Genomic DNA, 72,089 nt, shown 5'->3' with positions numbered 1-72,089 from the left:
CATATTTAGTATAATACAAAAACAAACAAATTCTCAAAGAAATGATGTCTACAACTACTACAACACTTAAAACTGAGAAGAAGACTATTTCAACATAAACAACCGTGGCGGCATCCCCCTCAACAATGGCACAAAAGACAATTGAGGAAACATTGCCTGGGGAGAAACAACCCTCTATCACGAACGCAAATGTCCAGTCGACACTCCTCACCTTGCAAGAATCTATGCTGAAGCTCCAAGAAATGATGACGAAAAATCATACGGAGACAAGAGCTGATACAAATGAACTAAAAGAGATGGGGAAATTAAAGGTGGAAATGAAAGAAGATATTTCAAAGTTGGATGAAAAAATTGGAGCAATCCAGCAAGCATTAGAGAGAAATGAATCAACAATAAAGGAGGTAGAGAAATGACTGAACAAACTGAAAAGAAACTGGAAATGGTTGATGAACATCCAAGGAATGTGAGCAAAGAAATGGAAGACTCCCTGGTCTATTTGGAGAAGGATAGAGCCGCAGCATATTTGAGATTCCAGAATATAGGGGAATCAAAAGAAGAGGATCTGGAACAAGTGATAGCAGAAATACTAGCAGAAGTGTTGGAAAAAGACAAATATTATATTCTGAAAGAGTTGGACGAAGTTTATAGAGTGAGTACAAATTATGCAAGACGTCACAAATGTCCAAAAGAAGTTCACATAAGATTTGCTAGAAAAAAGATCCGGGATATCATATAAAAATATCCAGAAAAGAAACAATCACATATAAAGATAAAGAAGTCATGGTGCTTAGACAAATCCTAAGAAGAGTAAGAGAGCAAAGGTGAGACTATAAATTCTTGGTGACCCAATTAAATCAAAAAGGCATTGTATTTAGATGGCTTAATCCCAGAAGGGATGTTAATCTCATGGGAAGAAGGGAAAATTAGGGTAGATTCTGTGGAAAAAGCCCAAAATTTTATGAATGACTAGTAGGCCAGAAGAATTGAGTAGCAAAGATGAACTAGAATCAAATTCGCAAGACAACCAAGATTACCAAAAGAATAGAGATAGGAGTCCCAGGAATCCGAAAAATACACAACAACAACAAGAGAGAGAAGAACTGAGGATATGTTACCAGCCACGAAGGGAAAGAGGAGTAACTACAAGACAAAGAGCAAGAATCAACTAGACAATGGATGAGGAAAAGAAAATATTATCAATTAATATAAATGGCCTGAATTCCAGGATAAAAAGGAAAAGAATATTAACTAAAATAATTAAACAAAATGCAGATATAGTATGTTTACAAGAAACCCATATAAGGAAGTCAGATGAAAAATATTTAGAATGCCCGAAGCTAGGGAAACTATATACGACACTGGGAAAAAGAAAGGGGTAGCAGTATATGAGAAAGAAGATACGAAAGCAGACCTATTTCAGACAGATTCCAACGGAAGAATTCTGGTTTTACAAATCTGGATTAACTCAACCCCAATTCTATTAGTAGTGATTTATGCCCCTAATGAAAACCAAAAAGATTTTTTAAAACATTTGCATGAAAAAATAGTATGATTAGAAAAAAGGAATATTTGTATCTTAGGGGACTTCAATGCCATTGTGGACCGCCAAAAACATTACAGTAGTGGGGGGAAGAAGAGGAAAAAGAGAGGGTTACCGAAAACATGTGAGGAAATGATGACTGAATTAAATTTTATAGGTATGCAGAGAAAATTAAACCTGGAGAAAAAACAATTTACATTTTACTCAGATCAACACCAATCATGGACACGAATTGATATGGTGTGGATGAACGGTGAAATAGCAAATGAGTTAAAAGAGATTGAAATGTTACCTAACGAATGGGCAGATCATAATCCGATTCAGATATTGTGGAAAGGTAGGAAAAAGCCAAGGGAGAGGGGGACGCTAAATACACAGCTAATTAAAGAAAAAGAATTTGTGAATAGACTCAAGGAGGAATTAGATTACTTTTTAAAATAAAACAATAATGAGGCAACTATGAAGCAGAATATTTGGGATACAATGAAGGCTGTAATAAGGGGCACAATGATATCATATACTGCCAGGAGGAATAAAGAAAATTATGCCCAACAAAATAAATTAAAACAAAGAATTAAAGAACTAGAAAGCCAGTTACAAAGTACTCCAGAGGATTGTAAATTGCAAAATCAGATGATAGTAACTAAACACAAATTGAACTTAATTGAACAGGAAGGAATGATTATAAAGTTGGATATAGCTAGACAGACATTCTTTGAACAAGCTAACAAACCAGGGAGATGGCTGTTCTACAAACTCGAAAAAGAAAAAGAAAAAAGATTAATTTATCAATTAATAGATGGAAATGGGGGATGCCCAACAGGGAATAGAACAGAAAAAAGAAATTGCATACAAATATTTTGAAGACCTCTATAAAAAGGAGGAGGTAAAGGAGGATATGATAAGAAATTACTTGGGTGTAACAAAAGACAAAGCAATTGGGGATGAGATGAAAGAAATGCTAATTAAAGATATTACATGGTCTGAACTGAAAACAGCAATAAAAAAATAAAAAAACAACAAAACTCCAGGACCTGATGGGATCCCAAGGAACTCTACAAGGCAATAGGAGAACAAATAGGACCCCTCATGGTGGAAGTATATAAAATGCCAGATTCATGGAGGGAGGCATTGATTTCGCTGATTCCAAAAGGAAGATCCGGTTCCTTGACTCATACAAAACTATAGACCAATTTCTTTGTTAAATACCGACTATAAAATATTTGCTACTATTATAGCAAATAAACTAAAAAGAATCTTGAATGAATATATTCATAAAGACCAAAATGGATTTCTCCCCAACAGACAAATTAGGAACAATTTAAGAATAGTGTTAAATGTTTTGGAATACTATGAAGCCCACCCAGAAAAACAAATAGCCCTTTTATTCTTGGATGCACAGATGGCCTTTGACAATTTAAATTGGCAATTTTTCAACAAATTTACAATATGAATTTAGGCACTAAATATGAAAACTTCGTAACCACAATTTACACCTCACAAAAGGCGAACATCATAATTAATGGAGAATATACGCACTCAATAAAAATAGAGAAAGAAATTAGGCAGGGATGTCCACTATGTCCCCTGCTCTCCATACTATCTTTAGAAACACTACTTACACGAATTAGGCAGAACCCAGGAATAAAAGGGGTTAAAGATTAAGAAAGAAGAATATAAATTGCAGTCGTTTACGGATGATATGGCCTTTTTCATAGAAGATCCAATTGAACTAGGTCAGGAACTGTTGAAAGAATTAGATAAATTTGGGGAAATTGCAGGACTCAAAATTAACAGGAAAAAAACAAAATCAGTAACCAAACACTTAATAGAAAAACAGAAATCAGAATTTGAAAAGGCAATGAGATTACAAGTGGTAAAGAAAATTAAATACTTAGGAATATGGTTGACAGCTCATTGTAAGACATTAATGGAAAACAACTATAACAAACTACTGCAACAGGTAAAAAAAAAGATCTAGAGCTATGGGTTAAATTGCAACTCTCCCTATTAGGGAGGATTGCTACTATTAAGATGACTATTCTTCCCAAATTTATTTATTTGTTCCAGACAATACCAATAAAAATACATAAAAAATACTTCGTGGAGCTCAATAGGATAATAGCAAAATTTATTTGGCAAAGGAAAAAAACAAGAATAAATTTAAAAGCAATGCAAGATATGAAGAGCGGGGTGGGTGGGTATGGCACTCCCAAATTGGGAACTGTTAGGAATGTAAGTCACCTAACAGTTGGGTTGGAAAATATATAAACCAGGATAGACATTTTAATACTGTCTCTTTAAGAGAATGCTAAAATTGTAATTGGGTGTGGTTCCTCAAACAGCCATAAGATGGAGACAGAAACCTGGATTGTTCTCCTGTTGCTAAGAGAGTTGCTGTCCTGCATTTCCCTATTGATTGTTGCTGATCATAGTTCTTCTTGGATTTGATGTAAGTCTGTTACTGAACTGTTTATGATACTGGACTTTGTTTTTGGATTATCCCTCGACTGCAAACTGACTGCTTTAACCATGAATGACTTGGACTGTGTTTGGACTTTGCTTAACCGTTTACTGGAAGTAAAACCTAAATTTTACTATACAGTGTAGCTGTGTGCTGTTTGTGTGTGATTCTTCACCACTCTCAGTACATCTCCCTGTGTGCACTCATTCTCCTAACGGGGAATTACCTCAACAGGAACTATATCACAGTGCAGCTTCCTTACTATGGTTGAAAGAATGTGTAGATTTATTGAATAAAACAATATTATTTCTAGAAGGCCATGATTTACAGAGGGGGTGGAACACGGGGAAAACCAAACAGAATTACTTCCACAGACATGTAATTAGAGACTATTAGCTAATTGGAATAAAATAAAGAAAAAACACTATCTAAAGATTCCGATTTGGATCTCAACGATGAAGGCGATGATACATCCAAACAATTTGGATATTAACAAGATGATAAAATATAAAGACCTACTGGATGCACAAGGAACTTTAAAATAATGGAAAGATCTCCAAGAACAAGGGCTACATATTGACCGGTGGGCTTACCTCCAAATACAATACAGATATAGACAGGATAAAAAAGTTTTTGGAATTTACAGTAAACCACAACAATTAGATAAAATCTTACTAGGTTCAGATAAAAAAATATAACCAAATTTTACAACTACCTATTAGAGATAGAATTAGAGGAAGAAGTAGTCAAAGGCAATATGATAGCTTGGAGTAGAAATATAGGACATAGCATCACTTTAATAGAATGGGAAAAGGTCTGGACCAGGAATAATAAAATCACAAAATCGGCAACATATAAAGAAAATTCCTATAAAATGTTTTACAGATGACATCTCTCTCCATCGAGATTAGCGAAGGTGTCTCCTAACATGAATCTGAATTGCTGGAAATGTAAAAAGAAACTGGGAACATTCTATCATATGTGGTGGTCCTGTACAGAAGCCCAAAGATACTGATGGAGAATCAAAAAATGGTTGGAGGAAATTATGGCTGAGCAGATTGAATTAAAACCAGAATTCTTCCTATTAGGGATATGCAATAGACAAGTTCCAAAAAAAGCTAAATATATAATATTACACATACTTACTGCAGCTAGATTAGCCTTTGCACAATTTTGGAAACAAGCCTATATTCCAACAGAGGAAATGACTATTCAGAAAACAGTAAACTGTGCAGAAATGGATAAATTGACCCTAGCACTTAAGGATAAAGAATCATCAGAATATTACAAGAGTTGGGAATGTTGGTACGATTGGATAGAACAATTTGTTATCAAATCATATTCTATCTTCTCCAGAATTAAGAGATAGTTAATCAAAGATACATAATAATTTTGCATTTAAACTAATTGACTGCGATTTTCTTTTATGTTGACTTCAAATAGATTATCTTAGACACTTAATTCAAATGAACACACCCCACATAGTTCTGGAGGGGAAATTCCAACTGGTTTTGTGTGTGTCCCAGATAGGAAAATCTACACGTATTGAAATCTCTCCCTACACCACAGTACATATTAAACTTTTGGGGGTGGAAGGTGGGAGAGCCATACCAAATACAGAATTGATAGAACAATGTGTTAAGGAACTATACAGAATTCTGACAAAGATCTTGGATAGAAACCAATTTTTTTTTAAAAAAAGGTGTGTTCTCTACCTTTTTTCTTCCAATCCCCTGAGGTTTGCAGCAGATGTTGGAAGAGGTCCATCACTGTGAATTATTCAGAAAAGCTCCTATGACAATTCAACAAATGCTTCTGTTTGCTATCCTATTTTAAAACTTCACATCAAGTTAATGCGTTGATACATCAAGTAATGAAAAATGAAAAAAAAACCGTGTTCAATAAATATGAAAAAACTTTCCATTTCTGAGGCATCTGCCATGAGAGCTGCAAGTTTGTATACACCTATTCAGAAATGAAGCTCCATTGAATGAAAGGCAATGCTAAATTATTCTTTGGCAGTGTTTTTAAGGGGTACATTGCATTTGAGTTGTCTAACTTTTTATTTCATTAAAACACAGATTTTAGAATAATTTTGAACATTAAAGACAGAAGCACGCCAACCAATAGAAAAACAAGCCTTTAAAATTTCAGCCAACGATCGTGAGCAGATTGCATGTTTTAACCTTGGAAAGGTTACACCCTGGCAGAACAAACAATTTTTTTCTTGGGCTTGTGAGAAGTACAAAGCTAATATTAAAGAATGAGCAAACGAACAGAGTGTACATTCGCTATCTATGCTGTCCTGGATTAGGCTTTTAGTCTTTTGTAGGTGGGAGGGAGGAACGACCCATTGTTAAATTTCAGGCACTACACTGTAATGTTGTTTCTCCAACTGTGCCAAGGACATAAGAGGTTGGGATAAGTGAGCATTTCCCCCCCAAAGACTGATCCACTCCAAATATCATCTTTCTTATACAATAAACTCTTGTATAGTTTTACACTGGGTCACTTTCAATTTCTGATACCCAAAGATGTAGACAGACTACTTGGAGCAGTAACATTTACCACTTGTACTGTAGTTTCACAGTGCAGTTTATAATTACTCTGTATGAGATTATCTGTAATGCCTTAATTAAAATTATAAGTGTGAGATGACAGGATGTTTTGTTTAAAATAGACATTTATTAATCTTAAGAATCCTGCCTAGGATCTCTCAGGTAAAGGCAGTTTTTAGCTACCTATCATGTTGGGTAAATTGAATGGAATAGAGATGCCTTCTCAGCTGCTGGCAATCCAAAAGGAAGTAGATAATCCTGATCCATTTCAAATTGGCTTCCAATAAAGATAAGCAGCATTGCCTTAATCACTCTGATGGATGATTTCTGCCTGGAGATTGACAGAAGGCATATAATTCTGTTATTTCTTCTCGACCTCTCGGGAACTTTTGATATCATGTTATCCTTCCTTCCCCAAGAGATTTAGGACTAAGAGCCACAGCTTTTCAGGGAATAGATTTAAGATAGTGTTGCTTGAAGACAGCTGCTAGTCAAAATGGGAATTATGGTAAGGTGTCCTCCAAGCAGAGGTGGTATTCAGCAGGTTCTGATCAGTTCTGGAGAACCAGTAACAGAAATTTTGAGTAGTTCAGAGAACTGGCAAATAACACCTCTGACTGAAGATTTTACAGTATCCTTCCCCTATCTTGCCCACCAAGCCACGCCCACAGAACCAGTAGTAAAAATTTTTTGAATCCCACCACTGCCTCCAATGCTTTTCAGTACTCACATGAAATTACAAGTGGTTAATCGGGAGTGCTATGAATATGCTAGTGACACCAGGCCTATTTGTAACATTCTACAAAAATAATATGGTTTCTGCAGTCAGAAAAAGGCTGAATGAGGAATAATAAATTGAAATGGAATCCAGACGAGATGGAGTAGCTCATTCTGAGAGGACACACTTCCAAAAGGTGATACAATTATAGAACAATAATCCCAGAAGGAGCAAGTTCATAGTTCTGAGATACTTCTAAACTCCTGTCATTCTTTGGTTTCCTAGAATAAGGAGCTTATTAGGAGCACCATCTATCAGTTTCAATTGATACACCAGCTGCACAATCCAGGAACTTTCAGGCTTAAGTATAATAATGCAGTATAAGGGGCCTTTTGTATTATGTCCAAGAATTTCTGTCAGCGCAAAACTTGGTAATCAGGTTGGTCTTGGAGAAAAATGCTCAGATTAAATCTATGCTTAAAGCTCTGTCATAACTGTCAGTGGCTTTCAGGGCAAAATAATCACTATCTTGAAATCCCTGCACAGCTTAAATCCTGGCCACATGACAGAATTCCAACTTCTGTACGAATGTCCACCTTTACTGAGATCATCTGAAGAGGTGGACCTAGAACTGGTGCCTGCTGACCTGGTGTTAAGTTTGGACTGAGCCTTCTCCCACCTCTTGGGAAAGCACTCCTTAAAATGTTAGCTAGAAATGTTGAAAAAGTCCTTAAACATATCTCTCTTGCGTAGCGTTGATGGACTTAGTAGTCAGTGGCGTATCAAATGAACTAAATAAGCTATAATGAATACATTTATTTGATTAATCATTCTAAAACTTCTGACTAGGCAGAGAAATTCATTTTCCTCCCGCACATACGTTGTTATTGAGAAAATGAAAACAGAGTAAAGCCAAAAAGTGTCAAATGATGCCAACATTAATGAAATTTGTTTCCCTGATATTCACCAACTATGCCTAATGGAAAGTTAAGGTATTGGTTTCAATTACATATTACATTTTTCCCATTCAAACCTTGACAGTTCTAGTGGGCATTTATTGGTCAAAAGATTATAAGTCAGGTGTCCTAGTCCTGGGAATGTCACTGTTATGGGAAGAATTCTAATGCAGCATTCCTCATGTGAATAACTCTGCTGTAAGTTGTTTGACCACTGGGATAGTTTTTCTAGCTAGCATTCCTAAATCTCTAGCACATGCCTGAAATATATATCAGCCATTCTAGGAATAATTCTACATTTGCTACATACTTCATCTTGAAAGTGGCCATGGCAGATTGATAGGCTTTGCCAAGGAACAAATACATAACCAGAAAATAAAATCATGTATTACAATTAAAATTTGGATGCAATTAAACTGTATTAGAGTTTAAAAGGATACTGTTCAATGGTACTCTTTTTACAGATTACACATAGAAAGCAAAATAAGGGAAAAGCAGGAAAAGCAGGATTTTGGACCCTAACAATGCTGCAATATATTTCCCTAATGGACAGTCATTATTAAAAATGAAGCATGATAAATAAAATATTTCATGTGAGGGTTTTTTAAAAAAACTTCTGACAAATTATCACAAATGCCCTTTGTTTTCACACATGCAGCCAAATCTTTCCCTATCTTATAAGAAAAAAAAGTAATATAGTTATTGTGGTTTGCTGGCAGCCGATGCAGACGGCAGCAGAATCGGACAGTGGGGAAAAACAGGGACCAGTCCGGGAGTCTGGAGAGGACTCGAACGAGGGTCCTGCGTCCAATACAGTGATGGGGCCAGGACCATCTGGGAGTTATGCATGTTGACTCTGGAGCCTCCAAAATCTAGCAGCAGCGTGGCAGAGGAAAAAGGGAGCCTGTTCCCAGTGCACGTGTGCGCAGAGCTGTCAGAAGGCAAGAGCAGCTAAGACAAAGGGGGCAACTTGGGAGTAAGGCTTGGAGGTGATTGCCCCTCCCATAAGGTATAAAGGAAGTGCAAAGGTAGAGAAATCTTTGCAGGAAGCAAAGTCATTTGTTCTGTTTGGATTAAACCTTGAAGCTCTGTGTGCACTTTGTACTTTGTCTTTTTACAGTTAATTTGGCACTTTAGTTGTTGGCAGGAATTCAAAGAAGATAAAGGTGGGTGCTTATCTCAAGAGACTGTTTGGGTCTCATTACGGGCTGGGAATGAACATAATTGCCAGCGCTGAAATAAAACAAGAGTTGTTTGGATTAAGCATGTGCTTAATTACGGTCTTAGGAAGCCTGGGTCAGAACAATAGTTACCACAAAAATATTATTAAAATACCAGGTTCACTAATAAATGTTTCTTTTACAACTTGATTTATTAAGATAATTTATGTCAGGTTCCTACCGGAATAGCACCATTCTGGAGACCTGGAATGAGAGATATTGTGGGTGGAATGGTTTGCATGCTTTTGCTTTGCTGTAACTGCTTGGGAATTGAGGGAAGCAGTTATCTGCACTGACTCCCACTCTGCCAGTTCTAGCCGGTTTCTCAAGGTTCTTGGCATCCCAAGGATGACCTCTTCTCACCATCCAGCCTTGGAGATTCTCACAACACCTTTGCAGCAGCTTATTGGTTAGAGATGGATATGGGGCATGGTGGGGCAGGGTTGAGGGGAAAATTGAGCCTAACTTCCAGAAGATTTAAGCAGCAAACTACATTACTTCTCTTGACTATGAGGTCAAGAGAAAATGTATCCACAGACCTTGGTTAGGCCAATGAGTACCAGTTACTCAGATAGAGCCCTTGCTTATGCATTTGTCCGTTGGATCCCTAATTCATCTGATTAATTCCCCTAAAGGAATTAAGACTGTAGATGACATGGATATTTAGTCTCTTCTAGTAAGCTCAGAAAAAACACAACATCTGAATCAGATCAATATTTGTCTAATTCAATTCAATTGCTGAGTGAATATGGAAAGTACACAAGTAGATTTCAAGATGGGCCTCTGTCTAGCTTATATTTTAACATGAAATTAAGGATACTGTACAATAGTTTGCGCATCCTATCAAGTTTCCTTTCTTTGTTAGGGTATGTACTATGGATATGTGGAACAACTTTTTTCAAACTGTTGGTCATTGTATTATTCTCCATATTTGCTGACAGAATTTGCTTACAACCTTTGCATATTCTTTTGTTGCTTGTCATATTCTTTTGGGTATTCCATCAGTTTCTTCTGACTTAGTAATGACCAAGAGCACTGATAGCTTCGTATTCTAGTACCAATAGTTCTTGTAAATAGGGAATAATTTCTAAGATATCTTGTTGATATCTCTACTGTACAGAATTGGCATATGTTCATTCAATCTGTTTTGACTTTAGAATCAAAGAAGATTAAATATCTCTGTATTGTAGGCATTGTAGGAGGTGACCCACATTAGTCCATGGTGGCTATAGTTCACAAAAATCTATGTCTTTTTAATCCATCTGATTATCTGTCCATAGGCAACCTTTAACACATTAATTCAAGGTTGGAACCTGGTTCTCACTTAGGAAATCTGTTGGAAAGTGTTCCTTATTTTGCCATATGTTTTTGCCATGTGTTTCCATATTCAGTGCCTTTATAGATGAAAACCCCAAATCCACAATCTCAGAAAATTAGAATATTTCATGCATTCAATAAAACAAGGATTGTACATAGAACAATATTGGACCTCTGAAAAGTATAAGTATGCATATGTACTCAGTACTTGTTTGGGCCCCTTTTGCAGCAACTACTGCCTCAATGCGGTGTGGCATGGAAGTTATCAACCTATGGCACTGCTGAGGTGTTATGGAAGACCAGGATGCTTCAATAGCAGCCTTCAGCTCTTCTGCATTGTTCGGTCTCATATCTCTCATCTTTCTCTTGGCAATGCCCCATAGATTCTCTATGGGGTTCAGGTCAGGTGAGTTCGCTGGCCAATCAAGCACAGTAATCCCACGGTCATTGAACCAGGTTTTGGTGCTTTTGGCAATGTGGGCAGGTGCCAAGTCCTGCTGGAAAATGAAGTCAGCATCCCCATAAAGCTCATCTGCAGAAGGAAGCATGAAGTGCTCCAAAATCTCCTGGTAGATGGCTGCGTTGACCCTGGACTTAATGAAGCACAGTGGACCAACACCAGCAGATGACATGGCTCCCCAAATCAACACAGACTGTGGAAACTTCACGCTGGACTTCAACCATCTTGCAGTGTGTGCCTCTCCATTCTTCCTCCAGACTCTGGGTCCTTCGTTTCCAAATGAGATACAAAAGTTGCTCTCATCAGAAAAGAGGACTTTGGACCACTGAGCAACAAACCTGTTTTACTTTAGCCCAGGTAAGATGCTTCTGACGTTGTTTGTTGTTCAGGAGAGGCTTGACAAGAAGAATACAACATTTGAAGCCCATGTCCAGGATCCGTCTGTGTGTGGTGGCTCTTGATGCACTGACTCCAGCCTCAGTCCACTCCTTGTGAAAGTCTCCAACACTTTTGAATGGCCTTTTCCTGACAATCCTTTTCAGGCTGCAGTCATCCCTGCTGCTTGTGCACCTTTTTCTTCCACACTTTTCCCTTCCACATAACTTTCTGTTAATGTGCTTTGATACAGCACTTTGGGAACATCCAACTTCTTTTGCAATTACCTTTTGAGGGTTTCCCTCCTTATGAAGGGTGTCAGTGCCTAGAATATTGAACCTTTTCACAATATTCTAATTTTCTGAGATTGTAGATTTGGGGTTTTCATGAGCTGTAAGCCATAACCATCTCAATTATGACCCATCACAGCTTGAACTATCTTGCTTTGCATGTAATGAGTCTATCTCATATATTAGATTCACCTTTTAAGTTGCATTACTGAAATAAATGAACTTTTGCATGATATTCTAATTTTTCAAGTTTCACCTTTATAAACTTGACACTACCAGTTTTAATTGCTTGATCCATTAGGAACTACTGCCTGTCTTGTCTGTTTACTAGACAGTATCTCTTCCCCTTGTTCCCTAAAGTCATGCCCACATTCCATTACACTACAGTGATAATCTTCTTATATAGCTGCTGCTCAATATAGTGCCTGCTTGTTTTAATTGGTAAGTTGGGGATAAACTTCATGCCTCTTATGACCCTGGTGGGATTATATATTCTTGGCATAGACTCCCGACTTTTCTTCAGTCATCTGTCTCGGGAACACTTCTTTCTCACCTGCGTATGAGGCAGCCAGAATTAGGACATACATCTACTTGTAAATTTATAGTAGATAAATTTACAGCACAGCTTCACACTCTTTTGGAATATTGGATAAAGGTATAATTTAACTCAATTTTAATTACATTTGTTTCGCTTGTTAGAAAAGACAAAAGCCCTCTGCATCTGATCCTTGGCTACCAAACTTGCCCTTCAGATATCTTCCTCATCTGTTCTGACTGCTTTCAGTTGGCTGAAGCAATGGGAAATGAAGTCAAACTTATAAGTATTCTAACGGTTTTCAAGATGGCTGTGCACATGGATGCTGCGTCTAACTGCTCCTTCTTTCAGTGTATGGTATGTATGATTCTGTGTGTGTTTTGGATCCTTTCCTTGATTGAATCCTGTGGGGCAAGGGTCATTTATAGTCTACAAGCCTTGTTACAAATTGGGCTGAAATGTGAAAAGGCTATTACGGATGATTTTATACATTCTCATAACATACTGAAGTAGGCAGCTAGGCCCCTGGGGGAGCCATGGATCACTATCCCTGTAGGAAGGAGGAAGAGGTAGAGAAAGAGGAACAGGAAGAGGAAGAGAGGATGCTGTGCTGGGGTTTTCTTTAGGCTGAGTAAGTTTCCACACAAGCCTTCAATTCCAAGTATATTTCTTACCAATGTATTTCTGACTAACAAAATGACTAACAAAATTAAGGCTACAGATTACAAAGACTAAATTCACCAAGAACTGCTGTGTTTTGCTAATCACAGAAACTTGGCTTCATTCACTCATTCCAGATGCAGCTGTTGAGCTGGAAGGCTACATAGCTCACCGGCAGGACAGGAATAGAGATTCTGGCAAGATCAAAGCGGGAGGTTTAAGCCTTTATGTGAACAAAAGCTGGTGTATCAATACAAATGGACTGTAGACAGTCACTGCTCCATGGATCTGGAGTATATGACTCTTAAATGTAGACCCATATATCTTCCGCGGGAATTCAGCGTGGTTTTGATGACTGTAGTCTATATCCTACCTGATGCCAATAGTGCTATAGCTTTAGGATTCTTGTATAACATTGTTAGTAATCAGCAGAATAAGTATCCTGATGCTGTGTATATTATAGTGGGGAACTTTAATCAAGCTGATTTAAAAGAAGTGCTCCCTATCAGCATGTTAAGTGGCATGGCTACTAGAGGAGAAAACATATTGGACAAAGTATATTACAACATCAAACATGGCTATTATACAATTACCACATTTGGGACAATCAGACCATATGTCACTGCTTTTAGCACCAGTGTACATCCCTCTTAGGAGACGGGCTCTGCCTATAATAAAGACAGTGAAATCTTGGCCAGTAGATGCTTCCCAACAACTTCAGGTTTGTTTTGAGAACACAAATTGGGACATCTTTTACCATCCTGACCTAAAGGTGCACACTGCAACTGTTCTGTGCTATATCAAACACTGCATTGATATTAACACTGTGGATAAACGTATTAGGATTTATCCAATCAGAAACCCTGGATGACCAAGGAAATCCAGCACCTCTTGTGCGACAGGACCAAGGCCTCTAGGTCCAGTGATGGGGCAAGATACAGTGTTGCCAGAGCTAATCTGAAGAAAGTTATTTGGAAGGCCAAGACTGATTATAAGAGGAAGATTGAGGATAATTTTTATAGCAATAACATGAGGCAGATGTGGCGAGGGATTCAACAAATTACAAACCATCAACCGACCAATGTCATCTCTGCTGAGGGGGATGCTTCATTGGCAGAGGAACTGAATCATTTCTTTGCTCACTTTGAAGTGGAGACATCAGAGAAAGATAAAATACAACCACCAGCCAATTGTAGCCCCCACCTCATTGTGGAGAAACAGGAGGTAAGGAGCATTCTGAGGGCTGTGGACCCTAGAAAGGCTGCCAGTCCTGACTATTTCTGGCCAAGTGTGTAAAGACTGTGCTGAGCAGTTGGCTGGAGCCTTTACCAGGATCTTCAATCGGTCTTTATCCCAGTTTGCTATTCCATCTTGTTTGAAGGCTTCCACCATTGTTCCGCTGCCAAAGAAGTTCCCTATCAATAACCCCAACAATTACAGACCAGCGGCAGTCACTCCTATCATCATGAAGTGCTTTGAGAAATTCATCTGCTGGCACATCATTTCTGGTCTTCCGCATACATTTGATAAGCACCAGTTTGCATACAGAAAAAATAGATCTACAGAGGACCTTATAGCCGTCACTCTTTATACTGCTCTGCCTCATCTAGAACAGCAGGAGGGCTATGTGAGGATGCTTTTTGTGAATTTTAGTTCTGTGTTTAACAATTCTTCCACATAGACTAGTGTCTAAACTTCTGGACCTTGGGCTTTCTAATTCAATCTGCCTTTGGATCATGGATTTCCTGTCTGGCCGCTCACAAAGGGTCAGATTAGGTAATCATACCTCTTCAGCCCTTATTCTTAACACTGGTACACCACAGGGTTGCAAATTAAGTCCCTCACTCTATACTCTTTATGTGCATGACTGCATTCCCACTCACGCTAGTAATACTATTGCTAAATTTGCAGATGATACAACAGTGGTGGGACTTATCTCTGGGGGGGATGAGTCTGCCTACCGTGATGAGGTGGACCGGTTGCTTTCATGGCGTGGAGACAATAACTTGGTCCTTAATAAGACCAAGAAACTTATAGTGGATTATAGAAGGAATAGATCAGACATTCAGCCCTTGCTTATCAATGGAGACCGAGTGGAGCAAATGGCCAGTTTTAAGTTTCTGGGTGTTACCCTAAAAGAGGACCTGATCTGGGGTGCCCACATTGCAGCACTGGTCAAAAGGGCCCAGCAGAGATTATACTACCTAAGACTTCTCAGAAAGCAACAACTGAATGAAAAACTGCTGGTTACCTTCTACTGCTGCACCATAGAGAGCATTTTAACATACTGCACCTCTGTATGGTTTGCCAATTGCACAGTGGCAGATAGAAAAGCACTCCAGAGGGTTAATGTCATTGCCCAGAAGATCATTGGTTGCCCTCTCCCCTCTTTGGAAGAGCTTTATAGCTCCCCAATGCCTTAAGAAAGTTCAAGACATTCTCAAAGATCCATCTCATCCTGGGAACACTTTTTTTGAACTATTACCATCTAACAGATGGTATAGAATAATAAAAGCAAGGACAAATAGGCTGGAAAACAGCTTCTATCCCAGGGCTTTTCAGTTCTGCTGTATAGTGCAGTATTGGTGCGGTGTCGGGGCTTTTTGGTTCAATGTGTGAAAGGTGAAGGATATGTGTTTGTGTTTATTTTCATGGTCATGATGCACTGAAGATGGTGTTTGATTTCATTGTACAAGGTGCAATGACAATAAAGTAAATTAAAACTAAAAAAAACCCCACAGTCTCATATCATACAACACTTTCTCCTTTCTTAAAAATCTGTATTAAAGTCACTAGTACAGGTCATCAATTGGTTTGGGTAAGGTATCATCAATATGCTGATTTTTCTCAATTTTACAATTACCTCCTGCCCAAATTAGAGATGGTATAATAATCCTGATTCTGAGCAAGGCTAGAACAAGGTTGGGTTGCCTCTGCTAGAGGCATCCTGGAACCAGACCAATCCATTAACTTGGGTATGGTCTCCTGTAGGTGGAATCCATACCCCCTTTTTAGGCTTCTATGCTTAGGGGCCCCATACTAGGAAAGATCCAAGGGATGTGTACTTCTACACAATCCTTTTCTATAGTGGCCTCCTTGCTATAGAAGTTTTTTTTTTATCCAAGGTGGGAATTAGTCACTCACATTGTTCTCCATAAAGAGGCTTGTTTCATGTAGGTATATGGTAATTGGTTTTTGTGTGTCTGTATGTGCCTTTTGAGTCAGTTGCCTAGACTACTGTTTTCTTGGCAGCATTTTAGCATTTCCTAAATCTGAGAGAGCCTTTGTGCCTAAGGCAGAAATCTGAGTCTTCTGGTTGGTAATCTTGTGTCTTAACCGCTATACCAAATTCGTTCTTAATTGACTTTTACAATATTATTTTGTGATTATATGGTGCTCAAGCTGCCATAGACACACATACACACATGTATACATACACATTCCTATTTAAACTACTAGACTGGAACCTTGAAAGCTGGGTGTTTTATCATTTATATAAATAATTAAATTTCAAATGTAGCTTCCATGACATTTAATGCAGCTATAATGATGAGCTGATAAAATAAGAATCACAGTAAAATTCAGTAATTCTGGCCTTGAATTTTATTAGAACTATACAAATATCACTAAAGTGAACATAATTTTGGAAGAAAATGTTTACAGCTCTATATTTCCACCTTTACGTAATATAAGTTCTACTAGTTCACTGAACTGCACTCCCAAGTAATTGCTGTCAGTTTCTACATAAGTACACAATCTTTGTTCTGTGAAAGAGAGTTCCAATTTTAATTAGTAAATCAGCCAAATCTTTTTGTCACTTTTTTTGTCACAACAAAGAACTCTGTTGAAGAAAAAAATGGAATGCTTCCTTGGTGGCTTTTAATTTCTAGTGCTAGATACAATATTTATAAGCATCGGAGATTCAGAAAAAATAAAAATAAAAAACACTATTCTTTCTCCTCTTGTTCTTAGTAATGGTTTAGTCTAACAAAACTATTGATCAGACAATTTTTGTGGACCAAATTCATCATTAATGCTATAATTAAAAAAGCCAATAGTACAAATATGTCTAAAATCAGTTTTATTAAGGTAATTGGACAGGTTTAATACCACCCAGCTGAAACATTAACAGTTGAGCCCTTTCATCACCCTTAACTGAATCAGACACTTTCTTTTCTAAATAAAATGTTGTACAGGATATTCCTTATTGCTCCTACTAAAAAAAAAGATAGTAATTCTATGTTAGATTTTAGAATGCACGGTTAAAATTCTAACTAATTATTATATCCATGATAAAAAGCATTCTGTTTGCATCATAAAGTATACACTAGATAGGAATTAATGTTAACACGGAATGGAGTTTGACAAGTTATATACAACTACTTTAAGTAGTGCACATTCATTCTGAAAGCCTGCTAAGTACAACGTCTGTGTGCACAGTCTCAGAAATAGAATTTATCAGAGGCACTCTGCCACTCCCCCCGCTCTTATTTGTTGGTTGTCTGCAAGAATCTTCTATATTCTGCACTTTAGTGTTTACATAAGAGAGAGAAAGAGAGAAAGAAATCATAGCTAAAAAAACTACTTTTCATATGGGACAGCTATGTAGTCCTGCATAAAGATACAGTCTGATACTGGCATTAGCCACATAATTCTTCTACTCTTGCTCAAATAATTTCTAACAAAATAAAAGAATATATAATTCAGTACATTTAGTTCTTCTCAGTTGTTCTCTTGAGAAACTGCTGAAGTCTAGATAAAGAAAGAGATAAGTGGAGAGTTTTCAGTTATTTTAAATAAAGAAGATGTCTTTGTAGCAAGAAATTCTAAATAACTGTATGATTGCAAAGTATTAGGTACTATTATGTTTTCCAATAATTCTTCTGAGGTATAAAATAGATTTGCCTGTTTCATATAAGGGGAAAGAATGGAATTGATTTGTGAAATACCTAAAATATTATAATTACTATCATTTATTAGTGTTAAACTACTATCAATAATAATGGTTAATAATAATTGATTTTATTGATTTTTTTTAGCTGAGACACTTCTCAAAGGCCATCTTGCAGACCAGTGTTTTAAGAGAATCCTCCCTCTTTTTAGTTTCCTTTAAAAAACATACAGAGTTGCAATATGAAATGTTAAAATAAAGATGTGCCATCCTAAATGTATACAACATACTCTCTTTGGAGGTTATTTTTTTTGGAATGAGAAAGTCAGGACAGAAACTTTTATAATAAACCTAGTGTGTATTGTTTTCTCTTCAATAATCCTGAAGCTTTGTTCAGGCATAAAATTAGCTTGTTTTTAATATCCTTGACTAAACATGGTTATGTAAGATTCAAGCTTGTTTCCTGGCTGCTTCCTCATTGCTTCTATCAGCACAATCACAAATGTCAAGACACAAGTAATTATACTTACATATGGAGTCCTTTCTCCAAACTGACTATAGAATGTCATTTTAACTTTTTGCTTGTGTCCAGTTCTTTGGTCAAAGGTCTGGCAGATTTCAAAAGGTGGACTGTACAAGTGGAGACTAACAGCTGTTTCGGTATGGCTTGGGTTTTCCACACGATGCAAACCAATGGAGTCTACAAAGAATACAAGAGCATAACAAATCAATGCTGTGCAGAGTTTTAGATTGGGCAGATCCAAATTCTCAATCCCACCCGTTCATGAAGTCCACTAGGTCAGCTGTCCCCAACCTTTTAGGCACCAGGGACTGGTTCTGTGGAGAGGTTTTTCGTGCATTTGGGGGGGTGGGGGCATGGTTTCACCTGCTGCTTGCTTTCCACGGATGGGGCTTTGTTTGTTTGTGCAGCCCAGTTTCTGGCATGCTGTGTCCCGGTGCTGCTTCATGGACTGGGGATTGGAGACCCCTGCACTAAGTGACAGCTTCACCAGCTGCTTTATTAACATGCTATATTTAAATGGGTCTTTCAAAGGCCTAGCATGCATATCCAGGAACCCAGTTTATTTCTTAATCAGCATTGGACCCCAGTAAAGTATTCTAGAGTAACTGAAGTTTATATTTCTGAATCATGCTGTCATGCAAATCTAGAAAGACAGTGTTCTTTTTTGGCGATACACATAGACCAACTCCAAAAAGGGTACTTTAAGACTCCAACTCATTTTCTTTAAAATGAAAACTAACTGGTGAAGGAGCAATGAAGAGCTTCCTAAGTCTGTTTCCAATGATTTCAATCTAAAAAAGGCTATTATGGGTTTTAAAGACTTTTCTAAAACAACAACAAGATAGACAGACAAAGAACCACACAAAACACTGGGAGACATGGCTGGATTAAAAGCCAACATGGCTCCTCTGCATTTTATTAAGCAGTTGCCATTTTTACTTGTTGTCTGTTACTGGATTGTTTGGTAGGTCATTTTTTTTCAGGAGTTGGGGATTTTCACTGAGGGAAAATTGTAGAAAGAGGAGTTACTCTCATTATATAAAACTGCAATTTGAATGGGAAGAAATCCCAGAAAAGAAAAACTATGTATTAAAGTCTTTGACAGCGTTCACATGCAACATTTAACCAGGTCAACAGCAACCCCAGCTGGCTGTACGAATCAAGATATTCAGATTAGGAAGAAACCCGTTATATTCACCTTGTATTCAAACATACATATCAATTAGCTACTAACTGTCACAATGCAAACATGATAAAATGAATATCCAAACACACATATAAAGCGTAATAAATATCTAATAAATATTTAGCATTTTTTTAAAAAAAATGCTAAAATTATCCATTTTTTCAGGGGAAGAGAATGTGTATTTGTGGGTGGAGAATCTAAATTATTGGTGTTTGACTGAAGGTAGCAGCAGAGAACTTAGCTATCTTTTTCAAGGTTTTCAAAATAAATTATATTTTCTTCTCCTCTGACTGCCAGAAAGCTAGCACCGGCACTATTTAGTTTGAACACTAAGCTACGTAGCACAATAATGCAAATATAGCTGTCTCAGGGTGACCCAGCTGGCAGAAATATATTTGGTGCTGAACTGAAATGTGGTTATGGCTTCCTCCTTTGGATATTGCACATGGTGCTAGCATCTCCTAAATCACAATAGCTGTTATTTGTATCTACCAGGACATATTTCCTGGTACCCAGAGGCTGATGAAGTGGAGGAGACGAAAAAAGCCAAAAAATTACAAAGCATGTCATGTCTAGCTTCATGGACTAACTGATATAAAGGACTTTAAGCAATTGTGTATAGGAATGGTTTGGGTTTCTTTATTATTCCAATGATATGGCCATACAGGACAAGCTTTTCTAAGCTTAAAAGCAGATAATGTGCATGCTCCAACATCTACTATGGTAATGTGTGCAACCATATCATTGAAAGGTGGTTTGAAGGGGAAAATCTTTTTTAAAAATGGGAGCAGCAGCTAAGGAAGTTTATGGATGGCCAGGGATAGATAAGACGACAACTTGGGAGAAAGGAAAAACACTGTGACAAATAGAACAAATAAAACAAACTGAAGACAACTCTCAGGAATGAAATGGAAAATTATGTGGTTTGAAAATAAGAAAATATTAGCAAGGTAAGTGAAAGCTTGTTAAAAATATTTGGGTAGCAATTATGAGACAGAAAGATAATCTCTAGGATCAGGCTACTGATTTTTTAAAAGTATTTTTATCTCACCTTTATTATCTTTACAAATAATTCAAGGTGGCAAACATACCTTATACTTCCTCCTCCTATTTTTCCCACAACAAGAAGCCTATGAGGTGAGTTGGGCTGAGAGAGTGTGACCGACCCAAAGTCACCCAGCCTGTTTTTCATGAGTAGAAGCCTAAGGTCAAATGAGAACTTAGAGTCTTCTGCTTTCTAGCTAAAACTCCCACTATCAAAATTATATAGGAACCCACATTTTAGTTATGTGTACAGTAACTCAAAATAACACAGATTCAAAAGAGAAATTTGACGGAAAAATTCCATTGTGTTAGGAAAAGAAATTGAGTCAGTATTCTGAATTAAGGACTGACTGGTGTACGTATGTTCAACCTCTGTTTGTTCTATCTATTCTTTCTATCTCGCCACTAAGGTTAGAAAAATATTCAAGGCACTGGTTTATCAACATGATCTGAACATATTCTCTTCTCTGTTTTGTTGTTTAGAAAGTTATTTTCTAAAAATTATTTCAGTTTTATCTCCAATGAAATCACCTTATTCCCATATCCAGTAACATCCAGGGTAAAAACTAATTTTTGAGATTTCTTTTCCCCAGGTAAAATACCATAATAGCAAATATTGCAAAATGAAGGTGAGTTTTTTTAAGGGCAAACTAGGAATTGACAGGGGAATGCCTCTATCATAAAACTGACAATTCTGGGATTCCTGCAATTTTTCCATTTTTTAAAATTCATTAGAATGTGATTGGCAGCATTTGGGAGGATCAAGCAGTATCTCCTGTTCCAGTCCCCTGTCCTGGAGGATTAGAGAACAGAGCTAAATCATAATAAATACTTCTAGACAATATGTCAATGGAAAAGAGAAGGTAAGATGAATGAATGAAAAATGAATGATGGGCACAAGGGCAACCAATGTTCCTTGCACCAAGCAATGTTTTTGATGGCAACTGGGATATCAATAAGATCTTTTTGAATTACGAAGCTATTAGTAGTTGCCCAGCTATGTCAATGTCTAAGATTGGTCCCTGTTGGCTGTAAACTGTCTAAATTGTAAGGAGGAAATTAAATGAGCTTCCCAGAATCTGTTGAAGGATATGGAATAAAAATCACGATTGCATCTATGTATGTATATGTAAATAAATAAACAAGCAAGCAAAACAAGTCATTTATTGAAGCAGGAAAAATAAAGCCACTTCCCCAAAATCATAAAAGGACCTTTTCATGACTTTTAACATACCATAAAAATTTAAACTTTTATAGGTAATCGTTATAGGGGAAAGAATGTTAAATTTAAAGCCCACCAGAGCAAAATGACTTACCATTAATGTAGGCACATTGATTTTTTTTTAACACTCTTTCAGATTTTTTAAGCATCTCTCCAACCCCTTTTTTGCCAGGCCACTCAAACAAAGTTTCCTTTAGGTTTCCTTGAAGTACCTTCATAAAACAATGCGAATCTGTGTGATCATGGATACTGCTACAAAAACAATTTCAAAAAATGCATAAAGTCAGAAAGGTTGATGCCTCTAAGGTATATAATATACATATGTACTAGATCAGCTTTCCACAACTTGGCATCTTCCAAGGATTAAAATGCAATTCCCAGAATTTCCAGAAAGCATATTGACAGTATACAAAAATGATTAATTGCTGTTTTGCATCGCACAACACGCCTATAGATTCAATTATCATGAATATAATGTCCTATTCCAGTTAGGTAACAGCAATAAATCACCATCTTTGGCTGATCTGGAAAAGCTAAGCAAGGGTTGGATCTACTTAGTAGTTGGATTGCAGATTGCCAGGAAATTCCACAACTGTAAATTTGATTGAGAAGTTGGGCGTGTGCATGGGTGGGGGAGCATCTGATTCCTAGAGGAAGGCAAATGGTAAATCAGTTCTACATTGTTGGCAAGATAACTACACAGACATATCCCTGAAGTTAAACGGTGGGTTGAGTTCTGTTTGAAAGAGTCTATTCTTTACAATGGTCTAAACTAAAGCAATCAACTTTCAGTATCCAAGTGTTGCTAAACTCTTAATCCCAGCATCTCAGTTAAATGTTCCATGGTGAGGGTGTTGGGAATTGTAGTTCAGCAAAAGTGAACAGTTCAGGTACATATTTTGCACTTTTTTGTACAAATTTACCTGCACTGAATCAAAGTAAGCATTGTAGCCAGCAATTCTATCCATGCATTAAGAAGGAGAACTTTAAAGGAAAGGTTATTCAAGGTAGCCCAAAAGGATCATAACTAGAAATAACACAATCTTTACTTTTTTTTTGTTTACTTAAAACTGTTCACTGACCCTTCAATTGTAAGCTCAGTCTGCAATTATTTCTTATATGTAGGCATACTTATTTCTATGCTATTTATAACATTTTTGTCCTGCAAGCTTCCTAACATGCTTTAAGATCCACCACTATTAATGCTACTGTATATTTCTGAGTGTTTGGATTCAGGATTCAAGTTGCTAACAAATATAGCAACCAAGTTTATTGCTCAATAGGGAACATAGTACTTATAAAATATGTTTGCACATCTTTTTTATTAAAAACCAATTTGGCACTATTTGATTTTTCTGTCTCTGCTTTGCAGTAGACAATAAATGCCACGTTGTTATATTGTGCAACACATTTAGAGAAAAAAAGTGAAGTATCTAGGTTATAACACACTCATATTTCAAAGAGGCTAGAAATGTTAATTAGGAAAGTAATTAAACTAAGACAGGCAATATTTCTGTTAAACTATGTAGAAACAATTCTTACCCATAGATTTACTATTACAGACCTTATTGCTCTACTAATTTACTAATAATAGTTGGAAATCAGTAGCCTTGTTTTCAAAGTCCTACTTTTGTTATAAGGGACTGGAATGTATTAAGTGATATTGGTACCTTAAATGCTTTTGACTACAATCAGAACTGTGTAAGCAAATTTACTAGACACTACTGCAGCTTCCCAGCACAGCTTCATGCTAATTAATCTTTCTAAGCACCCAAATACTTGTAATCCTTCATTTTTGGCCATAAATGTGATGGGTAAAATTGTGAATATGGTCGCAATTGCTGTGTACATCATCTACATCCATGAAATGGTTTCTTTCACGTGAAGAATAGAAGAGGGATCACTTGGTGTCCTACTTTCCATCTCTAGAATGGAAATAAAACTACAATAGCTTAAGGTCACTTGGTTTGAGACTGTCCATGCTAATTCCCCAGAATACTGTTTGCAGTGGAAAGTTCTATGCCTTTTGATAAATCATAGACAATGTAAATTTTGCTTGTGTTTCGTGTCTCTCTCCCTATTTTACCAGTCTTTATTACAGTTTTATTAGTTTACTGTTTCAATGTTTGCTGAACTGACTGATGTGATGCTTGCTCTGATCTGATCTAGTATAGCAATTAACAGGAATGTGCTGGGTACAAACTCAACTGGAAAAGAGCCACAATAATTTCCCAATATTATTAACACATATTCTAAACAAAACAAAAAAAACAAACTAGAAGCAATATTATTATTATGTTCCCTATTAACTAAGGAATAAGCTACAAAATGGAGAAGATTTTTTTTTCTGCCTTATAAAGCTCATATCCTTCCAAGTCATGGAATTTGCACAGCAGATGGGCAACTATGACAACTTTACAACCTGTGGACTTCAACTCCCAGGAGGGGAGGGCTGAGGACAAGTGTTGTTTCAGGACCTCAAGGTTCCAAGCCATATGTTATCCTCTGCCACATTGCCAACAACATTTTAGAGAGATATTGGCAGACTCTCTTGACCAGATTGGGAAAAAAAAGGAAAAGACTGGATGGAGTGTGGGGGTTAAGAGGAGCATTCTACTCCTGGTTTTAAGCAGCCACCACAGTACACAATGCTCTTTCAGTCAAACTCTGGAGCCATTTTACAGAGGCTGGTCAGAGCAATGGAAACCCTGCTACCATTGTAATAAAGCACAAAGAAGGAAGTCACCAAGTGGTGCTATAGCAGCTGGTTCTGACAAAAGCAATCAAGATAGCAGTCCTGCAAAAACCAGAAATAAAATGACAGGCTGTTTTCAAGAACTATTTCTGGCTAAGCTATAAAACCCATTGATACCATATGTTTGCATGCCAAAAGGACAATACTGACCCAGTTTGTTTTCATCTGTAGCTGGCAGTGAAAACCTGCTGCTGATTGCAGGGATAGGCTGAACATTTATGAAGGAATCCAGATGTCTACCAGCATTTGTTATATACCTTAATTTGGTGATATTCTGATATGTATAATTTTTAGTAATGAACCCATGTGGAAATCAGACTAGTTCTTGGGTCACTGAAGTTATATTCAAATAATGCTAAAGTATAACAAAAATGCTTTTAAATTAAATAAATATTTGAAGATTGAAGCATACAGGGGAGGGATTTGCCCTTCTAGGAACAGAGGTTCTGTAACTGATGCTTATTTCTTTTTTAAAAAAAAAAAGTTCTGTCTAATCTCAGTTAAGTTTAAAAGGGTCAGGTGTAATTGATCTTTGCATGGGAAAGCATGACAGACTGAGATCTGGAAATAGAAAAACCTCCAGAAAGTGGCAGTGGAAAACTCTTTATCTACTGTTGCCAAGAAAACTCATGAATGAGTATGCAAAATTGCTAGAAGTCACAAAAGTACAAAAAAAGTTTGGTACGTATGAGGAGATTGCATTTTTAAGACACCTTTTGGTAAACATTCTCTTATGGGAAATCATGTTAAGAGTCTCAGTTCTGGAGATGGGGACTTAAAATAACAGCAATGATAAATGGTGGTCATTTTTCAACTAATCCTGAGATTGTTGAATGCAAGCAGACAACCAAAGTGCATCTTCATTTGTTTTCTGAAATTAAAGCAAGCTCTATCTTTTCTGGCTAGCTTTTGCAGGCCAAACAGGGTCCCCACACATTATACTCTTATGGAAAGACAAAATATTTTTCAAGAGAATCAGCAAGCACTAATGAAGCCACACCAGATGATCAGTGACCATGGGAAGTAACCCAATATACAAAAATGTGGCCACTGACAACTGTTGCACATTTGATTTTGATCTGTGAATTTAAAAGTTATCTATCTGTTGGAAAGGTGGACTTTAACCAACTATTAGTACCATAAGTTACAAACATAAACAACATTCTCTTCAGGGTGCATTCAAGTGTATTCATTGTAAAATCACATCCACAGACTTTTGAAAATTAAGTATCTTCTCAATTACAAACCTGCCATGGCCTTCTCCCCAGCATAAGATCATCAGATTGAATTTTCCATTTCCTTTATCTACAAGATTTCTTGTGTATCTGAAATGATAAAATGTCAGGGAGTCTTTGTAAGTTTTACTCTTGAGAATTTTTAAGAAGATATGAAATGGCTCAGACCAGCTGCCATTCTGTTCCAAACGCTCTTCATGTTAAAGTTTATTGAGATATTAAACCATTTTATTCACTGGTTTTGCATCTTTTGATATTATGAGCACCTATAGCATGCTGGTATTCAGAAAATAATTCTGAATTACCTTACAGGCAGATGCTGGACAAGAATCACATGTCAAATGATTTAAACAGTAGGACATAAACTAACATATTTATTTATTTAGGGTTTTTTTAAAAAAATCCCACCTTTATTATTTTTTATAAATAACTCAAGTTGGTGAATGTACCTCATACATCTTCCTCTTCCTATTTTCTTGACAACAACAACCCTATGAGGTGGGTTGGTTTGAGAGTGAGTTACTGGCTCACAGTCACCCAGCCAGCTATCATGCCTAAGGCAGGACTCATGGTTTCCTGGTTTCTAGTCTGGTCTCTTCACCATTAGACTATGTGATTAATAATGGACACCAGCTTTCAAGATTTATTTCCTTTGTTTGAAAATACAACTGAAGGATTAGTGAGCTCCAGTGAATATGTGAGTCTACTTGTGGAATTTTTTCTCTATGGTGTGTGTGTATGTGCGGAATTTTCCTCTTCGGTTCCCCATGCCTGACACTTCATCCTATGCAGATGAATACTTCTGGAACACTGGAAGAACAAAGGTAATTATTTTCCACCAGCGGCATTACATTACATGCATTTCTCTCCACCTCTTTATACTGTACTAATATTTTCGGAGATTCCTCCTTCATCTAAAAGAATGTCTGGAGGGGCTAAACAGCATCAAATAATTAAAAAAACATTTCGCAAACCAGTTGATAATGTAGCCCAAATACTTCTCAGATTAGATAATTTCCAAATATTCATAGTCATATTAAGGAAAGTTACTTTTCTGTGTGAGGTATATCCCCCAAAGGAAAAGTTATGTAACAATATATAATGTGTGCATACATGCCTGGACACGTATGCATGGAGGCAACCAAAGAGTAAGGAGGAGATCTTCCTGATAAAATACCAATTTTATATATAGCAAGGAATGATGATAAACAAGATAAGGAGTGTCAAGGGTAAGAGTTACTCAAGAGTCTCTGATTAGGAAGTTCTTCAGTAAGATTCAAGATAACAGAGCTCGAGAACAGAAGAAAACACTGAACAGAAATTCTCTAACCCATTTGAATTAAGTCTGATTTTTAAAAAGCTGAAAATAAGGAGAGTTTCCTAATGCATTTTCACTAGAAAATACCTCTTTTAAGTATAATTCACATTTATTTGTTTTAAATATTACTAGGTGAATGGACATAGTTTTAGATCAGAGCACCATCCAAAATGGAACACTTAAGAAAATATCTAGATTTTACATTTTTTCAAAAGGAAAAAATTGAAATGCAGGAAACTCACTTCTGTACAGGCAATGTGTTATCAAAAATACTGCAACCAATATATGATATAACAACATAAGAAGATGATCCAGCCTTAGACAATAAAATCTGGCTTATCACTTTTATTACACCACATTGTATTTCTCTTATGTAACTAGTAATAACATTATAAAACAAAAGTCAATACTTGGGTAATGAGGGGGACTTTTGATGCGTGCTATGGTGAGCTAGATAGAGGTCAGCATTTATGACCAAGATAGTGGTTGGATGCTGTATCTGAACTTGCAAAATCTCTTCAGAGAAAGGAATGATTGTGAGATAACACACCTCCACTCCAGACAGCTGGTCTTGCTGAGTAGACAGCAGGAACCATGGTTTTGTAGGCAGTTTAGGAGTTGTTGAGCGGTTGGGACTTAGGAGTCAAAGTAACAGTATAGCAGAGCTGGAGTTGGAAGGGGCCTTGGACGTTTTCTAATCCAACCTCCTGCTTAAGTAAGAGATCCTATACTCTTCTGGACAAATGGATGTCCAATCTCTTTTTTAAAATCCCCAGTGATGGAACACCCAGAACTTCTGGAAGGAAGCCGTTTCACTGGTTCATTGTTCTCAGTGCCAGGAAAATTTCCCTTTGTTCTAGGTCAGATCTTTCTTGATAAATTTTCATCTGTTGCTTCATATCTTGCCCTCAGGTGCTTTGGAGTCTAGGTTGACCCCCTCCTCTATAGGGCTGTCCCTTACAGGCTGGAAAACTGGTATCAAGTCAACCCTAGTCCTTTTTTTCATTAGACTAGACATACCCATAGTAACATGGTCTTTTAAGGAAACGAAGTTTGGCCAAACCTCATTTCTGAATCTTTTTATTCTTTTGGGAAATATTAAGACTCTTTAGATCAAGTTTGTATTGTATTCACTGCGTAAAGTTCCTTCTTCTTGGTCAAAGAAGTTTTAAATACAATTATAAGCACTTGGGAAAATATTATTTTTTGGAATACAGGAAATAATGTTTTGAGTGTTTTTAGATAGTTAAAGAATTTGGAATAAAATTTGGAAATAAATTATAAAATCGTTTATGTGGGAAACTAGATGTTTACATTCTTTGGGGGAAAAACTTGAAGTCTGGAACTTAAAAGGCATAAAAAGCAAATAATATAATGGATACATCCAAAAGTATCTGTAAGAAATAATTCAGAAGATATGCTTCAAGATTTCTGCCATTAATGAAAATCTAAATGGTGCTATGGAAGAGAAATAAGTTTCACTGGACAAGAATGAAATTGACTTAAATTAAAAATGAAAATGATAGGCTATTAAGACAGAAATAGAACGACATGCTGAACAGAGCATGCTGATATTAATTAAAGAGGATGTGCAGAAAACAGACCATAAGAGTGGCATATACAATCTTTATTAAAGAGTATAATATACAAATACATATACAACCCTTTTACATTGGATTTATAAAAGAGAGTTAATACTTGAGGGGTATTTTTTTGAGAAAAGACAAAAACAAAATAAAAAAACGTAGTTAAGGTATCCTGGAAAATGTAGTTCATGTCATGTGGCCACATCTGTAATCCTGATTGATCACTGAATTGACCCTTTGTTGGGTTGGTGGGAGGTCCCTTCTCTTTCACCTGGTCCTCAGTTGCACGCCGGCATCTGTACCCCTTGCTCATTTGATATGGGATGAAAGGGAGGAAAGATTATTATCATTTTACACTACTATTTCAACTATGCAAAGAATTGGTCATTAGATGCATCTCGACATAACTGTGAGTTACTTTGAGGATACTTAATATAATCCAATAAAAGAAACTTTGTATAGAAGAATTTGTAGAGTTATCTATCTGTCTTTATATTCAGCAAGTGAATCAAAGGACAGAATATTTTGGGAGTATTATTTGTAGGGGCTTAAGATCATTTTGGGCGGAGTAAGGGAAAGCAACATAGGGTGGTTATTTGGCCAAAGTAAACAGATAGATTCTTATTTCTGACAATTTTTATGGATCTTTTCTGATTAAGACTGTAAGGAAGTATTTTAAGGTTTTGCTCTATTCATAAGAAGCAGCATGTTGTGGATTCTGTTGGTCAAGCAATTTCAGCTGGCAGGGTCCAGGAGAAGAGCCTTTTCTGCTGTGGTGGACACACTTAGGAACATTGTGGCTCCCTAGGTTAAATCCTCACCGACTTATTTGGCCTTCCAAAAAGAGCTTGACACCCTGGGTCTACCAACTGGCCTGGAACCCCAATGGGGGAATGGCATCCTGGAGATGGTTAATGGATTCAACAGAAGCCATCTCCTCCCTGTAGGTACTGTGCTTCCTTCCCCTCCATCTTAGTCAATTGAATAACAATTTGAAATTTATGATCTTTATTGTTTTAATGTTTTATATGGTATTTTTTACTGAATGACAGAGCTGCCTAGGCAAGATGGGCAGCATAGAAGTTTAAGAAACAAACAAATATATAAAATAAGACTTCTATTTTTGACCATTTTTTTCTTTTTCTGATTATATTAATATGATGTTTTAGGGTTTTGTGTTCATAATAAAGAGTTATGTGGGTAAAAGGTTATTTGTTATAACCTTTTGTTGATTGTTATATGCTTTAAATATTTTTTGATTAAATTTAAAATGATTATGTTAACATGTAGCCTTTATTTGTTGTTTACTGATTACATTTGAGGGATAAGGTTTGGGAGATTTGTTGAAGAAGAGAAAATGAGATATGAATGAAAAGAAGGAAATTAAGTTGCATTTATTAGATTAAGCTTATAATACCCTGTTTCTCCAACAATACGGCCTCCCCCAATAGGAAGTCCCAGCATGTTTTATAGGCATGAAATGAAATTAAGCCCCTCCCCCCAAACTAAGGCCTATATTAAAACATGCGAAATGGGGGGGAATGGTGGGGGGGGGGGGCTTGCCGTTAGGAAGTACTTTTGTTGCACACCCGGATATGGTGCTGCCTGCGTTGACCCCGATACAAAGTGCCCCACCAACGCCGAGGTCAACATCCAAGCTGTCGCCGCCCGCCCACCCGAAGATGCAAGGGGAGGAATTAAGTCACCCCCCCAAAAGATGACCTAGCCATTTTTGGGGGGCTCAAAAAAAAAAAAAGAAAAAAAAGACCTGGCCTTATTATATGAGAAACACGGTAGATATGTGGTCACTTTTGGTAACTGTTAATAGAGTTAACTGATTAGGGCAGAGGACAAGGAGTTTTAGATATGTTTATAGAGGATTAGGTGAGATGGGATTAAGAGATTGTTGTATTTGAAAAGTTGGCGATAAATTGTTAAAGTTGTTTGATACTTGCTGGGAAGAAGAGAGAAGTTCCCTTTTAATCTTCTTTTTAAAATATTTTTTATTTTTTCTGTTTTTTCACTTTTTGTTTTTATGTTTTACCCTTTTGTAGTTTGCCTTTTATTATATATTGTACGCCTTAATAAAATTATTATTTTTTAATTAAAATTAAAAAAATATTTTGGGAGATGAGCATCAAGCACCTTAAGTCAGTTTCTTTTTCTAACTAATAGGCCCAGTTCACTATGTAAGTACGAAGTAGGGACATGTACTAGATATGGATATTTCCAAATACTATGATACACTATGACTCAAAAATAGATTTGCATCTTCAGGGTGTACATGTGTCAAAGGCCATCCACCTTCATGATTAAAGCCTTACCCCTTTGTATGTGTGTGTAGCATCAATATCTTAGCAGTTCTGCAACTGCCAACTTGCCAGTTTTGAACACACACACACACAAACACCACTGATATCACTAAAAATGACACAGAGGGGTTGGAATCTATTCCATTCCAATTTGATCACTGATAAACTAAATTCCTTATTGGTTTATCCAGAGTTCTGGTGTGTTGCATGAGTAACAGCATTTTTGTGAGCGGAAAGCCTTTTTGTAAAGCTCTTCAGAATCCTGGTATCTACTTTACACTTTACCAGAGTCTTCAGGACTATCAGCTGGAGTAGAGGCAACAACAGGGTTCAAGAAGAGGAAAACAAGGATTCTTACTTACTTGAAGGATTCCTGAATGCTTTAGGAAAACAAATGGTGCTCAAGATGAGTCATGATTATTCAATTATTCAGAAAGATTATAGTCTCTGAATAAACATTACAAATGAAGGAGAACCTCCCTGCATAAGTGGTTCCATTGTCAAAGTGCACAGTTAGAAAGGCTTTCCCCTCACTTCATAATCTGCCTTTTTAAACTTAAAGTCCACTATCCAAAATCTTACCCTCTGGAATGAAAGAAAACAGGTTCTGTCCTATTTTACGTGACCTTTCAGGTATTTGAAGTGCGTTATCATTTTATCTTCCCCCTCAGATTTTTTTCTCAAGGCTAAACGTATGCCATTCCTCTAAACTTTTTTCATAGGGACTTAGAAAGGAAAGTACATAAACTATCAGAACTGTGACTTTTGTTAGCAGGACATTGTAGCATCTTAAACATGAGATAATTCCTGAGAGTTATATGTCTATAAAGAAATCTTCTATTCTGAGGAGCTAATCAAACCTTTTTATTGTACCAAGATATACTGCTTAATTTTTAAATATTTACTACATTTAATAACTTGCTTTATTGTGGCTTGCTTTATTACTTGTAATCCTGATAATATTCATACTTGCATTCATATAATACAGTATCAGGCAATTTTATCAAGCCAGCTAGTATTTTAATAATGCCATTAAGAGAGTATATCAAGCCAATCAAAATGTTTGTGTCTACAAATGGCTTTAAACCTAAATTTCAATTGCCATCCAAGATTATGAATCAGAAAATGTAAAGTTTGCATCTCAGAGCCCTTGCTATTATTTCTTTTTAATTGTCAATACAATGGATGATGTAAATGATCCAATACTCAATTTACAGTGTTGATCACTAGAGCAAGTCCCTTAGCTTTTTGGTCACTCCAGTCTTGCCATCTGCTTGCAATTACCCTAGCAATTTCCTTTAAGTTTATGGAACGTATTTACTTTAGGGAAAGTAGACAACCAATGAAATGCCAAGCAACCATTAACTCATGATTAGATCATTTCGTTTTCTTTCCCTCTATACCTATAGTAGGGAACTCTTGGGATGAAAGCTTCTGGGTGTTACTATCCTTCAGACATTGTTAAAACCATAGATTCTCCATACCTGCCCTTTGTCATGAACAGAAATATATAGCACTAGCTGGATACCTGTGCTCCGCGATGAAACTTTGTGATTGGGCTATGCAGGAGAATAAATCGGTTCACGATCCATTGGCTCAGTGGTGGTCAGTGATTGAAACACATAAGGGAATATCACACCCACCACCTTGAGTCCAGAAGCAGTTCCATAGGTAGAAGGAGGTGAGGTACCGATATTTACTACTATAAGGAGCCCCAGACTGCTCCTGAGTGGAGTGGAAAGTCTGCCAGTTTGAACTGAGGTAATGGAATGTGAGGCAACTAGCAGATGGAACAGAGGTCTTTTCAGGTAGGGAAGGGAAGTAGAATGTCTAACTCCTTAGCATCAGAGTATGTTAATATAAGGCAACTGGCAGTTGGAACAGAGTTCTTTTCAGGTTGGAGGGGGAATAGAATGTCTAACTCCTTAGCATCAGAGCATGTTAATTACTGTATAAGAAATACTAATGATCTGATGGTCATTTCGAAAAATACTTTCTTAACGAGCACCTAGAAGCCAAGAGGAACATACGTCAAATTACAAGTTTGTAGGCTTTACGGCTCTGGAGATTTCGTGATGAGTGAGTGGTACTTGGCTTTTATGGTAACATTCCCTTTCATTTCCAAATAAAAACCTGCCTATCCTAATAATCCAATTATTTACTTCATTAAATTTTTAACAAAATATACAACAAAAGTAGTGAGGATGCTCAGAAAGATGTGAAAGCTAACAGAGATTGTGATTTCTGTAGATCAAGATAAGTTATTTTACAGATGTATTTAGGATTCTTTATTCAGTGGTATCTGGAATACAGGAAAACTGGAAGGACGAGAGAAAGGTAATTTTGCAAGATAGTCTGTGCAACTAACATGGTCTTGACTGACAGTTGCACATTTACTAATCAATGAGTGAAGATCACATACACTCTTTAGCAGCTTACAGAGAAAAGTAATCAATGCCATTGTTTACCTTGGAAGGTGAAAACTGATAAGGAGTCAGCTAAACCATTGTGACCTCATGTATATGAAATGTACTGTACCAAGAAAGGTCACGCCAGCTGTATCAGCCACTTAGGTCATCTATATTCTGGATAGCTCTCAAAAACTTTGGGAAGAGTTTTTGGTATTTTGCCAAACATGACCAGGTCATAGAATAACATTCAACTTGTGCCAATCCTGATTAACTTATTTAACAACCATATTGATTTGGATGTATTTTAAGAAATTTTTGACCTTTCTCTATTTATTACATATGGGAAGGATAACTTAATGGTTAAAGCAGCATTTATGACCTGGTGCTTTCTCTTGACTGTGATTACCAGCATTTCCAAGCACTATGACCAATACCAGATATAAGGCGGCTATATGCCAGGATAAACAACAACTGATTCACTCAAATCAGCAGTGGGAGTATGCTACTGCTTGAAAGATGCAGCTTTATGCTTTAGAGCAGTGGTTCCCAAAGTGGGCAGTACCACCCCCTGGGGGGCAGTGGGATGCCTTAGGGGGGCAGTAAGAGGCAAGGAGGCCGGCAGGGGGGTGTTCGAAGTGCCGGCCCCACAGGCTCACTGACTGCCGGCCACGCAGCCCATTGACTGTTTCATTGCTCCGTAGCCGGCTCCCCGAATGCGGAACCCGCACGCGATGAGCCTTGCCAAGCCTGTGGGGGAGAAGTGGGAGGTGGTGGAAAGAGGGCGCCTTAGCTTGCAGGATGCCCTCTCCAGTGGAAGCAGTGGAGGTGCGCCACAAGGCCCGAAAGCAAAACCCTCCCAAGGTGCACAGTGGAAGGGGTGGGTGGTCCGGCGTTAGGGCCCCCTTCCCCAGAGGAGAATAAGGGAGCACGCAGCGCCTGCCTGGCCTCCGCCTCTCCAGCCAGCCAGGCTTGCGCGCAGGATGCGCAGGATGCGGGTGGGTGCAGCTGCGACTCTCCAAGGCGTGTGGCTCGGTTCGGTTCAGTTCGGCTCTACGTGGCCGTCCCGGACATAGAACCTAGCCTCCCTCTGCAGCCCAGTTCTTCCGACCAAGCCCTGCACTTGGTTGCTTGCTTAGTTTCCAAGCGATCATTCCCTCTGCCTCCACCGGTCTGGGCTGCTTCCACATGCCTTCCTCCTCCCGGGCGGACCATAAAGATGGGTAGAATGCTTCACTGAAGTTGGGAGTCTCTGAGGGTGTGCAGAGTACCTCCCCTTGCTTGGGAAGGGGAAGTGGACCTTGGGTTGAAGCAAAGAGGGTGAGGTCGGCTGCATCGCTGCCCCGGGGAGGTTGGCATTGCAAAATTGGATGCCAAAGGGGGCTGCAGAAGGGGCAGCTGCATTAAGGAGCAGGAAGATCTTAGCCATGGTTTATTCATTGACTAAGCTGGAATTAAACAGCATGCTAAACTCTAAACCAGAATGTCTGGGTTGATATATTCAGCCCGTGTTTCTCAACCTTGGCAACTTGTGTGGATTCCCACTCTGGCTTTGCTCTACTTTCTCAAAGTGCCACTGCTGTCACATTCTTTCTATCTGTCTGTCCATCCATCCATCCATCCAAAAGGTCTGCCTGTCTGTCTGCCTGCCTTTCTGTCTACCTACCTACCTACCGATATCTATCTACCTATCTACCAATATCTATCTATCTATCTATCTATCTATCTATCTATCTATCTATCTATCTATCATCTATCTATTTATCCATCCATCCATCCAAAATGTCTGCCTGCCTGCCTACCCGTCTTTCTGTCTACCTACCTACCTACCTACCAATCTACTTACTTACCTACCTACCTTTCCATACATTCATCCAAAAGGTCTGCCTGCCTATTTACCTATCTATCTACCAATCTACCTACCTACCTGTCTCTGTCTGTCTTTCTCTCTATCCATCCATCAATCCATCCATGTTCGAAGCGCCAGCCCCGCAGGCACATTGGGAAAGTACAGCAAAGCCAGTCTGAGAGGGAGGGAGGGAGGGAGAGAGAAAGAGGGAGAGAGAGAGAGGGAGGGAGGGAGAGAGAGAGAAAGAGAGAGGGAGGGAGGGAAAGAGAGAGAGAGCGCGAGCTGATGCATCAGATTGAAATGAGGCCTAGTTTAGACTGAGGCCCTTTTCCACATTGAAACATCTTTCAAAGCACATTGAAACCTCTTTGGCTTCTATTAAAGGTTTTGTGGACAAAACGTGGCCAAGACTATCAGGAAGCTCTCACATTTTGTTGAGGTTTTAAATAGGATCCATTGGACCAGATCTCCATTTTAAAAATTACCTTTCCCCAATGTATTACAGTGCCAATTCTGAAGAAGGCAAAACCAAAATGTACTGGTAAATTACAAGGAGCACACACATACACACACACTCCCTTCTAACCCTGCTGGAGCAGGTGATTGGACTAGAATAGATATCTCATTATCTGTCTCCTCCCTCCCTCCTTTATTTCTTTTTCTTTCTGTCCTTTCCTTCCACCACCCCCTTTCTTTGTCCCTTTTTCTTTCTTTCCCTTTTCTCTTTCTTTTCTTCCTTCTCTCTCTCTCTCTCTTTTCTTTCTCTCTCTTTCCCTCTCTCAGGCTCACCCCATTGACTTGACTTGCTTGGGCAGGTCCCTCCAGTGCAGTGGGATCAATGGGATGGATCTGTGGAGCTGGCACCTAGAATGCGGCAGTGTAGGCACATTTGAAAAGTAGAGCAGAGCCAGAGGTCCGTAATTTTTGCTGCAAAGAATCACAAAAGCTTCTGGGTTGTGCACAAGAAGGGACACACATGTCAATACAATTCAGCAACATAAAATAAAGAGATACAAATAAAACAAATCAACAAGAATCGGCAAAGCATCTCTGATTAGATTTTATTCACTGCTAGAATCTAATCAGAGATGCTTTGCTGATTCTAGTGCAATGACCTGCTCCAGCAGGGTTAGAAGGGTGTGTGTGTGTATATGTGTGCATGGCTGTCAAAACTCCAAAACCAGGTCAAGTATCTCTGGGGACGCCAGTCATAAATTAGAAGACTTGCTAAACAACCAGCCACTAAGTGAGAACCATTTGTATTTGGTTTGCCAGTCACCTGGCCACGCCCACCCAGTCACATGACCACCAAATCACACCTACCCAGATGTGACCAGCAAGCCATGCCCAGCCAGCAAGCCACGCCAGTCACGTGACCAGCAAGCCATGACCAGCCAGTCACATGACCAGCAAGCCCCACCCTCAAATTAGGCCCCACCCACAGAAATTTGAATCCCACCCCTGGGTGGGGGGCACCAAGGATGAGTTTGTAGCACCAAGGGGGCAGTGGACTGAAAAAGTTTGGGAACCACTGCTTTAGAGAATTATTTCACAAATCCCTACAAGTTAGGAGAGTTGGATCTGCATGTATTTACCTACTTACTGTATTGCAGAAACCGATATACGTGATATTATGTTGCTATACTCAACATCACTGGATGCTGGTTATTTTTTTTTTCTTTAATATTTCTTATCATCTTTTAGAGAAATATGCCCATTGGACTGTTGTGACATAGACCACAAAGAGTCTCACAATGCCTAAAGAATAACATTTGCTAGACTAAAACTTAATTAACACATGAAGTTTCTATTGAAGCAGAAATAAGTTGCAGATATGATTGTGGAAGTAGAAGGTGGTAGGTAAATAACCATAAGGTTCAAGGGGAATGAATTGCATAAATGATGGGTAATAACTATTTTATTATAGTGGTTATTCACAAATGTGCACGGTCATTCACATATTTCAACTGTGCTGCAGTTTACTCAGCTTTCGGCTACTTGAGGTCAGAGGGACAAAGTTCTTTTTTGTTTAAAATCAACCTGCACACGTCCAATAGCTCTACAGAGTGAGGATGTCTAATCCTCATTAATCCTCATTTCCATCCCACATGGAAAGAAAATCCAATACCTGTTGCAGTCATACATGACAGTAACTACTGAGAAAACACAAATTTGGGACAATTGCAACCAGATAGTTGTGTTCATATGAAGTTCCTCGATTTAAAATACATACCGCTAGAAACTAACCATACAGGCTGGGTTCATACAACATGTAATTTTGTTAGTAAATTTGTGAATGCAATTTATAAGTACATCCTATGGATTATGAATCAAACCAGCATCAGAATCAAGTATAACAACTTTGCCACATTACATGGGAAATACAAGGTTGTACTGTAGTTTGCCTGTGTGATATGATTTTCAATTGCATTTGGCAGCCATCAGTCTACATCTCTATTAGACAGCCAAAGATTCTTTTAAATTATATTCACACTTCTGCAACAGGCATGGTTATATTGCTCCAAATTCCCTTTCAGATGCATTCCTCAAGATATAATATGTATAAATGAAGAAATTCTTGGAAACTCTTGAAAAAGGAAAACCAGGTGATCAACATAATTTCACACCTAATAATCAGATGCACAAACTGGTAGAAAAATTGGAGCAGGTAACACAGACCCCCCTAACATATTAGATGCAACCGCAGGACAAAACTTGCGCGACCTCCTTTGACACAAAGGTTGGTTAGTCTAGGTGCCACCTTGATTCCCCGAAATGGGAACCACAGAGGGTCTTGCAGCATAAAAAGGGTCACACTGCAAGTAGGTCTGGGCTAGACAGCCTGGGAGTTTTGTCAATGCATCTCTCCCCCGCTGTTTCTAAGGTACCCCATTCATTCCTAAATTACCAACCAGCGCTGGATTGCGTGGCCCACCCTCGATCCAAGATTTTTTTTTTCTTTTTAAATCCCACTTAATCTCAGTTGCAGCCAAGGGAACAAAACATTATTTTGCTTTGCATATTATTTTTTTTAATGAAAGTTGCAAATTAGATACGTGTAACGTGATCCGCGTTAACAAAATAAATCGGGAGGGGGCAACAGAAGGGAGCGGGTTTGCATCTAAGGGCTGCGCACCAAATGCAATTCCTTCTCTGCTTTCAGTAGCAAATAAAGCTCCGAGGATACAACTCGGCGTAGCAGGCATTCCTTTCCTCTCCCTGTGGTTCTCTCCCCCCCCACCCCCATTTACCTGAATTGGTCAAACTGGGCATATTTGGCCCATTCCTCTGGGTTGCTCTCATAAGATTCCATTAAAGTTTGCACTTCTGCCACACTGACTTTATCGCTCGCGAACAAGTGATGCAGGATCTCGATCAGCTCCTTCAAGGTCTGCGCTTTCCACACTTCTCCCTGCATCGAGTACTCCATAACTCTCGGCCGCCGCTCGGTTGCAAGAAAGTCTTCCCGCTAGAATGGACAATGAGAGCTCGGCTCTCTCCACCCTTGCACGCTCGCACTGAAGCCACCGGCTTCGCTCGCCTCTCTCTTTCTCTCTCTCTGTCTTCTGGCGCTCGGAGGAGGAACGTACCAAATATCTAAGGAGAGCAGAGGGAGGTACCAACTCGGTCCTTTCAGTCAGCTATAGGTCCCTGGGCAGGCTAAAATAAAAGACACCCCCAGCGTCGCCGCCGAAGGATCCAGGAGCTGCTCTTCGGGAGCCCCCCGCTTTTCCAAAACGCTTCTCTTATTGCTTTCCGGCCGCATTTCATACAAGTTAAGGTCCTAACCCTTTAACTCTGCAGCGCTCACGGAACTGTGGGGCGAATGCACAACGAGAGGCCTCAGCAACGGCAGAAGGAAGGAGGTCTCGGCCCCCAAAGATCCTTATATGTAACCAATTATTGCTCGTCTTGACAACTACAATAGAAGGCGAAGCCTCCCGATTCGATCCAGCAACCTTGCAAATCTTAAGAGATGTCACGTCTGTTCGTTCTCTTCACCCCCCACTTCGTTTTGCGCGTCAGTGGAGCTTTAATTCCCACTTTTCGTGGGGCAATAGTCAGGGCATCCGGAGAACCCAAAACGCTCGAATAATGGGAATGCGCCCGACACTGCAGGTTGCTTACTAGTTCACTTCCATATCCTTCTCTGACTTGCTTAAAAGTGCCGAAATAATAATTTGGGGTGGGGTGGGGGCGGGAAGAATTGTCCTCCTTCTATCACAGTAGGTACAGTAACATTTTTTTGAAAAATAGAATTATGATTTAGCACTGCTTGTGCAAGCATCGGGGTGTGTGATCCAAGGTGAAGTGATGCAGTTACGGCCAGCTAGAGCCCTCTAAACTTGGCCAAAAATAATATTACAGCAGGAGAAAACAGGTGCAAAATCCCAAAGCAAACATAAAAACTGTTTGAAGTTCTTCTGTCAAAACTCAGTAAGTCAATCATTAGCTAGAAAGATAAGCTCCCACTTACATCATTCATACTTCTGGCATGGCAACCAAGAGAGGGCAGTAGCATCATCAGCTGAAATTTCAGCATAAAGTCGGTGCAGTAAAGTTGTGTACCATTATACTGAACTGGAATGAACAAATTCTGACTAATTGGTACAACACACAGACTGTATCAACACACATATGTGCACACATGCACCCACATACTTTTTGCACAACTATTAAATCCTTCTGTTGTGTACTATATGTAACCATTACTGTTAATTAACATATAAATGGAAAGAAGTAACAAAGGTCACACATTAGAAAAAATATTTATACCTTGAATAAGAAAGCATGCAGAATGTGGTTTGTTTTTGAAGTGGTTCTGAAACTTAATGTGTGAAGATTATATATGAGCTTAATTAGAGCAATGTGATTATTTTCCACTTATAGACTTCAAAAAAGAATGCAAAAATTACAAGAAAATTTGTTTTCCTCTGTGTTTGTGAAGGTAGTGTTTGGCAAAGTTCTGTTTAAGAAACAAAATTTGTGAAATGAAGTTTTATAATAGAGGGTGTGCAGACCAGAGTTGTGCTCATCAGCACATACTGAGAAATACATGAAGGTGAGAACATTTACTGCCGTGTTTGATTTAGAGTGTGTGATAAATTGCATTTAAAATAAAGAATCACAGACAAGACCAAATAGAAAATGCATCCATTTATCTCAGATGTAGATGCTTTAAGCTTTCCATGTACAATAAAGTTCCTTCAAAGAGCGAGACCACACAGCTTTGGTGAATTGTACTCTCCACATCAGGCATGAACCTGATTCCCAGGAACAGACATGCCAAGTCTTTGAATAATAAATGCTAAATTCAGCTGTAAAGATGGCAGATTAATTTCTGCAAGAAAATCATCAAAGAAATTGTACTATAAACATTCTTCAGTATGTGTTTCTGTACTTTTCTCCTATGCTGACACAGAGAAAAGAGAAGAAGAAAAAAAGTAGTAGTGCAGATATTTCTTCTGTTTGTCCATGGGGAATGTCTCTGAAGATTATTTTAGCCAATCCACTATCTAATAGTCTTTAAGCAACTATAACTATTAATTCATCCCCAGGCTTGAGTTTTACAATAATGCAATACAAGTTTGCCATCGCTTCCAAAACACTGTAAGAAAACAAGAAAAAAAAGTTTAACAAGCAACGAAGCAACAAGTGTTAATACTTAATTAAAATTTATATTAGCAAATTTTATTGTAGTTAGTTCAGTTAGTTATACAAAGATTTTCTTGTGAAATCCTGCCATCTATTGACAATACATTTTTAAAAAGTTTTGATTACACTGTTATTTGTTTTGGTGTGATACATTTTAAAAACATGTCAGAGCTCTGGTACTCTTAAACCATATCCTTAAATATGGTGCTTCCAAATTAAAAAAAAAGCCACACAATTTGTAGAAATCTTTACCAAATTTCCTGAACATTTAGTGCCTTTACATGAGGATTTAGAATTAAGACTGTTGGTTAATTTGGTTAAAAGTTGGTATCCAGGCCCCAAATACTATACTCTCTAGCACCAAATGACCTTTCAAATCCTATTATAAGAAACAGAAATAATTTTGTAAACCAGTAGTCACCTCATATAGTGTTCCAACCTCCTGATCTGGTGAAGGAGCAAAGGACTGATTCACATAAATAAACTGCATGAGAAAGAAATACCACATTGGTAACTTTTTATGAACTCTAAACACAAGAATGCTGCTCAACAATATCATGGCCATCATGTCCTTTAATGTTTAACATATTTTCTATCTGTGGAGTCCTTACGCCCTCTGGGCCTGGTTGTTTGTTTGCAGACGTTTCATTACCCAACATCATCAGTGTTATTTTTTAATCTTCAAAATGTTGCAGAACAATATTGTATACTTATTCCGAAAGAGTAATTCAGCATAGGCATACTGATAATTTTGTATTGCGATTATCAGGTTAAAGGGAAGAACATCCCCAAATACAAGGAAGAGGCTATATGTACTGCAACTGAACTCCCTCCTCCGCCCCCCAAAAGTGTTACAATTATTGAAATGAGAAAAACAGCCTACCGCTGATCCAAGAAACTGGGCTGCTAAATTGGCATTTCCTGCTTCACATCATATTCAGTAGCATCATTAAACAATAGGTGATTGAAAAGAATAAACTGGGCTCAGTGGAAAATTTGTAATCTCCAACAAATAGGAATTTTTCAAACTATTCTAATATTTGGAAGTGTTTTCTTTCAATCCTCCTTTTTTGGCTTGTATTACTAGTTATAATTTTTGTTAATAATTAAAAATTCAGAAAAAAATCTTCTGGGCCCTTTAACCATTGTGTAGAATTCAACTCATTTAAATTTATGATCACGGACTAATACATAGCAATATAAAAGCTACATAAAATAATACAAACCACAGTTATAGCATCTTCAGCAATTCTACCAATATAGAAATTGAGTGTGTTTTTGTTGCACATAGCACTGAACAAGAATCAAACGGTAAATGGGTTATAGTTCATCTTCTTTGCCCTCAAATTTCCAAAACAGCAGAAATTTAATCCTGCCCTCAGATTTTTGTAAATGTATTACATACATGAATAGTATTGTCTACTGTTTTTATGTCATAGGGATAATGATGTAATCCTTCACATGGAATTTTTTTGAAGCTGTGTTCTATTACAGTAGGCTAAAGTAGATTACCTCTAACATTTAGATCTTCATAGGGAATAGCAATAATCTAATGAATTTGTGAAAAATTGCAGGTAGCAGTATTTTTTAGCGCTATATCCAGCTGCTGCTTCAACTGTACATCACCTATGTGCTATTTTTGAACACTTTTTAGCAGAATTATAACCCATGTCCTCCACTGAGATTTTATGGCTGGATAATAGATTTTTCAGAGAAAATATTTTAAGATTATAAAATATTATTGAGATCCATATCTAACTCTCCACTTTTAGAACTCCAGTCTCCAATACTAAGGCTATAGTGGAAATTTTGGGTAGATTTGAAATTTAAACTACATTATTTCTGAAGAGTTTATATCTATAAAAATCCAAATCAGGTAAGTTGTAGTATATATTTTGCTTCAGTTAATTTCAGGTTGTGTCATGTGTGGAAGTTCCTTGACCTTCTTGGCAAATACCACAATCTTGATTTTATGGAAGTTAATTTGTAAACTTTCTACTTCACAACACTGGACAAATGAACATAAGGCTTTTTTCAATCCCACTTCCGTTCCCCAAAGAATGGTCCTATTACTAGCATAGGGAAGGTGTGGAGCAGGCCATTAAGCAAGCTTAGGTAGGTGAAACATTAATGTGTAAGTTAACTATAAGCAGGACAAAAGCATATCCCTGTTTCAACCCAATGACTTTCTAACCAAGTAGGTTAAACAGCAATAGCACTTAGACTTATATATCGCTTCACAGTGCTTTACAGCCCTCTCTCTAAGCAGTTTACAGAGTCAGCGTATTGGCCCCAACGATCTGGGTCCTCCAACCTCAGAAGGATGGAACACTGAGTCAACCTTAAGCCAGTCAGGGTCAAACTCCAGGATGTGGACAGAGTTAGCCTGTAATATTGTATTCCAACCACTGTGCCACCATGGCTCCTGGCATTCTAAATGGCATTCTAACCCATGGCTTGCTTAGAGTTGGAGTAAAAATAATTAAACAGTTAAAAAATTTTCATCAGATTTTTCCCATAATTGCTCTCAAGACTAAGACTTAAGAGTATATATAAAAGCATGCTCAGACCATATACAAACACTACGAGATGATGTAAAGTTACCACTTTATCAATGAAGAAATCCTTCAGTCTAAGTCCTATTTGTTCCTCTCCTACCAATCTTCATCAATAGCATTACACAAAGATGCTTAATATGTAATTTTGTTAACCATTTTTAATAAATGATTTGGGCAATAATTGTCAGGATCTTTTCTCTATCTTGATTCTGGGAACAGAGCCAAAGTGCCAACAAATGCTATAAGTAAGGTTTTCACCAATCAACATAAAATAAAACCTAACTCTTAAAACCAAAGAGTTTAGTTTTATGGGACAAAATCAGAAAATGGAGACCAATTAACTTTTAATCATTCAGGAAGTTGTGTGACATGGACTAGTATGGCAAACAAATCCAAAATAATCTCCATCTTTATTCCCATATCTGATAGTGCATACTGTTTTATTGTCCTGCAGTATATGAATTTTAAGCTAGTGACATGAGCTTAGCTTGGGGAAACTTTTATAGCCACAACAAATTTTGATGCCATAAGGAAACTGACCTCTATGAATTTTATCTACATAATAGTTTCAAATGGGATGGCACTATGCAGTATATAACCACTTTTGGCAGTTGTATTAAGATTTTTTTTAAAGATATGCTTTCCTTCAGTTTCTTATTTAAGCAAGAGAACATAATTACATACCAGCTGTTCAGATGCCAAAAGTTTGAGAAATTTTTTGATGAAGTCAATTAGACTTTGTATTGTTCTAGTTCTTTCTACAGTCCATTTCTTAGTCTTCATTATAGGAGTATCTCCAACAGCTTTGAGCAACACATCAACTAGAAAGAACACATTGTATATGAAAAACTGAAAAATCAAAGATGATATATGCTAATGTATACTGAATGAAGTCTCAAAAATACAGAATGGGCTTTAGAGATGAATCTATAATTTTCTTTTTTTCTACTCAGTCACATCAGATTCTCAGAGACTCCCTGGACTAGTCCTGGAACCTTGAGTCCTAGACTAATGGTTTTTTAGACCAAGGTTTGCCATTGCCTCTTTCCTGAGGCAGGGAAAAAAATGACAAGCCCAAGGTTGCCCAACTGACTTTATGCTGGAGACAGAATTTAGAAATCCTAGTCTCCCAGTTTCTAGGCTGTCTGAACTACTATACCAAACTGGTTCCCAATGGCTTATTATGCTAATTTGTATTACTCTATTTACAATATATGTTTAGAAGATAAAACCAAGATAAATCACATGACAGTAAATAAAATATTAATAAAATAGTTATAAAATAACCAGCTCAGCTACATACAGAATTGCTACTAAAACTATAAAATAAAATGGAGTTGCAAAGGCTGTTTACTGACAACCTGTAATAATATAGCCTAATGGATTTGTGATAGTGATAAATTCCAAATGCAAGGGAGTAATACAACCCCCACCATCATTTCTTAATCTTGCTCATCTTATCCTTCAACTGCAAGTAAACAGGGATGGTCTCTTTTGCCAATTTAAAATACAAACAAGCTGAAACGGGATTAAGGTCACAATGAAATATATGGCATTCTTTCAGATTATAAAATGGACATTGCACATTCCAAGAAATAGCTAATTCTAAAATCTAATAAAATGCAAAATATTGACATGCATTTAACAGCTTCTCATTTGAAAGATGCAAATTAGCAATTTTTCAAAGGGCTCCGGACACTACTCCATGATAATGGCTAGAAGGTGCTTTACATATGGCCCTATGTTTGTACATTGTGCTTTTAACTATATAGGTTTTTTAAAATTAACTAATTTAAACAGCTAGAGAAGAATTTAAGAGGAACCTGGCATCTATGAATAGTGTCAGTCAAACCAGTAAAGTTCCACTATTAACTTTCAGTCCCTAAATAAGCAAAATGTGTATAATAAGGAGGCCTAGATCGGGGAGGGGGGGAACATTTTCCTGCAGCCTCTGGAAATCACAAAGCGGAGATTGGAACAATCAACAGGAAATTGGGATCGTGAAAAAAGGCTGCGATATCCACGACCGCCAGTTTCTCCCCCTCCACCCCCCACAGCTAATCCCGCCGGTTTACTTTTCTTCTTCGTATCTCCCGTAGGTTCTTCGGTCACCGGGGAAAGAGCCGAGGAGGGAGTCGCGTCGAGCGCCCCTACCGCAACGGCTCCTCCTCCATTTTCCGAGGTTTCTTCCTCCCCACCTTCCCCTCGGCCCCCCTCCTCAGGAGAACAGCCGGGAGCCGCAGCAACCGGCAGCTCTTCCGGCTTCTCGCTAGTCTCCGACATAGTGATGCAAAAGCGGAAGTGGCGCCCCTCCCAGTCCCTTTGTCAACATCTGACATTAAGAGCACGTGACGGTGAGTTCAGCCTTCGATGGTTTTTTTTTTTTTTTTGGTCCTTCCCGGCCGCCGTTATCCCGAGTTAGTCAAGTGACGCTCTCCTTCGGCTGCCGGTCCTTAGAACGATCCTGTCTCTGACTCCGCCTTCGGTCGCTCGGGGCTTAGAGAGGGTGGGGACAGAGCGGAGCAGGGGAGGGGCTTCCTTCTGCCGTGTCGCGCGCCGCAAAGTGGGGTACGCGAACCCCCCCTCCTCGTGCCTCAGTTGGGGGGGTCGTCAACCGCCGCCCTCACCATGATTAAGGCGATCCTCATTTTCAACAACCATGGGAAGCCGCGCCTTTCCAAATTCTACCAGCGCTACGTGAGTGTCGGGAGGGGAAAGAGGCCGGCCTTGGATGGCTGAGGGGAAAAGGGCTGCGTTCGCACGACGCCTGGAAAACCATTAATTAGCCACCCGCTTTTAGGCGGTGGGTTTATCATTCGGGACGAGCCCAGGAAACGGGCTCCGTCCAAGTCGCCTGAAGGCGCGGATTGGGCTGGGAATGTCTCGACGCTGTAACGAGGAAGTCAGTGCTAAGCAGGCTGAAAAGCCTTCCCTCAAAAGCCTCCGTCTTGCGACCAGCGCAAGATTAAGGAACCCGATTCGGCTCTAGGAGGAAAGGACGGGAGGGGGCTTTTGGGCTAGATGTTTACGTGTGTAATAGCGCTACCCCCCCGTCGGATCCTTCAGGGTTTCTTATCTAGTGGCTTGTTCTTAACGGCTCTGCGCGAGAGACGGAGAAGATAACGGCGGGTCTCAGGTTGCACGAACTGCAGAAGCAGCAGCTGAGTTAAGAGCGGTTGTTTCTGATACGTGCAAGTGCCCGCATTTGAAGGGGAAAAATAAAGGACACACCTGAACGGGCAAATCTGAAGGAGGTTCAGGAAGCGTAAAGATATGGATTTGTGTTTATAACTTCGCTTTACGAAGGAAAATTAAAGAGCGAAGTCAAAACAGTAAAAAAAAAAAAAAGGAAATCTAACTAAAAAATTTTTAAAATAAATATATGACCGCTGTAGCAATCTGCTGTTTTCTAAACGTTTGGGGATTGCAGCTCCTGTTGTTCCCAGCCAGGTTGCTGTGCAACTTTGCCCACCTGGAGCTTCCAACCTCTCACCATTGGCCAAATGGGTTGGGAATGATACAGGTTGTAATCTGATTGCAACAACTTTGAAGCTTTTTTTTTTTTAAAGGTAAGGTAATAAACAGGAGAACCTGGCTGGATGCAATGAACTTCTCATGTTGCCTGAGAACTAAAGCTTTTTTTTCAAGTTGATGATATACAATGCTTAGCCAGCATTTGGATTGTTCAAGTTGGTCCTGCGCATTGTTATAAATTAAAAAGTTGAGTGTTTAGCTTGCTGCTATTAGGTACCTGATGGGAGAGAGAAAACAACAGCAAATGCATGTTTACCAAAGAGAAATGCAAAACTTTAAAGAGTTGCTTATTTTCTGTTAAAATTGATATAATGTGGCTTTGCCGATATATAGAAAAATGTACGTGTAACCAACTGTGGATAATATGTGTGAATGTTTTGTTATGTAAATATGCCAGTTCTGATTAGTAACATGGATATGCAATAAATCATGAATGTATGCTAGCTTCCTAAAGGAGTGGCTACATGTGAAAATATGTTTTTTAGGAATTAAGCAGGAGCATGGAGATAGAGCAAGGGTTTTCACAGTAGATCTTTATATGTTAAGCTTCTACACTGCCCTTCTTATCAAGTGACTCTGGAATGTTTACACAAAACTTTTATTACAACATCTTTACTTATTCTGGTTAAACTAGATATGCTATCAAAAGTGGCTTAGTGGCCACAAATTAAAAAATATGAAAAAGATTTATTATGGGGAGTATTAAATAGAATGATCAAGAACTTGGCATATCAGCTTAGATCTGTTCCAAAGGATTTACCCAACATTGGAACAAATCTGGATATTGAATAGAAAATCTGATTCACTAAGTTTATAAGATATAATTTTATATAATGTAGACATAAAATATTACATTTGAACTTTCCTCCAAATGCTCAGTACAGCATATATTTTCATCTGGAACAGCATTCCAAAGTGTTTAAAGTCCCACAATGAGTCAGTGAATTTTTTGAAGGTTTTAACATAAGTCTGTTTGGCTCTGGTCTGGCATTAACTGTGACAACACAACAGCTTTTCAGTGGCTATTTAAGCTCTTCCCAAGGCATTTTGCAAGGGTGAATAATGCCCCCTTGGGTTGAGTGTGCTTGTTTCTTTTTTATTCCTGTCTGATACTTGTCATCTTTTATTTTTGTCCCTTTCCTTTGCAAAGAAAATATTTTTACTTTTGAATCACCTAGCATCATTGGCAATAGGATGTTTACATTTTTAATACATATGTTTTTGTTATAAAAGTTGTAGTGTTATATATGATGACACAGGAATGCTTGTATTTGGAAACATCAACATATTTCCTTTATTTTCAGAGTGAAGATATACAACAACAGATTATCAGAGAAACATTCCATTTAGTATCAAAACGTGATGAAAATGTTTGTAATTTCTTAGAAGGAGGCTTGTAAGTATGATCAAATTAGAAGCTAGACTCATTGCAATATATACATGGTGTTGAGAGTTGGTCTAAAGTAGTAACATAAAATGAAACAGAAAACTAATCTATACCTAGCCTGATACTTTACCAAACCCTGTTCTGGAGATGTACAGTATAGACATAAAAAGATTGAGAGAAAGAAATAATGGAACCTGTACAACTAGAAACATGGCATTTGGGTTCTTTCACACTTTTCTGATATCATTAGCTGGAAGCAGAATCTGAACCTTAAGTCACAGGGATTGACATAGTTGAACTCCTTTATTGAAAAACATGTAAATGTTTGGTTAGACTATTATTATGTGATCTTAAATCCTCATTAGCACTCAATTTGCAGATTCAGTCTCTTAGTCATTCTAGATCTTGTCTAAGAACTTTCTATTTTTTTCATATTTTATTGTGTTGTAAACACGATATAATACCTTTGTTGAATAGCTGCCTTGTGCACAACTTTTGAATATTATTGATTGATTCTCCATATATTTGCATCTTTTTGTTCAACGAGATAGAAAATGATAACCTGCATGTGGTCTGCTACCCCAGCTCTCAGAGTTAGGTCTGACATTTAACAACAAACTACCAAATTGTGCCAGCACAACCCTTTCCTGCTTAAAAGGAACCCAACAGTTAAGTTTAAGCTAAGGCCGTGATGGTGAACCTATGGCACACATGCTAGAAGTGCATGCAGAGCTGGTCTTCGCACGCAGAGTGCCGGAAACTGGAAGAGCAGCTCCCCGGCATGCATGCACCCACCTGAAAGCTGGCCTTCCAGTTTCTGATGTTCCAGCTGATCTTCACGTGCGCATGCGTGCCAAAAACCAGATGGCTGACGTGTACATCAGCTTCCCGTTGTGTGCATGTACACTGGAGGAGCTGCTCTTCCAGTTTCCAGGGCTCCCGCACGTGTGTTCCAGGGAGCTACTCTTCCGTTTTTTGGCACTCCTGCGTGCATGCGCTCCCGTTTCAGCACTCGGTGCCGAAAGGGTTCACCAACACTGAGCTAAGGCATATTGTTTCTGTTTTACTTAAACCACCCCCACCAAAGATTTAATTATTGTTTCTCCCATGTGTTTAATGTATTTCTAAAAAACTTGCAGTCCCTGGCTGCAAAAAGATAATCAATCCCATTGTAAAACATGTCTTAGAAGATCTATCTACTAATATGTTTAAATGCTTTGAACATTAATGTGTTGCCTTTGACACCCTTCATTATTATTTTTGCAATAATTATGCGTCCTGTTTTTCTTTCTTAGCTACCAACCAAGACCATTGGAATGTTGTTAATTGCTCTTTGACACTGTATTCTGTTTTAGATTAATAGGTGGATCTGACAACAAATTGATATATCGCCATTATGCTACATTATATTTTGTTTTCTGCGTTGATTCTTCAGAAAGTGAACTTGGCATTTTAGACCTAATACAAGTAAGTCATCTATGAGAGGGCCACAATATTGTATTCCGTTGCTTTTGGTTTTTTTTTACTTGATAATGAAGGAGATTAGAAATTCTGAGAACTAGTATATTGCTAAAATAATACTGTAATTGGATTACAAACTGATCTCTTACTCATTGACTTTACATTTTCAAATTTCTCACTATTTTTATTTGAATATGTTCTCAATGCTAGGTATTAGTACAACTAGCAGGAAATTACTACAGTTGTAACATCCTAATACAAAGGTTAAGGAGCTGATGTAAGCTCTAAAACATCTTTTGGAATGTCATAAAAAAATCTTGGTCATACTTCTTTGTAATTGGAAAATGACATGATAAAATGAATATAAGGTAGATAATTTTAAGTTTGTAAAAGATTACAGGTAGTCCTCGATTTACAACCACAACTGAGCCCAAATTTTTGGTTGCTAAGCGAGACAAGTGAATTGTGTCCCATTTTACAATCTTTCTTGTCACAGTTCTTAAGCAAATTACTACAAATGTTAACTTAATATCATGATTGTTAAGTAAATCTGGCTTCACAGTTGACTTTGCTTGTCAGAAGGTCACAAAAAGTGATCATTTGACTCTGGGTCATTGCAACCCTTATACATATATGTCAGTTGCCAAGCGTCTGAATCATGTGAAGTATTAGTACCGCTTTATAAATCCTTAATAAGATCACACCTGGAATACTGCATCCAGTTTTGGGCACCATGTTGCAGAAAGATGTTGAGACTTTGGAAAAAGTGCAGAGAAGAGCAACTAAGATAATTACAAGCCTGGAAATAAAAACATTGGAAGAATGGTTGCAGTAATTGGGTATGGCTAGTCTAGAGAAAATAAGAACTAGGGGTGACATAATAGTATTCCAATATTTGAGGGGCTGCCACAAAGAAGAGGGGGTCGACTTATTTTCCCAAGCACCAGAAAGCAAGACAAGAAACGATGGAAATTAATCAAGGAGAGAAGCAACATGGAATTAAGGAGAAATTTCATAACAGGACAATTGACCAGTGGAACAGCTTGCCTTCAGAAGTTGTGGATCTCATTACTGGTAGTTTTTAAGAAAAGACTGGAGAGCCACCTAACTGAAATGATATAGGGTCTCCTGCTTGAGTAGCGGGTTGGGTTAGAAGACCTCCAATATCCCTTCCAGCTCTATTCTGATTGATCACATGACCATGGGGATGCTGCAACAGTCCTAAGTGGGGTAAACGATCATAAGTCATTTTCTTCAGTGCCATTGTAACTTGGGTTACTAAACGAAACATAGTATGTTGAGTATCTCTAGTTCTCCGTTATTTCAAAATGTATTGTATTTAATCATAATCCTTTGCTGTTGCAAAACAAAATTTACATTTTGTTTGTTTCACTTGCCTGCAAGTTCCCTATTCTCACATTGATATATAACCTAGTAAAGGAGTAGGTATCTGGGGGAAGGTAATGAAGGACAAAGCTGGAATTTTAAATCAGAAGCCTATAGGGAAGCTTTACAGCTTGCAGAGTAGCAGTTATTTATATCACTTCATTATGGGCCAGTTGTAGCTTCCAGGTGATTTTCAAGGGAAAGCTTGCATAGAATAAATTGCATCTCTGGGCATCTTTTCTGCTGTCTCATCTTCTGTAGCATATCTGAACAACAGGAAACACTCTGGGATTCATAAGCAGAGAAAAATCCACATAGGTGCAATTTACTTGAACTTACTTGCCGCCTTCCTCCAACTAGCAGCAAGGCCATGTAAAACCATCCATTAGAATTTCAGAAATAATTCTGCCTAGAATCCACAGAGTCCATCAAGTATGTGTGGTAAATTGATTGAATAGGTACTTCTTCCCAGGGTCTCCCACTTAGGCTTATGTGGGTAATACCTCTAATTATGCTATAATTATATATATAAGTGTGGGCTCATATGCTACCCCAGATAGCTTTAAATAAAACATGAAGTTTTATACAATTTTTTATATTGCTTACATAAAGAAGATATCTCAGACATTTTTCTCTGACTATACTTGGACCTCCTAACTTCTGTGAATTAAATAATTGCATATCTTTGTGTGTGTGTGTGTGTGTGTGTGTGTGTATATATATATATGTATATGTCTGTCTGTCTGTCTGTCTGTCTGTCTATCTATCTATCTATCTATCTATCTATCTATCTATCTATCTATCATCTATCTATTTATCTATCTATCTAGCTTTGTTTGGGTATTTTCCCATGTCATTATAGTTGTGCTTTTAAAGTTGTAGCAATGTTTCGGCAGAATCTCATCTGCCATCATCAGGCTTCTGATGATGCCTGATGATGGCAGATGAGATTCTGCCGAAACGTTGCTACAACTTTGAAAGCACAACTATAATAACGCGGGAAAATACCTGAACAAAACTGAATATCATACATATAAATACCTGCTATAGACACACAGCCAATACCTCAGCCATCATTAATCATCTGAAAATAAATTCTTGAAGAATGTTCCAAAGTGAGAATTTCCAGGTACAGTTGTGCTCTTAAGTTTACATACCCTGGCAGAATTTATGATTTCTTGGCTATTTTTCAGAGAATATGAATGATAACACAAAAACTTTTCTTTGACTCATGGTTAGTGGTTGGCTGAAGCCATTTATTATCAATCAACTGTGTTTACTCTTTTTAAAAGAAATTACCCAAATGACCCTGATCAAAGTTTACACACCCCAGTTCTTAATATGGTGTATTGCTCCCTTTAACATCAATGACAACTTGAAGTCTTTTGAGGTATGTGTGGATGAGGCTCTTTATCTTCTCAGATGGTAATATAGCTGTGCATTCTTCCTGGCAAAAAGCCTCCAGTTCCTGTAAATTCTTGGGCTGTCTTGCATGAACTTTACTTCTGAAATCTCCCCAGAGTGGCTCAATGATATTGAGGTCAGGAGACTGAGATGGCCACTCCAGAACCTTCACTTTATTCTGCTGTAGCCAATGACAGGTCAACTTGGCCTTGTGTTTAGGATCATTGTCATGTTGGAATGTCCAAGTACATCCCATTCGCAGCTTCTGGGCTGCAACTTTTCCTCCAGTATCTTTTGATAACATACTGCATTCATCTTGCCATCAACTCTGACCAAATTTCCTGTGCCTTTGTAGCTCACACATCCCCAAAACATCAGCGATCCACCTCCGTGTTTCACAGTAGGAATGATGTACTTTTCATCATAGGCCTTGTTGACTCCTCTCCAAATGTAGCATTTATGGTTGTGGCCAAAAAGCTCAATTTTGGTCTCATCACTCCAAATGACTTTGTGCCAGAAGGTTTGAGGCTTGTCTCTGTGCTGTTGGGTGTATTGTAAGTGGGATACTTTGTGGCATTTGTGTAGTAATGGCTTTTTTCTAGTGACTCGACCATGCAGCCCATCTTTCTTCCAGTGCCTCCTTATTGTGCATCTTGAAACAGCCACACCACGTGTTTTCAGAGTCCTGTATTTCACCTGAAGTTATTTGTGGGTTTTTCTTTGCATCCCGAACAATTTTCCTGGCAGATGTGGCTGAAATTTTAGTTGGTCTACCTGACCGTGGTTTGGTTTCAACAGAACCCCTAATTTCCCACCTCTTGATTAGTATTTGAACACTGCTTGATTGGCATTCTTAATTCCTTGGATACCTTTTTATATCCCTTTCCTATTTTATACAGTTTAACTGCCTTTTTCCGCAGATCCGTTGATAATTCTTTTGCTTTCCCCATGAATCAGAAGCCAGAAACTTCAGTGCAGCACTAGATGAAAGATGCAAGGGTCTGTCGGGAGTCCAGAAACTCATTGACCTTTTACACACACACACACACACACACACACACACACACACTACCAAAAAAACAGATCACACGTGAGGATGGTTACCTTTAATAGCCATTCAAACATCTTTGTGCCAACCTGTGTGCATGTTATCAGGCCAAAATCACCAGGGTATGTAAACCTTTGATCATGGTCATTTGGGTAGTTTTTGTTGTCATTATGATTTAAAAAGAGTAAACAAAGTTGACTGATAATAAATAGCTTCAGCCAACTACTAACCATGAGTGAAAGAAAAGGTTTTGTGTTATCATTCATATTCTCTGAAAAATGGCCAAGAAATCATAAATTCTGCCAGGGTATGTAAACTTATGAGCACAACTGTGTATAAACTTGTTAACTGTTGGTTTCAGAATAAAGCAGTAGAGGGAGCTAGGTGCTAACTTAGAGTCTAATTTTATTTACTTTTTTGATTGCGGTGATTTGAAAATGAATGTCCCTTGATTCACTGACAAACTACAAAGTGTATATTTTTAGTGGCTTCCATTCATGTTTGCAGTTATGTAGCTTTAATTTCCCTAATATCCTTGCCTTAGCTTTCCATCAGTCTTTCTATGTGCATTGTTGCTGTCTTTAAAAAGCTGTCTACGTAATACATTGTGATTTGTAGAATTAGAGTTTTTAACATACTTACTTGTACAGATGCTTGAATAGTCTTATTTTATCCTATTACAATAATACTTTTAGGGTGGCATAATGACTTAGTGTAACTTTTCTCATTAGTAAAAGCAACTATTTTGATATTAGGCTTACAAAGTTTGTAACATACTCACATCATTATAATATGATGTGTTTTACTCTAAATCGGCTCTTGTACCAGAAAGCAACAACTCAAACCCACAACACTGAGGTAATCCATTCTTACATGGTCAGAGGATTTTTTAAAAAAATTAGATCTGGTGGTTATCTAAGTGGAATCTATGCTTCCTGCCTCAAAGAAAGCTCATGTAACTCATTGCATAGGGTGGATAGGAGAAAGAAGTACAAACTTATGATGCTGAACCTGCTATATACAAAACTTGTTTATATACAGCAGCTGAAGGAATTATTTCATATTACTTCGTAGCTTTTTCTACAATTAAGATATTTATAAGAAGTTACTGGAGTCTTTTGTGGCATTTCCATTCAAGACTGTTGGGGAAAACATGACATGCACAGCTATTCTAAGGCCATCACAAAATACATGTTCCCAGAAATGTCTTTTGCAAATGCACACAGATACTCATAGGAGGATATCAAGACAACTGCTTCAAGCATCTGCTGCACAGCTTCAGGAAGCAGATCCAGAGCAAAGTATTTCCTCAAATGATTTTTATTTTTCTAAATTTTTTGGAAAACAGACCTGTGCAGCAATTTTGGTGCTGCTATTTGAGTTTAACAAGCAACAGAAAGCAGGATATTATTACAGCAAAATTAGAGATTTATGCAAGCATGATACTTACATTTCTCAGATTTCTAATTGAAAGAATTACCATACACTAAAATTAAAATTGTGGTATGTTGTGCATATTACAAATAGGATACTATTTCTGGTATTTAACAAATAGGTATCTTTACAGATAGTGGAAACCTGACTGTAGGATTTGATAAGCAAAGTTTGTACATGATGACATAAATTGGATGTCAAACTCAATTTCATTGAGGGCCACTTCAGGACTGTGGTTGACTTCAAGGGAGTGGGGACTGGTCTGGTCTGGCCAACTAGGTGGGTGTGGCCAGCCAGATGGGCATGGCAGTCTTAATGACACTCCCCAAACTGCTGGCATGTTTCCTCTTCACACTGGTAGACCGGGCCGAAGCCATGCTGGCCTGATCTTTCACCTTCTCAATGAGTAGACCAGGCCAAAGATATGCTGGCCTGATCTTTCCTCTTCACACTTGATAGACTGGGCTGAAGCCATGCTGGCCTGATCTTTCCTCTTCGCACTGGGTAGACTGGGCTGAAGCCACGCTGGCCCGATCTTTCCTCTTTGCATTGGATAGACTAGGACGGCCCCGCGGGGCAGATCTGACCACATCATGGGCTGCATCTGGCCCGCAAGTTTTGAGTTTGACACCCCTGACATAAATAATCAAAAAGATAAGTAGTCAAAAATCCACATGGGGGCTCATGTCCAGCAAACAAAAATGAGAGGTATTGATGTAAATGAATAATCTTGAGGTGAGCTAAGGAAATAAGCACTGGAGACAGGAACATAATGCTACAAATAACGTTTATTCTCAGCAACTATGCATTTGTTAAGGGCTATTATTGTTAAGGGCTACTATTCTAAACTCAGTAGGAGCTCTATATATTCCATTAGAAGAAATGTCTAGCACCACTGGACTTTTTAAACTTTTTTTTCCAATTCTGAATTTGCTTTCCTATCTGGCAAAAATATTTGTCTCATTAAGGGATTGAGAAATGTCAATCGTGGTCAAGGTGTCTGGGTTACAAATCCAAAATTCCAGGCCAAGTCTGAAGTCTTTGACAAACAAGTTGCCCTTCTCATTCTCTAACAAGGATTCATCTGCAGAAATCACTACAAATATTGTAAGCTGATTTTTAAAATATTGATTGATGAATAGGCTGTTTTACCATGAAAATTAGGTAAAATTAATGTTTTTTCAATCCTCTAGTACAGGAGTCTTCAAACCTGACAACTTTAAGACTTGTGGACTTCAACTCCCAGAATTCTTCTTCCAGTCATATTAGCCTAGGAATTCTGGGAGTTGAAGTCCACATGTCTTAAACTTGCCAAGCTTGAAGACCCTTGCTCTAGTACTACAAAAAAGAATTTGCAAGCCTTCATTTCTGTTTTAGATTGCACAAGAAAGCTGTGGCCATACTCAAACTATAGTTAAATTGAACAAGCCCAGATTGTCTAGCATATATATGTAATATAGAGAGAGGAAGTCAGAAATGTAATGCATACTGTACATCTTGTGAATTAGAAATGTGTGTTTGACTTTGCTACATGATGCAGAATGGAGATATAGAGTGATAGTATTTCTTTACAATGGGAAAAAAAAGTTGGATTAAAATTAAAATTGCTTCATATATGTCTGAATGGCAATAAGTAGTGATGCTTATAAGTACTACAACTAGAATGCTGTTTTTTTCTAACAATAACAAAGTAGTTTCTTTTTAGGTTGGTGAAGGTAAAAGTGAATGGAACCCAGAGACTTTCTTCAAAATAAAAATATGCCTGACACTGGTATTTTGTAGCCTGTTAGTTTCTACATTTTTAACTTGGAGCAATATTCAAAATTGGTCTTGTAGGTTGGTGAGTGCTGAAGGAAGAAGAATCACTAATTGCATTGGCAACCATAAATCCTTTTATGTAAACAAAGGGAATAACCTTGTTTCAAAACAAAATATGAGTTCAACTCTTAACAAACTCCATTCCTAAACAGATGGGTCAAATTTATGCCATAGCTGAAATAATGTCCACCATATTTTGCTGGGAAAGTTTCCAATCCAATTTTATGCTTATAGTTATAATAAGAGTTCCTAAGTATAGTTAGAAATGCTTGATATCAGGCTGTAATTAATTTTCTAGCCATATTGCTAATTAAAAAGTTAAGATAATGCTAGTCTGACCAAAAAAGCAACAACCTAATACAATAAGATTAGAAATGCACAGATGAAAAGTGAGCAAGCAAAGAACAGCTGGTGTTATCCTTGGCCAAATTGAAATGAAGTTGAAAGCAAACATCTGAGGGTTTTTTTTAGAATATATGTATATATACTGATACCATACATTCAGTATATGCCATATTTTTTACAGTGGCCTTTTTGGTACAAATTAAGTTTCTGATTTTATAAAAATATAAACCAGCTTTTTTTGGATGTTTGTAGCAGTAGGTTATTGCTCCTAAATGGCAGCAATAAAATGATGCTAATTGTCTACTACAAAATTATCCTATATAGATTAGTAGCCTAATTGTTATAGATCCAGTTGAAATTAATGTTAGTAGTAGACTAAAATGTTTTTAGGCAATAATTGAGGCCTTTTGCATTTTTAAAATAGGAATTAGAATGAAATACAGGAGGTTACATTTCTATGTAAGTGCTAGATCGTTATGTTAATGAAATTTGATCTCTTTACAGGTAGTCCTTCCTTAATGACCATTCGTGCAGCAATGTTCAAAGTTAAGACAGTGCTGAACAGAAGGGCTTATGACCAATTCTTGAAGTTGTAGCCATCACAGCATCCACACAGTCATGTGATTGCAATTCAGGCACTTGGCAACTTGTGTACAATTATGACAGTCACAATGTCTCACAGTCACATGATTGCTGTTTGCAAGCTTCACCATAGGCTTCTGACAAGCAAAGTCAATGGGAAAGCCAGCAGGGAGTTGCAAGTGATGATCACATGACATCGTGCTTAACCGCTACCAGGACTGCCATTATAAATTGGTGAGGTCGTGATTTTTTTCAGTTTACCACTATGTTGCTTTGAAACAAAACTGCCAGTCTGAATTGCAGTTAATAAACAAGGACTATCTGTAATATTTCTGAGACCTTCCAAGAGACAAGGCATATAGATATATTTGACTTCCTGAATTCTTTATAGTAAACAATACAGTACTTGATTTCCATGTTTGTTCTTAAAGTTGAGGATGAGTTGCTATTCATCTTTGACCCTTTATTTTTTTCCTTTACAGGTTTTTGTAGAAACTTTAGACAAGTGTTTTGAAAATGTCTGTGAACTGGATTTAATTTTCCATGTGGATAAGGTACTGTGGTGAAATTCGGTAATATAAAGTCACAATATTCTGACAAGAAACATTTGTTTCTGCCAGGTGTTTCTGCTTCTGTCAGATATCTTTTTTTCAAATTTCAATTATAGATATGGTAGTAATTTTTAGTTTACTGAAACATTAAATAACATTTGTGGCATTCTGTAGAATTTCTTTACAAAGAAGTATAAAATGATTACATACAATACATTCTAGTTATTAATAATGGAATCCTTGCATGCTCTATTTGAAATCAGCCTCTTGAATATTATATTCTAAATTCAAGATTCAGAAAACTATGCTGTAAATAAATCAAAAATAATGATTGTTCTTCCACATACAGTACTATATTTGGAATAGTATGTTGCTGTCTCTGTTTTCAACTAATTAGAATGTTGTGGTTTTCCTTTTATATTGAAATTTCTACAGTCAGCTATAATTTAACTGTGTCCAGGTGGATTATACAATTTAGATAACTAAAACTCTGTACCTATCCTGAAGATCTTTTCTGTTAACTCAGCACAGGCTTTCATAACCTTCGTAGTCTCCCAATATGTGGATTTTAATCCCAAAGTTTTTTAGCATTTGATTGTTGGGGAATTCTGAGAAGTCATGTCAAAAAATCACCCAGATTAGGACAGATTGGTTTAGTCATCCAAGGGAAAATAGTGGTATTCTTATGTCAGCTTGTACCTGTTTGTGAGAGCCGATTGTTAAAATTTTCAGGAATTTTGTAAATTACTTGAGAGTAGAGCTGAACTGTGACATTTAGTGCACCCGTCAGCTGCTTGGTGACAGCATGGCAATGACAGTGGAACTGGCAGAGCCATTTGTTACACATTTATCAGTATATTTCTAGGTGTCATCCCTGTCTTCTTTCATGAATAACTTTTATCAAGGCAACCATATTTCAGTATTATCTTAATAACTTGATGAAATCATAGCTAAAGCAATACATTATCCATAAGAAATTTTTTTTAAAAGTAGACCAAGTCAAAATAAAGTAATAAATTGGTCATACAATGTAGCAAGCCAGAAGCTTCTAACTATGGTTTTTATCTACCCCTACATAAACAAATGTTCCTTGAATTGCATCATTTTATTTTGCCTGTACTGGTCAAATGTTTAGCACATGGTATGAAAACTTGACAAACTTGAATATATTTTTTTAAAAAATCTATTTTACTTGATGTAGCAATCAGAAGTTTAGATTTCAATAAAATTCTTTTCATTAGATTTATATTCCACTTTTCTTCTAGGAATTCAAAGAGGTATGTATAATACTCCTCTATTCCCCCTACCTCTCACATCAGCAATCAACGAGGTAGGTTAGGTTGATTTCAAGTGGCTGTCCCCAAGTCATCCAATGATTTTTCATAGGCAAGTGTGGATATGAATTTGAATATTCTTGGTACTACACTGTACTTGTACGTCTGATGAAAGGAATGTGTATTTAATCTATTACAAATATTATATTGGAAAAGTTGATTTATGTTAAGATAATCATACTTTTAAAAAACATAATAAAATACAACTGTATTAGTGATGGATTGATATAATCTGTCAACCGTTGTTTATTGGGTGTTCTTTTTAGGTTCATAATATCCTGGCTGAAATGGTGATGGGTGGAATGGTTTTGGAGACCAACATGAATGAAATAGTCACCCAGATTGATGCTCAAAATAAACTGGAAAAATCTGAGGTAAGAATGAAAGATGGTAAAGCCAGTTGGAGCATGATCATACAGTTGCATGATCCAAAGTAGTCATCTACTTGTTAATACTTGGCTATTTTGATTGCTACAAATTAGCATTTAGAATGTGGCATGATAAAGCCTTTGTTGAATGTTTAAATAGCTGAACATTTCATTTTTATTCTATCAGATTCCCATTTGCATTTATTTATCTATAGAAATATTTCTGAGCTTCCTTCAGTCAAGGCTTTTGACTCTTAAAGCTTGTTTAAAATGATGAAACCATAATAACCATGATAATCATAGTGTAGATACATTTTTGTTGTGTACCACATTTTTGTTGTGCTGTACACAATTTGATATTAATGTTTTTAGATACATTTAATTAAAAGAATAAATGAGAAGCTAGCATGTTGTAAAACACCAACCATTTTCTTTGTTTGGAAATATGTTTTGTTTAATCTTCAGAAGCTAAAAAGTGTGGCAAAGAGCAGCCTAAAATATCTTAACTTCTGCTAAATTTAGTCTTAGAATAGTTCAGACCAGTGTTTTTCAAATTTGGCAACTTTAAGACCAGTGGACTTCAACTTCCACAATTCCCCAGCTCGCACTAGTTAGGGAATTCTGGGAGTTGAAGTTTACATCTTAAAGCCAAATCTGAAAAAGCTTTGACAGGTCACTTTTGAAAGTGCCCATAATATGTTCTCTATGTTCCAGATAAGCCTTCAGAGCAAAAAAAATGAGAAAACCCTATTTTAGAGTGCTTTGTTAAATGGTATATTATTAACAAATTAAAAATGTTAATAAGATGAGCATGTGCGTCTAAAAAAAATTGAACACACGATTAAAAACCTTAACTAATTCTAAAAATGATAAATGTTGTGTTATAGCATTACTTTCAATTTTTTGAAGAATAGTGCAATATAGAGCTAAGTAAAAACATTTGTTAAATAATCAATAAAACTACTGATTTTCTTTCCACAAAATGGACATATCAAAAGAACCATAACATCATAAACTCCTAATATCAAAGTAAATGAAACATTAAATAAATTTTCTATTCTTTTGCCTCTCAGTAACTTTATTTACTCTTTAGCAACCCTGTGGAGAGAAGCTTTCCATCTGCCCCAGAACTATGTTTCTCTTCCTGCTCTGTCATGGCTATTTGCTTGCAAAAGAAAACCTGCCAAGATTGCAGATATCTGAGTTTCAGTGACAAACACTTTTGGTTAAGCCTTATTTTCTAATTTGACCTAGTTTTACACCATATTTACCCAAAAGGAAGAAACTAGGCAGCGGTCTGCAAATAATCCAAGGGAATTGCTAGAACAGAGAGGCAGGAGATTGAGAAAAGCTGGTATCCACTGCTTTTGCCTATCTTCAGAAAAATGCAGAGTCCATGAATGTTTTCCATCTACAATGCCAGCTACTTAAACTAGTCAAGGTCAGCTTTAGGCAAGCTACTTTCTAATTGTGGTCTTGGAACATTTTTATTCTCTCCTGACTCTTGGTAAGGCAGGCATAATGGATGGTCTGAATTCTTTCTTCCTTTTATCTTGCTATGGCAACTCATCTCTAGTGGAGGGCAAGAGGATGAAACAGCTAGCATGCCTTCCCATATCTTGTGCAAAAATGTGGGTGGCGGGGAGGAGGAGATAAATGACAAAACAAACATGATGTCATCATCATACAAATGCTGCAACTTATGTACGTGCCCTGACATCAAGGATGGTTGTGCTATTTATCTGATGTCAGTGTGCGTAAATCATGATTGTGGCATTATCACAGTTTGCTGTGGAAGCTACTAAAAAGAAATTGAGTGTTACTGGATTTCATACTGATTTTTAAAAGTCCTGTTTTCCTGTTTGAGAGTAAATATTGGTTTGAGTTTCACTCCCTACAGAATAAGCATGCACAAGATTTGTGCTTGCTGAGCACAGTGCAAAATATCAGATGAGTTTTCTGTAAATTGTGTTTTTCTTTCTTTCCCTGGTTCAGCTGCTTTCCATTGCTTCCTCTACATTCTGTTTTGTCTTGCACTTTCGTTTATTTGCATTTCTGCTACTTTATTTGCTATTTCTGCTGGAAAGAAAGAAGGACATGTGTTATGTGTGAGAGAGAAAGCATATGCATATATATGCATATGCAGGTATCTATCAGTTTTATATACTGAAGGAGAGAGAGAAAGAGAAAAACAAATATATGTGTTATATGTAAATATTTAATGGGGCAGTAGGGAGGTAGACAATCTCCAGGATTAGTTTCAATTAGATTGACCCAGGGTTGACTTCCTTTTGGGTAAATTTGTAATATAGAAACAGATACATAAATATTGTGATATATAAATAGGTATGACATGTACAGTATTTTCTATCTCTTTATAATTAAAATATATATCATACATGCTACATATAAAAAAGGTATCCCAATTGATAAACTATTTTCAAGTAAATTTGCTTTGAAAATTCATAAAATCTCTATTCAACATTTGGTTGCATTTTTATCAGTATTTTTATTTGAGCAATTTTCTAGCTAAAGAGCTGTGCAGCACTGACTGAGAAGCACAGAAATTTGCATACCTATGCTATGAGGTTATATGCTGCGGCAAAAACTTAATAAAGGTATAATAAAATTGGAACCAGACTTGTCTAAATATACAGTAATTTCTTTGAGTGGTTCAAGAGATAAATGAGCTCTTCATTCTTTTTTGAAGTGCGGTTTTAGTAAATATAAATATGTTCCTATTTATTAAATTATGTTTTAAGGGATTAACCTGTTCCTAAGTTTTAAATAATGAAGTATTTCAGTTTAGTGGCCAGGTTAATCTTAATTTCTGTTGCCTCACTGAATGATTAATTGTTTTCTATGTATGCAAATAAAACTTGACAGGTACTTCACTACTTTTACTTTCTATCAGTGCTTATTACAGAGCAAAATAAATCAATAATGAAAAAAAGGCAATATAATATCTGAATGAAGTAAAAAAAAACCTTTAACACCTCCTTGGTATTTACTTTGGAGAAGATACTGTTGTTTTTGTGCCCTCTCCTAATCCTAATCTTTAGCCTTTGATCCAAAATACCCCTTCTGCTTGCACACTATGTATGCATGTTATTGATTCTTTCCCTATTCCACAACTGCACCGTATACTATCCTGAAGTGTAAGTGGAATGACTTTTTGGGATTGAGTTGAGCCCTGATAATATGCACAAAATAGTGCATGTGGGTCTTTGAAACCAAGTCATGACCCTATTATTTCTAGTTGATACTCAAATACCATTTTTTCAAATACATTCAATAGCAGTGTCACTTTTGCTGCACTTTTAGGCAGCTGGGCTTCACTTCATAATCTAGCTAATAATCCTAGATAATTTGTTCAGAGGGAATGGCCTTGCTTTAAAATAAATGGGTAGACAACTGTTTACAAAGAAATGAAGGTCTTGCTTTCCCAACATATGTCAACAGCAGAAGTATTTTTTGCTTCTCTTAACAAGGTAGTTTACTTGTCCATTTTTGATACCCTTTTTGCAAAAGAAAAATAAGCCAAATTAATAAAGCTTTAGACTTTAATAAAAGGGAAGATTTGGGATAAGGGTCAGGCACTATCAGTGACATGGAAGGTGTTCCCTGGAAGAACTGATATTCTTGTGTTTTTTTCTGTAGTCTTCAGCTGGGTGTGAATTTGGTCGTTTTAAGTCAGTCCTCATTTTTTCAAACCACCTGATCTTTTCTAGTTCTTTCCATTCTTCTCTTTACAGACCTTTATCTTTCAGTCTCCCAGACAGGACAGGTAGATACAGGTATTGCTAATTTTCAGAAAAAAATGTGCTGCTTTAAAATAAGGGAAAGCAAAATGATGTCAAAGGCAATTGATAAATTAGGCCAGACTCAAAAATTATGTGTTGATAAACTCATATTAGTCTTTGTAGCCCACTTTTTGTGCTGGTTTCCTTCATCTTTTATTGCTGTAGTGTATTTAATAGATTGCCATTAACTTCATATATTTTTACTTTTGTTTTCTCCTTCCATTAGTGTTCAGCTTTCGAATTTTTATCTTTCAAATATAATTTTATCATTTGTATGCCCTTATCATTAACAATTTAACATCTAATCAATTTGGTATAGATATGGTGTTTCCAATTGCTTGATTATAATCAGCTAGTCAGAAATCAGAAAGCTGTCATGTCCACTCTATTCTTCCATGCCTTTTGTTTCTTTCTAGAATATCCAGGCATCTGTCTTAACCATAATTATATATTATGTCTATAATTAGATTAATATCCGTTAGACTATATCTGTTCTTTAAAAAAAAATAAAGATGTGAAAATAAAATTTAAAGCTGATTTCAAATCCTGGATGAATAGAAGCTTTGGCTATCCTTTACTATAATTTTAATACCTTTGATATATCACTTAAAACTGAGGCCAGCCATTGAGAATTCATGTTCTAGAAGGGAAAAATTGTGGAAGTCCATCAAATGTTAGTCACCATCGATACTTTAATATTTATTTAGAACTGTTGATATTTCTAATCCTTACTGAGAATGCACATGTTAGGTGTTAAATTTTAAGATTAATCAGTTGTTAGACATAAATATTTTTGAAGAATTGAATATAATGGTCCCCTTGTTCAAATGAAAGACATCTAAATTCATTCTATGTATAAACATTCTATTTCTTTGCCCCATCCCTACCGCCACCACCTCTTTTCCAGGGACTCGCCCTAATAGGAGCAATTTATAAGGTTTTATAAGATTATAGCAAAAAAGATGTGGAGAATTAGATTATTTAAAAGGTAAAATCCTCAGTTTTCACAGGATGTTCTATGTTAGGGTTGGTGGTAAAAAAAAATTCTCCCAATTTTTAAAAGTACACAATAATGCTAGGGAATTTATAGCAGGTAATGGCTTTGAAGTGAATTTTGTATTTTTTAGCCATTACCATTAATGTGACAAAATGCAATTAGCATCCTTCAAGCCCTCTCAGTATCTGCTCCTATATAAACCTTTTATGTTGCATTACACATGTACACAATTCGATAGCTCCAATAATAATTGTATGTATCTAACTAGACAGCCATAGTAACAACTGTGGTTTAAATACTGTTTTTATATAAGCTCTTTTTCTCTTTGAGAACTTTTGTTAGAAAAATACAAATACTATTTAACAATGAATATTGTAAATTAGATATCCATTTTGAAAATCAAAATCTGAAGAAATTAAATACAAGAATAATATTTAAAAGAGAAAAACATTTTAGGGCTTTGAGAAATTAGTGACAATACATTTTGATTTGGTTAAGATTTACTATGGCTAGTTGTTCCTAAGGAAGTTTTATCACATTTGCTAACAAATGAGAGAATGCTGAAATAAGAAAGCATTTAAAGCTCAGTCCATGCTAATTGTCAGATATAATCTTAATCAGTAGCATATAAAATCCTAAAACAGTATAGTTATTTATATCACTCTTTGTAGGAAAATGTTATATATCATTTAATAGCTAAACATTTTTGTATAATTTTCTCCTATGATCATAAAAAAATCATATAACTAGGTATCTATTTTCAATTAAGGTTTGTATGCTTCACAATATCCCATGTTCATGCTAAAAGTGCCCAAAATTAAAATACACTTTTAGATCCTCCAATAAATAAAGTATAGTTAAGAGTGTTCCAACCAGTCCATTTTTTATTCTGTAAATATATTCTTCAAGATAAGAGTTCTTTCTTTATTTTTATGTAATATTGCTCTTTTATTTTTTTGCTTATATGCATTCTGTTTTTATTTTTGGGTCTGGCAACTTAAAAGGAGATAAATCAAATTTTTTAAAAAATTCATGTCCATCCATTACTATCGCTGTGATCCAAGTGCTTGAAATTTTTAAGAGTATGTGTAAGTGTTCTATCTGTTTGGCATTTTGATATACTTGCAGACTTCATTTTGTTTTTTCTCTAATTCTGTTCATTTATTTAACCTCATGAGAAGAGAACATAATCATACTTTTATATTCTGTACTGCATCCTTCCATCTTATTCATAACCCTGCTGCTTTGAATCATACTTGTTCTGGGAAGAAGGGTTGATAGAAAACATGAACAGTTATAATATCTATTATAAAATATGTTGGAGAAATGAATTTAAAAAATAGTGCATATAAAAGGATCTGCCTTTTTTAACAAGCACAAACACTTGGGAGGTTGATCTATCCATTTATCTTGTAAAAAAAACTTGGAATAGAGTTGTTACAATTCTGTCATTTGGAGGATAATTATGATTTAAGCAAACAATAAAGCTAAGCACTTATGTGTCAATGTAATGTGCTGTATAAAAAAGAAATACAATATACAACTTCCATATTACTAAATAGTGTCCTGAAAAGAATCTGAAATATGCTTTGCATTGCTAAATGTCAGTTTTTGTAATTAGAAAGACTTTCCTACATGTGTTACTGGGTTAAATGTATTATTACTAGTGCTGCCTTTTTAACATGGAAGAGTGCTCAGTCTGTAATTTGTGATTACAAGCATCACTGAAGGCAACTTGTTATAGTTTTGATTCAGACAAATATCAGTAAAAGTCAGAGAGACAAGAGGTGACTTTCCCAGCTCTCATTTCATAATTAAGCTCTGAAAAGACACACTTTTGACGCCTGGGGGAATCTTCCTGTTTGATTGGGTGAGAGATCATGCTGATGATTGATTAGCTAAATAAATGGAAGAATCTTGCCAAAACTAAGAGGCTACCATCTGTGAACGTTTTCAAAGAATAGGAAAGGAAATCAGTCACCCCTTGTCCATGCCCTTACTGGGAATATTGTTATAGAATCAACCCTATGTCTTTCAGTTACCATTGAATTTTGAAGTACAAATCAAACTTTTGTGGTTATTTAAGTTGAGATTACAAAGCAGCTGGGCAAATGTCATTTGATTAGTTGTAATTTTAGCTATATATAAATTCACACTGTATTTCTAATACCATGTGGGCATGCTGGAACATTTGTGCTCATAATGAGATTATCAGCAATGCCTTAGGTTTAAGATTCAGATTGGTTTTTACTTATTGGGTAATTAGAATCACAAAAATGTGCCCATGAGAAACTTGTTTATGATGTAATTTGTGAAACTCCACAGAATATTTTATAACTTTTCTAATGCATGTAAGAAAATGACTAAATGATGCATTCAAGTTCAACTGCTAAGATGAGGAATGTTGAATCCCTTTGTCAATTGCTATAACTTTTTGTCTTTCTTTCTAGCTCTCAAAATAGAACTTAGCTAGAAAGGGAGTCAATAATCATGAGCTGGGTGATGGAAGAAGATTGGTTTTTTTAAATGTTATATTCCTCATCTCTTTTATTTCTTTCCATGTTAATTGGATGGGCCCATGAAAAGAAATGCATGTGTAACACAGTTGCCTATAGCTATGCATCATTGGTAGATTTTTTTGCTTACTGTAATTATAACTCCAGAACAGTTCACTATGTCTTAGAAGTATAGTGTGATTTTTAGTTCATACTTTAATTTGTGGTGGTGGATAAAGGCAGCTGTCAGTTCAGTGAACTAAAATTGAAGTGGTTTGCCCCATTTATAGTAATACCTACCTACCGAATTCTTGCCATGGAAATCCTATTTAATGTTGTCTATCAATATCTTTAATATCTGACAGGAATCCTAGTTCATAGGAACTATTTCTAAATATGTTTTATTTAAGTAGATATAGATGCACACATTTTCCTTGCTTAAAGAAAGTATGTGCCAGAATGAGTGTAAACTATTTTTCCTTTAAAAAAAAAACAAAATAGTTCTCTGGTATTTGGAAATGCACCAAGAGAAACAAAATGTTTAAATAATCTTTATAAAACAATGTTATTTTGCACTGTGGAGGAATATCAAATTGTTTTAGGTCTACTTTAAAAAACAAAACAGTTCTCTGGTATTTGGAAACGCACTAAGAGAAACAAAATGTTCAAAGAATCTTTACAAACAATGTTATTTTGCACTGTGAAGGAATATCAAATTGTTTTAGGTCTACTAAAACTATTAAAAATGGGATGGATATTAAAGGGAAATATTTGTATGCTTGACACTGGTGAGCTTTTCACTTGCTTGCAAAAATACAAAATTGGAAGTTCCAGCTGTTGAAAAAGCAGATATTGCATTTTCCTGGGAAAACAAGGCAATTATGTTTTTCTACACAAGATTATGTTAACCTCTATTTAAATGTATTGCTCAATAATCCTGTTTATTAATTTTGCAAATACTGTTAAGATTAAATATTCTTGACCAAACTGAACTTTTAGAGAAAAAAATTAATGGCAGCTAATGAAAAATTCTGAATTAATGGCCCAAATCCTAGGAATATTTAATTGAACTTGGCATGTCTTATATTCATGCAAACATGGTTATAACAATGTTATGATCTGTTAGCATTTCATTTTTTTTCTTCATAAAAAGAAAAGATTGATCTAAAATAAATTTAGATTACTTATATTTAAAGTAAGTAAATGCTGTGAAATGAAATAATCAGATGCATAGATAGATAGAAGTCATATGCAAGTGTGATATATATTGTAAATTAAATTTTTTGCCAGGGAGCATTTATTTAAAAAATGGTAGTGAAATATATTAGCAAGTATTAATCATAGAAAACAAACAGTAGTGCTTTTTTCTAGAAAGCCCTAACTAAAGCTGCTTTTGGAGTCTAAGAAAGATTTTCTATGTGTCGGAATGTCAAAGTTCCAAGCAAATATAGAAAGGCTTAATGTCATAAAAGACATGAATTGTGAGTACTTTACTATTCATATAAGTTAGTCCAGGGCATGTAATGTCTCAATATTAAAATACCTTATAATTATCTCAATATTGTAAAAATATGTATAAATATAGTCAGATGGTATTTGGAAATTCAAATTATTAAACATCTTTGGAAAGTTTCATTTATTTTGTTTTAGTATGTATTCAATTTTGAAGTGTTCTCTTGCAAATATTTGAGGAATTCTGATAACAGTTTACGACAGCTTTATACTATAGCATTACTATTTTTATATTACCTCTTACAGTAAAACAAAGGCTTAAAGCCTAAGTATTAGATGAAATAATAAAATGAATTTGAACTGAAACAACATCCTTTAAAATTAATCGTACTTTATGTAGAAAATAATTTTATTTTCCTGCATGGGGAAAAATGACCTAATTTTGATTGTGGTTCTAGTAAGGTTTTGTTCAGGAATAATTTGCTATACATATCTGCAGTTTGCAAAGGATAGCACCATGTGTGAGGGATTTCATTAGATCGTGGTTTAGCATCCATACTTCTAAACATACTTAGAACAGATTTAGATCAAATTAGTGGGTTTTTTTGAACCTTGAAGCTAAACACCCAGCTGGTTAAAATCATGTGAAAATTTATTTTTGTATAATGTTGAAAATTTGATTAAAATCTAATATTGTAAGAATGTTATCAATACTGAAGTAATTATCAATTTTACCATTTGCAAGGATTAGAAAACTGGCCCAAGTTATTTACTGTATATGGTGCAATACCTAGAAACAGTAAAAATCAAAGCTAGCATGAGCTTTAATGTTAATTAACCTCAAACTGATTATTTTACAGACATGTTAATTTTTCATTGTTGCCATTGCACATATTAACCATATTTTAGATTTTGTGTGAACTGCTTCCACTTCCCCTTTCCAGATGACTATTTCAGAATTTTCCATTTCATTCCAATCCAAAATATCACCTGGTTTTTCTAATATTTAATATTCGTGTCTTTATAATTTATTGTAATGCTTCAGTGTTAATTGTAATGGACACCATCTTAGTGGTATCTTTTTCTTCTGTATACAGGCTGGTTTAGCAGGAGCCCCAGCCCGGGCTGTGTCAGCTGTAAAGAATATGAATCTTCCTGAGATCCCAAGAAATATTAATATTGGTGACATCAGTATAAAAGTGCCAAACTTGCCCTCTTTTAAATAATTTGTGCACTCCAGGTAAAAAATGAAAAATTGCTAGCTGCTCACAAATGTTTACCAAACCAATGTTTTGTTAATTGAATAAAAGATCAGCATACTCCATAGAAATCTTCTGTAGTAAAACTGTGAAATTGTGTTTTGCTTAGCAAATTTAAAAGAAGTGGTTCTTTTGTGAATTCTAAATAATACTTCAATGTCCTTTTAAAGCATATCAAATCTAAAATATATAATTTTCTGGAAAGGAATTCAAAATATTTATTTTCTTTGTATAACCTCTTTTTGTATAGACTAAACTATACTGTAACTAGTACAACAATCCTAATCATATTTCTTCATCTGATGTGTTGCATGACATTCAACTGTATTTTCTCTTGCTTTTTGAATAAATTATCATGAACTCTATTGGAAATATTTGTTTAAAATCTAACAAGTATTAATACGAATGATTTTTGTCTTAACCAAAATGATATTTTTGTTAAGTACGTTTTATATAAGGTTAACCAGGATTCTCCATTGGGGAGAGGCAGAATTTTGCAGCTCTTTCAACATAAATGTGTGTATTTCATATAACATTTTGCTTTGAATATGGAAAGTAGCAAAGAATTGTGCAAGGTGAGGGGGGGTCTTGGTAGTTATTATGCCTGTGTCTTCACTGTTTCCTTTTTTCACATGTAGCTTAATTCTCTTCCTCCTCATGATCTAATGTTTTCTGAATAAGAAGATGATGAAATCTAGAACAACTTTCAAATATCTGTTTTTCTTTTCTACATCCATATTCTATCCAAAATGATTCCTCTCTCTTACTCTAGTCTCTTCAGTTTCTTCATATGCTCCCTGTCCTCTGGCTTCTACAATTTTGTTTTTGTCAGGATTCATCCACAAACGTACCCCTTTTGAACATGACTGTTCGTTATACTCCCCTTTGTATTCATACTTCTCTTGATGGTAGACATCTCAGTTGTATTCTTGGCTTCTTTTATGATTGAATCTCATCATGTCATTTACCACCCTTTATTTTATTTGGTCAAGAGTTTTAAAAAGTTGAATATTATTTCCGCTTTAATAAATTAAACTTAAGGACCAGATCAGGATGAATTTTAGCCAGTTATAGTGTGCTAAAAAATTTCTGCAACTACAAATCTGCAAGATAGAACATTTTCAAGGTAGTTTTTTTTTTCTCTTGAGGATTTTTATAATGTCTAGGAGATAATGTCGAGGATAATGTCCAGGAGAGGCTGCAGGGGATAGTGAGACTCAATTCTTCATATGCCATCAAAAATTTAACTTTAATTATTGATTTGATTTGTATTCTCCCTTTCTGTTCTAATGAGTACTCAATTTGCCCAACAAAATATTTTTAGAAATATTTTTTAAAAATTGCCCCCCAAGCTGGTGAATACCCATTTCTGTTGAAGGCCACTGTGTTGTTTTTCTTGTATACCTCTAAAAATCCCAACTTATCATTCAGTGGACTGGAATCTGAGTGTCTCTCTGTTGGGCCTCTCTGCTAGGAGATCTTCCCAAATTACTCTTTGTCCAGGTATATAATTGCCTTATCACCTAGAAAGGAAGTGGCGGTGGGGGGGATTCGGTATGGGTAGAACTTTGGAAGGGGCTGGGAGGCTACAGTTTGGGGGTATAAATGTTTTGTGTTTGTGTGATAGATGGTAATTAAGAAAGGATGCCAGTGTTCTGACCTGAATGCAGGAACTGCGGGTGGGAATTGGTAAGGAAAGAGAGCAGTGCTGGGATTCTGATGGGTAGGGTAGCTATGGTGAGAAACTGAAGGTAGGCCACTCTCAGGGGTGGTGGGAACACTGAGAGTGATCTCAA

General features: G+C 36.8%; 3 protein-coding genes across 5 annotated transcripts; 1 reads left to right on the top strand and 2 right to left on the bottom strand.

Annotated features, from left to right (window-relative positions):
* Window positions 1-16,673: 16,673 nt before the first annotated feature.
* CDO1 (cysteine dioxygenase type 1) lies at window positions 16,674-39,718 on the bottom strand. The gene is made up of 5 exons (XM_026720191.2): window positions 38,674-39,718; window positions 25,962-26,039; window positions 22,054-22,211; window positions 18,515-18,684; window positions 16,674-17,845 (listed from the first exon to the last, which is right to left on the bottom strand). The coding sequence occupies exons 1-5, from the start codon at window positions 38,850-38,852 to the stop codon at window positions 17,816-17,818; spliced, it is 615 nt and encodes a 204-aa protein (XP_026575976.1). The 5' UTR covers window positions 38,853-39,718; the 3' UTR covers window positions 16,674-17,815.
* Window positions 39,719-40,564: 846 nt separating this feature from the next.
* ATG12 (autophagy related 12) lies at window positions 40,565-46,079 on the bottom strand. 2 transcript variants are annotated; one of them, XM_026720220.2, is made up of 4 exons: window positions 45,711-46,079; window positions 44,320-44,456; window positions 41,499-41,561; window positions 40,565-41,030 (listed from the first exon to the last, which is right to left on the bottom strand). In XM_026720220.2, the coding sequence occupies exons 1-4, from the start codon at window positions 45,916-45,918 to the stop codon at window positions 40,971-40,973; spliced, it is 468 nt and encodes a 155-aa protein (XP_026576005.1). In that variant the 5' UTR covers window positions 45,919-46,079; the 3' UTR covers window positions 40,565-40,970. The 2 variants fall into 2 exon arrangements, with proteins under 2 accessions (XP_026576005.1, XP_087783058.1); XM_087926932.1 differs by lacking the exon at window positions 41,499-41,561 and having other exon boundaries at window positions 45,711-45,957.
* Window positions 46,080-46,129: 50 nt separating this feature from the next.
* On the top strand, window positions 46,130-70,665 carry AP3S1 (adaptor related protein complex 3 subunit sigma 1). 2 transcript variants are annotated; one of them, XM_087926931.1, is made up of 7 exons: window positions 46,130-46,332; window positions 48,474-48,565; window positions 49,912-50,023; window positions 58,517-58,588; window positions 60,186-60,293; window positions 64,043-64,084; window positions 70,132-70,665. In XM_087926931.1, exons 1-6 carry the CDS (start codon window positions 46,264-46,266, stop codon window positions 64,076-64,078), a joined length of 489 nt encoding a protein of 162 aa, XP_087783057.1. In that variant the 5' UTR covers window positions 46,130-46,263; the 3' UTR covers window positions 64,079-64,084; window positions 70,132-70,665. The 2 variants fall into 2 exon arrangements, with proteins under 2 accessions (XP_087783057.1, XP_026575987.1); XM_026720202.2 differs by lacking the exon at window positions 64,043-64,084.
* Window positions 70,666-72,089: the final 1,424 nt, after the last annotated feature.

The sequence above is a fragment of the Pseudonaja textilis genome, chromosome 2 (assembly GCF_049901715.1).
Source record: "Pseudonaja textilis isolate UNSWEBS1 chromosome 2, rPseTex1.2, whole genome shotgun sequence".
Lineage (NCBI taxonomy): Eukaryota > Metazoa > Chordata > Lepidosauria > Squamata > Elapidae > Pseudonaja > Pseudonaja textilis.
Note: the sequence above shows the minus strand (reverse complement) of the source record. Positions and strands in the feature narration are given on the sequence as shown.

What these genes read in the sequence shown, in the direction of transcription:
- CDO1 (XM_026720191.2), bottom strand. Translation starts at nt 38,852, where the DNA reads ATGGAGTACTCGATGCAGGGAGAAGTGTGGAAAGCGCAGACCTTGAAG. An exon ending in TGGGGAGAAGGCCATGGCAG is followed by an intron (nt 22,212 to 25,961) that starts GTTTGTAATTGA and finishes TTGTTTTTGTAG; the next exon opens with CAGTATCCATGATCACACAG. An exon ending in TTGGAGAAAGGACTCCATAT is followed by an intron (nt 17,846 to 18,514) that starts GTAAGTATAATT and finishes TTCTTTATCTAG; the next exon opens with ACTTCAGCAGTTTCTCAAGA.
- ATG12 (XM_026720220.2), bottom strand. Translation starts at nt 45,918, where the DNA reads ATGTCGGAGACTAGCGAGAAGCCGGAAGAGCTGCCGGTTGCTGCGGCT. An exon ending in GGGAGATACGAAGAAGAAAA is followed by an intron (nt 44,457 to 45,710) that starts GTAAACCGGCGG and finishes TGTTCTTTCTAG; the next exon opens with TTGATGTGTTGCTCAAAGCT. An exon ending in TTTTGGCATCTGAACAGCTG is followed by an intron (nt 41,562 to 44,319) that starts GTATGTAATTAT and finishes TTTCTCATGCAG; the next exon opens with TTTATTTATGTGAATCAGTC.
- AP3S1 (XM_026720202.2), top strand. Translation starts at nt 46,264, where the DNA reads ATGATTAAGGCGATCCTCATTTTCAACAACCATGGGAAGCCGCGCCTT. An exon ending in GCATTTTAGACCTAATACAA is followed by an intron (nt 50,024 to 58,516) that starts GTAAGTCATCTA and finishes TTTCCTTTACAG; the next exon opens with GTTTTTGTAGAAACTTTAGA. An exon ending in TAATTTTCCATGTGGATAAG is followed by an intron (nt 58,589 to 60,185) that starts GTACTGTGGTGA and finishes TGTTCTTTTTAG; the next exon opens with GTTCATAATATCCTGGCTGA.